This window comes from Ochotona princeps, chromosome 5 (genome assembly GCF_030435755.1).
Source record: "Ochotona princeps isolate mOchPri1 chromosome 5, mOchPri1.hap1, whole genome shotgun sequence".
NCBI lineage: Eukaryota > Metazoa > Chordata > Mammalia > Lagomorpha > Ochotonidae > Ochotona > Ochotona princeps.
The window spans coordinates 91911416-91980313 of NC_080836.1; the positions used below are offsets into that span (position 1 = coordinate 91911416).

General features: G+C 50.4%; 3 protein-coding genes across 6 annotated transcripts; 1 reads left to right on the top strand and 2 right to left on the bottom strand.

Annotated features, from left to right (window-relative positions):
- The first annotated feature begins 2705 nt into the window (after positions 1-2705).
- Positions 2706-12942, top strand: DNAJB2 (DnaJ heat shock protein family (Hsp40) member B2). 3 transcript variants are annotated; one of them, XM_058665042.1, is made up of 10 exons: positions 2714-3182; positions 3743-3852; positions 4738-4791; positions 4965-5096; positions 9135-9227; positions 9509-9611; positions 9782-9852; positions 11308-11514; positions 12432-12459; positions 12658-12942. In XM_058665042.1, exons 1-10 carry the CDS (start codon positions 3118-3120, stop codon positions 12770-12772), a joined length of 978 nt encoding a protein of 325 aa, XP_058521025.1. In that variant the 5' UTR covers positions 2714-3117; the 3' UTR covers positions 12773-12942. The 3 variants fall into 3 exon arrangements, with proteins under 3 accessions (XP_058521026.1, XP_058521025.1, XP_058521027.1); XM_058665043.1 differs by lacking the exon at positions 4738-4791 and having other exon boundaries at positions 2706-3182; XM_058665044.1 differs by lacking the exon at positions 12432-12459 and having other exon boundaries at positions 2722-3182.
- Positions 12943-14399: 1457 nt separating this feature from the next.
- On the bottom strand, positions 14400-31363 carry PTPRN (protein tyrosine phosphatase receptor type N). The gene is made up of 23 exons (XM_004576803.2): positions 31186-31363; positions 29805-29855; positions 29475-29588; positions 26534-26630; positions 25466-25724; positions 25025-25379; positions 24534-24665; positions 24044-24078; positions 22859-23133; positions 22624-22710; positions 21883-21962; positions 21641-21705; positions 20889-21107; positions 20292-20492; positions 20049-20196; positions 19768-19841; positions 19491-19568; positions 19258-19377; positions 18346-18512; positions 17287-17340; positions 15888-15952; positions 15676-15749; positions 14400-15526 (listed from the first exon to the last, which is right to left on the bottom strand). The coding sequence occupies exons 1-23, from the start codon at positions 31298-31300 to the stop codon at positions 15455-15457; spliced, it is 2937 nt and encodes a 978-aa protein (XP_004576860.2). The 5' UTR covers positions 31301-31363; the 3' UTR covers positions 14400-15454.
- A 17370-nt stretch (positions 31364-48733) lies between these two features.
- Positions 48734-54339, bottom strand: RESP18 (regulated endocrine specific protein 18). 2 transcript variants are annotated; one of them, XM_058664257.1, is made up of 6 exons: positions 54126-54338; positions 51715-51819; positions 50659-50791; positions 50402-50441; positions 50195-50284; positions 48734-48874 (listed from the first exon to the last, which is right to left on the bottom strand). In XM_058664257.1, the coding sequence occupies exons 1-6, from the start codon at positions 54229-54231 to the stop codon at positions 48824-48826; spliced, it is 525 nt and encodes a 174-aa protein (XP_058520240.1). In that variant the 5' UTR covers positions 54232-54338; the 3' UTR covers positions 48734-48823. The 2 variants fall into 2 exon arrangements, with proteins under 2 accessions (XP_058520240.1, XP_058520241.1); XM_058664258.1 differs by lacking the exon at positions 48734-48874 and adding an exon at positions 49967-50074 and having other exon boundaries at positions 54126-54339.
- Between the last annotated feature and the right edge of the window lie 14559 nt (positions 54340-68898).

The following is a 68898-nucleotide window of genomic DNA, read 5'->3' on the forward strand; positions in this document are numbered from 1 at the left end:
CTGCCCAGCCCTAGCTGTTGCAGCTACCTGGGGAGTGAACTGGAGGATGGAAGATGCCGCCTGTATGTCATCCTTCCTCTCAAATAAATGAGCAATCTTTCAAACATTGTGTCATTAGTCTTATTAATTTATTCGATTTCTTTGAGAGTAAGGAAACTTAACATTTTCTCTATAGGATATGCTCTGCATAACTTCCCTAGGTTGTCATTTGTCTATATTCCACAGATTTTCATCTCCTTGGACACAGGAAAAGGCATTTAAGTGTCTTTGTGTTCTTATTCTTAGTATCATATGGCACACATGTTAGGGGCTAGAAAATATATGGATATAGGAGACGTGAAGAAGAAAAGACAGAGATCTGAAGAGTTTGAAGTGACCTAATCTAACTTACTCCTTTCTCTTTTTTTAAGATTTATTTTTATTGGGGCCTGGCAGCCTGGCGGCCTGGCCTAGCAGCTAAAGTCCTTGCCTTGAATGCGCCAGGATCCCATATGGGCGCCGGTTCTAATCCCGGCAGCTCCACTTCCCATCCAGCTCCCTGCCTGTAGCCTGGAAAAGCAGTCGAGGATGGCCCAAAGCCTTGAAACCCTGCACCCGCGTGGGAGACCTGGAAGAGGTTTCTGGTTCCCAGCTTTGGCTCGGCGCAGCACCGGCTGTGGCGGTCACTTGGTGAATGAATCACCGGATGGAAGATCTTCCTCTCTATCTCTCCTCTTCTCTGTACATCTGAGTTTGTAATAAAAAATAAATAAATCTTATAAAAAAGATTTATTTTATTGGAAAGTCAGATTTACAAAGAGAGGCAGATACAGAGAGAAAGATCTTCCATCCACTGATTCACTCCCAAAGTGGCCACAATAGCTGGAGCTGAGCTGATCTGAAGCCAGGAGGCAGGAGCTTCTTCTAGGTCTCCCATGCAGGTGCAGGGTCCCAGGGCTTTGGGCCACCCTGTACTGCTTTCCCAGGCCACAAGCAGGCAGCTGGATGGGAAGTGAAGTGACTGGGACACAAATTATGATCCATATGGAATCATGGCAGATGCAAGGTGAGGATTTAGCCGTTGAGCCATCAAGACGAGTCCTACTCCTTTTTATATAAGGTCTCGGGTCAAAGAAGACTTGTTGTAATGAACACAAGTACTTCCAACAAGGTTATAAAAGCAAAAATAACCTATCCTTTTGCTCCCTACCTCACCCCTCAATTAATGAGAGGTTATATAGTGCACAGAATCAATGTAAAGGTCATCAAGCAGGAAACAGGCACCAAGGGAAGCCGAGCAACCAAACTGTGGTCAAGATCAGGGCACAGAGGCACCCTCTGCAAGAGACCTCTGTGCCCTCCAACCACCTATAGTGACCACCTCCCCTGCCTAGGCATAGAGGCTGACATTTCCCCCTCACGACACTAGAGGTCGCTGCAGGCTCCACGGCCACCACCAAGATAGGCATGGATTGACCGCAGCGCGGCTTGCCAGGGCTTTTCCGTGACCCGCTCCAGATTTGGGGTCCCAGTTGCAGCCTCAGATTGGCAGAGCTATGTGTTTCGGCAGCCGTCTTAGCGCTGAGAAGCCTGGGAGAGCAAGTGGTGGGTGACCTGTCTCCTACAAAGGGTCCACGTGATGGCAGAATATCCCAATGGGTGGATACTTCTCAACCTGCAGGTTCAGATGGTGACAGTCAGCAGGCCTGGACCAAGGCATGTCATTTTTTACTTAGTGATGTCCACTCTGCACCCTGCACCACTTGACTTTCAACCCTCAGCCTGAAACCCTCAGATGTGATTTCTATTTAGGAATACACACACACACACGCCATCTGACGTCCTGGCAGTGCCAGGTTGCACATCTAGATCTGTGTGCAAAGCCTTGGGCTGGTATCTTAGCAAGGCCAAGCTTTCTGCTGGCAGGGATGGGGCCACATTCCTCTTTCTACACCCTGGCAGTACCTACCATGTAGAAGGTGTTCAACTAATGCTGTCAATTTCCTTTGATGGTTGCAAACAGCAGCCCGTCCTGGAAGGTTCCCGTAGCTCTCCTGTAAGTCCTGAATTCAGGGATCATTTTGGAGTGGTATAGGCCTATTCAGGACCAGTATAGGAAGCAAAAGCTTAGATCTGGGGCATTTCCTTTTACAGGCCCCTTACACTTCACTAGTCCCCTTCCCCCACACGTCAAGAGGCTGGTATAGCTGTTTATCACTTAGTCATCTGGGTTCCTCCTTAAGAAGACACGATTTTCACCCTTCGCATCCTAGTGGGCAGGTGAGTGGCATGCCAAGAAGCCCCTGAGTGTTAATTTGTGGCTCTGACAAGCACGAGGAAGGAAATGCCACGAGAGACTATAAAAGGCAGGTCTGACCTACTCCGGGAAGCCAGGGCGTCCTCTTTTGAGGATCTGGGGCCTCCGGAGGGGGGCAGTTGGGAGGGTTGGGAGAGTCTTGGAAGTGGCGATGGCCTTGGGGGCCAGCAACCGGGGATCTTGGGGGCGCGTTGAGAAGGAATGAACAGAAGGCCCGAGTCCAGGCGGCTGGCCGGTGGGCCGCCCCTGCGTCGTTGTTTGTACGAGTGCGTCACAGCCGGCTGGCTGCCCTCTGGGCATGACGTCGCCCCGGTGCTGGCCCAAAATAGCCGGCTCCGCCCCATCTCCCGGCAGCCCCTGCACCGCCCTCCCCCCACCCAGGGGGGACGGGCCGGGCCGGCCCTCCCGGGCTCTAGTAGTTTCCGTGCCGCTGACGCATGCTGGCGCGCACAGCTGGGCCAGCGCGTCCTCCGCTGCGGGCGCGAGCCGGGCCGCCGCTGCCAAACGGTTCCTGGTGCGGGGCAGGGGTGGGGGGGCGCCGCCGGAGGCCGGGGAGTCCCGGCGGAGTAGGTGCGGCCTGCCGGAGTTAGGGGGTGCCGCCGGGCACCCCAAGCCTGCGCACCCAGATAGCCCCGGGCACCGGCCTGCGGGCTCAGATAAGATTGCCGGAGGGAACCCGGTCGCCGGCCGCACGCCCAACCCCGTCTCGGGGCGCTTCTTGCCCCCAGGGGGCTCCAGTCGCTCGGAGGGCCTTTGGGGTCTGTCTGACGGCTTCTCTCCCGCAGCCCTGAGGAGGCCCGCCTGACGCTTGCCGAGTTGCCATGGCATCCTACTACGAGATTCTAGACGTGCCGCGGAGTGCGACAGCTGACGACATCAAGAAGGCGTAAGTGCCTGGGTATTGCTGTCCTCCGCCTCCGCGCCTCCCCGGGTACCTTCCGAGTGGCACCTGTTGGCATCTCAGGAAACTGGCGCCCTCGGAAAGCCTTGGGGGCACAGTCCCAGAAGGACAACTGTTGGGAGGGAGGAGACCCCTGAAAAGTAGCAGGGAGTCCGGAGTATGAAGTTGTGCTCGGTCTTGCAGTGCGCTGCTCGCCTCCCCCCCACCTCCAGCTGCCAGGCCTGGGCTCTGAGCGTGCTGTGCCCAGATGCCGGGGCAGTGCACGGAGGGGGAGGGCGGGCCTACGCCTGCCCCTGGTTTGACTTCCCAGGTACAGCTAGCCCTAAGGGAGGGCTTAGGGCCAAGGGACTTTGTCACCCTTGTGTTGTCATCAGTACCTCCATGTAAGTTGTAGCCTTGGCCTGGAAGAACTCTGGGACCTGCTTGTTGGAGAGGCAGCATTTGCAGCCGCGATGCAAGTCAGAAGGGCAGTAGCAGGCTCCGGCTAATGGGCGATCACTGGGTTCAGGTCCCAGGTGGGAACTGTCTGCATCCTCTTCCTGCAGCTATCGGCGGAAGGCCCTGCAGTGGCACCCAGACAAAAACCCAGATAATAAAGAGTTTGCCGAGAAGAAGTTCAAGGAGGTGGCCGAAGCTTATGAAGTGCTGTCTGACAGTAAGGCCCTGGGGCAGGACGGGGGAGGAAGTCCCAGCATGGCCCCCACCTCCATGCCCAGTCTCACTGCTACCCAAAGCCATGCCTTGCAGGCTCCTTTCAGCGGCATAGCTTGGGAGTCCATCACCCAGTGTGGTGAGAGCAACAGGGGTCCTGATTTAGTGGGATGGAGTAAGCAGCAGGACAGGTGACCCCTGTGTTGGGCCAGGTGTTGAGGGTCTCATTTCCGTGAGCCCTCCCAGGTGTGCTGCAAGGTGGCTATGTGCCTCTCACCTTACAGGCAGAGAAATGGGCCGGTGAGAGATGACTTGTTCAGGATAACCTAGAGCTGGACTAGGAGTCCCTGCCTGTGTTTAACTCATTCACACACAAGTAGTCACCGGATGCTGATGGGGCCAGGCCCTTGTTGGGGACCTGGGGAACAGTGGAGGGCAGGAAGACAGGCTATGGCCCAGTCCGGTGGGGCTTATCATATCCTGGTCAGAGATGCAAACACGGAGAAAGGGCTGCAGACAGCGGGGAGCAGGGCAGTGTGGTGAGGGAGTGATGGTGGCCACAGAAACGTTTAGGCTGAGCACCGGTAAACAGCATGCTGATGACTAGCAGGTGCTTACTGTGTGCCACTCAGCGGGCTGAGCTATCGTCTCATGTAGTTCCCGCAGCAGCCCAGTCAGATGGGGGATGTTATTGTGTCCAGCACCCAGATGAGGAGGAGGCTGAGCTGCTGCTGAGGCCCCTTGTTCATGCTCCCTGGGGCACATGCTACCTGTCCCGCCCTGCTCCAGTGTCAGCTTCTAGATAGTCCTTGGAGAGTCCTGACCCATGAGGGGAGGCCGCCACAGGGAAGACTGGAGGGAGGAGGAATGACGTGGCCTCTCTTTGCAGAGCATAAAAGGGAAATCTACGACCGCTATGGCCGGGAAGGGCTGGCTGGGGCAGGTAGGTGGAGGGGCGGGGCCAGGGATGGAAGTGGGTCAGGGAGGAGGAGGTGGTGGCAGGGGGAGGGCAGCTTTTTGCAATAGGATGCTCCCTTTGAGGCACCAGGCAGCAGGTCCCCTGTTCAGGGCGGGTTGCATGCCTTAAGCTCCCTTTTTGTCCTGCCTCTCCTCCAGGAACTGGCCCCTCCCGGGCAGAAGCTGGTAGTGCTGGTGGTGGTGGACCTGGCTTCACCTTCACCTTCCGCAGCCCCGAGGAGGTCTTCCGGGAGTTCTTCGGGAGCGGGGACCCTTTTGCTGAGCTCTTTGGTGAGTAGGATGGGCAGCCTGGGAACAGCTCCAGCTCTCTCACTGCTGGGAGGACCTCAGGCAACAATTGGAGGGAAGCAGAATTGCATGGGGTGTGGAGGGGGAAGGGGGAGGCCTGGAGAGTCTGTGTGGTGGGGGTGGAGCACTGAGAGCAGCACTGTGACACTCTCGCAGGCCAGCAGTCACGTGACTTAACCTTGAGACTTCGCAGATGGCCTGACTGACAGTGACACATTGTTAGGCTGCTACAGGGGCAGCCCTGAAAGCCGAGGAACTTCCTGGGATGATAATGATACCTCCCAACCAAAGCATATCCCATTGGGGGAATCATTAATTCATGTCTAGACTTCTATCTTCCCCTGATCTTCCAGTGCACCCTGGATCATTTAGGCCCCATTCAGAGATGAGAAAACTGAGGCGCAGATGACTTGCTTGGAGTTGCAAAGCAGACGGACACCTAGTGGTACCTGCCTGTCATCACATCCGACTGATCTGTCTGAGGGAGCTGTCTGCCCTCCCTCTCTCTTTCCCTCCCTCCTCTTCCTTCCCGTATTCTTTATTGTGGATGGGATTAACCAATGAGCATTTTAATGTGTAGTATCCAAGAGGCATTCAGAGGGGTGAGTGCATTGTCATGTGCAGTAGATTAGCTGCCACATGGCATGCCCGTGTTTCATATTGGAGCACTTGCTTTGGGTCTTGGCTCCTCTGCCCTTCTGATCCAGCTTTTGCTGACGTGCTTGGGAGGCAGCAGGTGGTGGCCCAAGTACTGTGCTTCCTGCATGAAGTTCAGGCTCCTTGCTTCTCTTTGACCTAGCTCTTATTGTTGAGGGCGTTTGGGGATTGAACCAGAAGATGGCAAATCTCTCTTTCCCCTCTGTCACTCTGGCTTTTTAGAAAACATTTTGCAAAAGAAACTTGCCTGGTAAGTAAGCGCAGGCAAAAATGGGAAAAAAAAGGGCAGGCATTTGTTTCATTATTATTATTGTTATTATTATTATTATTATATTTTTGACAATCTTTACATAGTGAATTAGGGTAAAAAGGTTCAAGGGCTGTGGGAAAGTGGGTAAGACTATTATTTCCATATTGTTTCTTTCATGTATCTGAGGCAAACGGGGATATTGAGGGAGAAGCCCCACCCAGTTTCCCACCCACCCCAGATCCCGGATGTGGGGCATGCTCTGAGATACTTGCTCAAGTGGTTTAGATAGTTCACCAGTTATGAATCACTGCCAGTCTCGCCACCCCAAGCACGATGAGGTCGTTGAAGAACCCACTGATTGACATAGTCCATCATAGAGTCTCCATTTGCCCAGTATTTCGCTGCCAACATATAACTGAGGTGGTTGATTGACTTGTTCTGTCTTTAGTCTCTTCTTGGTTAGGGTTCTGAGTCCGGCATTTCGATTGGGGGGATCCCCAAAGAAATTTTGTCTGAGGTATTCCCAGACCAGATTCTTGTATTTTCTAGCAAGTACAGGGCCCAGCACAGTCCATCGCCCTGATCAGCTGGTTGCAATTGCTGGGTTGGTTCTGTTTTCAGCCCTGACTTCCACTGGCACCAATGGGTGTTGCAGTCCAGCCTGGTTCTGCCCAGCACATGCTCAGCCCTCACATAAACCAGTGGGAGCTGCAGCCCAGTCAGAGCAACCCACAATAACCCCCACCAGGCCCGCCCCCTACCCTGGTTTGCCAGTATGTGTAGCAGACTAGTCCAGTCTGTCCCACATTCCATTTGGCTCTCGTACATGTCGATGGGTATTGAAGCTTAGTTCCATCTAACCAGCTCAACTATCCAGCCCTCATGGATGCTGTTGAGTGCCTTTCTGTCTAGCCACCCCAGCCCCTGTCCTAGTTTTTGTGCCCTCCCATGGTAGTGGTAACCCAAGAGGGAGGAGCCCACTATTTCCCTCCCAGGTCTCTCTCACTCCTGGATTATGCACTCTCCAGGTGGTTCTGTGGTTTAACTTGACAGAATTAGACCCTAGTGCCAGCTTCTGCCAGCTGAGGCTGTGGCCAAGCCCAAACAACCCTCACCCACTCTAATTTTGTTTGCACCAGTAGGAACAATCAGCCCAGCCTGGCTTTTCCCTGATCTAGTCCACATGAGGCACACAGGTGTTATAGCCTTGTTTAGTCTGGTCTACCCCCATCCCAGCTCACGCTGTCCAGTGGGAGTAGCTGACCAGCAAGGGAACCCCCCTTTATTCCCCCTGCTGGCTCTGCCCCCTCCCTTCCTGGTTCTCATGTGTGCTGCTTGGGTGCAGCAGTCACATCTGGTACAGGTAACCTCACCTTGGCATTCCATATTGTGCACTGGTTTTTGTCGCGACCAAACCTGGCTCAACCCACACTCTGTTCTGGTGCTCGGATTTGCCAATGGATGACGTGAACTGATTCAGCCTGGTCTGCCCCCGACCCATGCCAACTGTATGCCAGTGGGAAACTTTCCATGGCCTATTCTGGGCTGTTTCCTATCATGCTTCTTGCGCTTACCTGCCGGGTCTGTGTCCTGCCAGAGGAGTTGCCCAGGCTCCTCCATCAGAACCCCTCCCAATGCCAGATTTTGCGCATACCAGTGGGTCAATGGGCCATCCCTACTCAGTTCACCTCCTGTCCTAGCAGGGACAGTGGCTTTTCCTGACTGGCCTTCAACCCAAACTGGTTCTTTTTTTTTTTTTTTTTTTTTAATTATTTAACTTCATTAATTACATTGTATTATGTGACACAGTTACATAGATACTTGGGTCCAAACTGGTTCTTGCTGTTGGATGTAGCAGCCCAGCCACGGCTCGTCCATACCCACATAGAGCTCACACATGGTTCAGTAGGGGCTGAGACCTAGCCTAGTCTGTCCCACATTTACCCTGGTCCTCCAGGACACCAGACAGTGTTGCAGTCTGGCCTGGCTTGGTGCATCCAGTCCCAGTCCACACTTGTGCCAAGGGAGACTACAACTGTTTCCTGATCAGAACGCAGCCCCCATTCCAGCCCACGCGCCCCTTGGTGAGAACTTCAGCCCAGTTAGGGTGTCTCCTTAGCTCCCCAACTGGGCCTGTTCCCAGCCATAGATCACACACATGCCAGTGGTTGCTCTGACTCAGCTTGGCATAGCCCCTCACCTGTCCCGGCCTCTGCCTTAGACACTGTGGCTTAGTGTCCCTGACTCACGCAGACCAGTAGGTGCAAGAGCCTAGCTCAGCATGACCTGTGCTCCATCCTGGTTTCTAGTTTCGCTGTAGGCTAAGGTTTGCTCAGTCCTAAGGGCAAGCATTTGGTGCAACAGCTTAGAAAGACACCACTTCAGATGCCACGTTCTATGTTGGAGTCCTGGCTCCCCTTCAAATTCCAGCTTCCTGTGAATGTGCGCTCCATGAGGTGCACTGACAGCTCAAGTAGCTGGGTCCCTGCCGCTCATGTAGGAGGCCTGGCCTGAGGTCACAGCTCCTGGCTTCAGCCTGGCCCAACCCTGGCTGTTGCAGGTGTTTGGGGAGTGAACCAGCAGATAGAAGACCTAGTTCTCTCTGTTTTTCTCATTAAAGAAAAATGCGTAAAAACTGAAAATGTTCATGGTTGCCTTGCTGCTGCTGCTGCTTTTTTTTTTTTTTTTTTGCATTTATTTTTATTGGATAGGCACATTTAGAGAGTGAAAAAGAGACAGAGTAGCATCTTCCATCTACGGGTTCACTCCTCAAATGGCCACAACATCTGGAGCTGTGCCAGTCCCAAGCCAGGAACCAGGAGCTAGGAACCTCTTCCAGGTCTGCCATATAAGTTCAGGATATCAAGGTTTTGGGCTATCCTCTTTCCCAGGTCCCAAGCAAGGAGCTGGACAGGAAGTAGAGCAGCTGGGACATGAACTGTTGTCCATAGGGGATGCTGGTGCTTGCAGGCAGAGGATTAGCCAGATGAACCATAGCACTGGTCCCTGGCTTCTATTCTTGGAGAGCCCAGTCCAGACCATACATCTTTTGGTTGGAGTCTTCCACGAGTGACTGTTGACCCGTTTTGTTGTTGTTGTTGTTGCTGTTTCAGATGACCTGGGTCCCTTTGCTGAGCTTCAGAACCGGAGTTCCCGACCCTCAGGCCCCTTCTTTACCTTCTCCTCCTCTTTCCCTGGGCACTCAGGTAAGCGTTCGCTCCTCATAGCCTCACAGGCTCTGAGTGTGTCTGTGTAAGCAGCAGCTGAGGTGTCCCTGGGCCCGTGTGTGTGTGATCTGTCTGTGGGTCTATAGGCAGCTGGCATCCCTGGGCCTGTCATGTGTGTATGGGGGTGTGTGTGTGTGTGAGTGATCTGCCTATAGATAGCTCTGTAGCTACTGAGGCCCCTGGCGACGGGTGATTGTGGCAGAGAGCATGGTTCCCTGACTGACAGCCTTTCCTCCCATGCCCCTCTGTCCCCATGCCAGACTTCTCCTCCTCGTCCTTCTCCTTCAGTCCTGGGGCTGGTGCCTTCCGCTCTGTGTCCACATCCACGACCTTTGTGCAAGGACGCCGCATTACCACCCGCAGGTTGGGGCTTCCCTCGGGGGCTGCACAGGGAGGAGGAGGGATGGGGGCAAGGGTGGGAGCCTTGTGCGTCCACCAGGTCTGCCCTGTGCATGCTGATGCCTGGTTTCTGGCCCCACGTACCTGAAGCCTTTGCTTGTGGTTTGTTGACTGTCCTGTGCTGCCTCCCACAGAATCATGGAGAACGGGCAGGAGCGGGTAGAAGTGGAGGAGGACGGACAGCTGAAGTCGGTCACAATCAATGGTGAGGAGCTGCTCTGCCACCCATCCCCCTGCAGCCCCGTCCCCAGATGCCCCTCCATGGGCTTGATCAGAGCTGCGAGGGAATGTCTGTTGTGGGTCAGAGTGGCAGGACCAGAGATGGCCAGTCCTGAGCAAGGACACAGGGTCCCCAGGGCAGGCTGATGGCTGGCCTCCTCGATGCAGTGCCTGCTGTTTGCAAATGTTTTATCCCTGTTGGTTGACTTAATATTGATTTGTTCTCATTTATTTGAAAGAGACAGATTTTCCAGTCACTGGTTCACTCTCCAAATGCCTACTATAGCTGGAGTTGGGTTCGGCTGAAGTCAGAAGGCTGGAACTTAATCCAGGTTTCCCACTGGGTTGCAGAGACCCAAGTATTTGGGTCATGACCTGTGCCTTCCAGGGCCTACTAGGAGCAGGAGGCTAGAACTGGAAGGGAACCTGGACTTGAACTTGGGATGTGGGCAGCACAAGTCCTCTTAACTGCTTCCCTGAATACCTGCCCCACACTTGATTGTTTTTAAAGCACTTGAATTTATATGGTATCTCCTATAGACTTTTTTTCTTAAAAAGAGTTTATTTAGTTAATCTACTTAAAAGGCAGAATTACAGAGAAATGGTGAAAGAGACAGTGGGAGTGGTCTTCTGTTGGTTTACTCTGTAAATGGCCACAATGGCCAGGGATGGGTCAGGCTGAAGCCAGGAACCAGGAGCTTCAGCCAGGTCTCCAACAAGGTGGCAGGGACCCAAGCATTTGGGTCATCTGCTGCTACTTTCCCAGGAACCTCAGCAGGAAGCTGGATCAGAAATGGAGCAGCTGGGACTTGAACTTGTGTCCATATAGGATGCCAGCATTACAGGCAGCAGCTTAACATGCTATGCCACAATGCCAGCCCCAGTGTATTCTTAAATAAGCAGGCAGATGGTATTTGCTTAGTTTCTTTCTGGCAAGACTGAGCTGTGGTGCAATTTACTGGCCCCAGCTTTCAAGGACTGCCCAGTCCAAAGCTATTTCCCAGAAAGGGGGGGGCAGGGCCAGGAATTAGACTTGGGACACCCAAGTCAAGTGGCCTTCTTCCCACAGCAGCATGTCACATGGGAGTTACTGGGAGGATCTTACGTGCCTGCTGATGTTGCACACACCGTGGGCCCAGCCCTGGGCCTGGGTTGTCTGATTTAATCACAGCGATAGTATCAGGATGTGGGCACTGCCATCATAGCCATTTCACAGGCGAGGAGGAGGTTGAACCAGGCTGTCCAAGGAGACAGCTCCTTTCTGATGGAGTCCCGAGACCTCCCTACACACATCAACCCTGCCACAGGAGCCACCACACCTGCCATCCAATTCCACTGGACAGGCTGTACATGGTCAGAGCTGCCATTGCTGGAGGCAGGCAGCCTGGCAGGAAGCTCTGACCTGGCTGGAGGGTCTCAAGGGGCCCATGAATTCTTGCAGGTGTCCCTGATGACCTGGCCCTGGGTCTGGAGCTGAGCCGGCGCGAGCAGCAGCCTTCCGTCACCTCCAGGGCCGGGGACCTGCACGTGCGGCAGGCCCCTGCTTCCCGGCCCTCCGATAGTGACCTCTCTGAGGACGATGAGGACCTGCAGCTTGCCATGGCCTATAGCCTGTCTGAGATGGAGGCAGCTGGGAAGAAGCCGGCAGGTGGGCGGGGGGAGCAGCCAGCACGGCAGGGGCGGCTCAAGACGCAGCACCAAGATCCAGGTGTGGGAGGCGCTCGGGGGGACGCAGCTGGCCGCAGCCCATCCCCAGAGGACAGAGCTTCTCGCTGCCACCTCCTGTGACCACCAGGCCCAGGGAAGCTGAGTGGGGTCTTAATCCCATTGTCAGGGGGTCCGGCGCACTGCCAGGAGATCTGAGAGGAGTGTCATTCTTTCTCCAGGCTCCTGTCAAAGTTTCTCTCCCAGGCCCTCCCCTCCTGCACTGCCATGTGGATTTGGGATTTGCTGTGCTCAGCCTGGAGCTGATAGGTCCCTGGGGTGGCGCTCAGGGTGGGAACTTGGGAAAGCGCCTAAGGAGCCTGGAGGCTCTCATCAGATTGGGGGTGGGGGGATGGCACTTCTGAGGAGCCTAGTGGCTTGGGATGGGCCTTTTGTGCCCTGGGTCCTCTGATGCCTGTGTCTGATAGTGCCAAAGGAGGGAGGCGTGGCCTCTGCACCCGATGGGAGGGAACTGCCCCTGGAGCAGGGCAGGCTTTCCTCTTGCTGTCCTCATCCACCTGCAGATACTCCTTGGTCTGCTGTGCAGTGTTGAGCTCTGACTGTCTCTGTTGCTTCCCTTCTGCTGCTGCTTCTCCTTCCCGCTCTGTTCTCTGCAACTCCCTGCGGGCCACATCGCTTGCTTTCATTGCCACCTGGCTAGGACTCCCTTCTCCTTCCCTCCTGGAGAAGGCCTCAGTGTGCCAAGAGGAAGATGCTGGGGCCGGTTGGGGCCGTGAGCTCATCTAGGGAGGCTGGCGGCAGTGGTGGTGGTGGTGATGGTGGGGTGCTGGGGTGGGAGTTTCTCAGCTGTCCAGGTTGGAACCGGAGTCCACTCCTCCTCCCTTCCTCTTGCTGCCTCAGCCTGCCCTGGCCGTGGGACCAGGCCGAGGTGAGGCTGGCTGACCTGGGAGAGGTGGGGACCAGGGGTGGGAGGGTGCTCGGTGGGAGCTGTGCCCAGGCCTGCTTCGCCTCCGTGCATCATCAGGCAGAGGCTGTGTGGCCAGCCCAGGGCTGCATGCTCGGCTCCCTCCTCCACAGCTTGCAGCTGACCCTCTCTCCTGTCACCCCGCCCCCGCTCTCTCCCCAGATGTGTTCTGAGCTGGATGTCCGGGATCCTGAGCCGCAGCACAGCTCCAGCAGGACAGCGCCCTCCCCCATGTGCTGGGAGGGGACACTCCATTCCTCTCCCTCACCCATGCTGAGCATAGAGTTGGGACCTGGGTGGCAGGTGGGCACTGGAAGAGGAGGCATCAGTAGTCTTAGCCTGTGAACTCTTTTTTCCTGCTGTTTCTTGGGGGACTACAAGTCCCAGAATGCCAGGCGCCCAGCCTCATTTCTGATAAGTTGCACTTGGGGGAAGCAGTGGTGTGTTGACACATGGTTCTGGAGCTGTGCATCTTGGGACATGTATTTCCAGCCCTGGCTAGCCTGTCACAGGCTGTAAGATGGGGGACATCTTGTCTTTTGATTAGTCCCTGGCAAGAACGTGGATGAACAGGGAATGACAGCAAGCGTCAGTTCCCCTGACATCTCTTGCTTAGCTCCAGGGTTGGTTGGAGTGGGTACACTCAGCGTCTGGGAGAGGTTTTCTTCCTGGGGATAGCCTCGGGGATCCAAGGGTCAAGCCAGGTCACACAGTGAGACTGGCTGTGCAGGGCGTGGCTGAGTTGGTGCTGAGCAAGGGCCTGGCAGAGCTGGGTAGGGTAGGCTGCCCCACAGGTGTGTGGCCAGAGCTGGCCTGAGACGCAGGCCGCAGGCATGCTGCTGCTTGTATGGCTTTCTTTGGCCTCTGACCCTGCTGCCCATTTTTCTTCTCTAACGTCACAGCAAAACCGTCTCTCTTCCCTGCCTAGAGTGCCCAGCGGCCAGGGTGGGGGAGTGGGGAACTGGGGACTCACTTATCACATTGAGCCTCAGAGACCTATTAAAGCCAGCTGGGCTGAGCTCAGACCCAGAGGGAAACACTGGATGTCAATAAAGTTGAGTTTTGACAGCTCACTGGTGCACCGTGTTCCCAGCTTCCTGCTTTCCAGGGTGGCCCAGTGGGGCTGGCAGGAAACATGTCTGACTTCACACTGCCTTATACCCAAATAGCTGGAGGTGCCCGTCGTGCCAGCTGGCAGTATCCGTCCCTACATACGATGGAATCCTGAGAAGGCCTGCTTCTTTGCCTTCACTTCTCTGGACACTGGGCATGGAGGGAGCCACACCCAGCTTCCCCAGCAGCTGCTGCCCTATCCATGACCCAGAACTCTGCAGTACGGTTGAGACCAGGCCGAGTTTAGACTTAACAGAAAGCACAGGCTTCACAAAAAGCTCATCAGCACACATCGTCATGTCTCCAAACCCTAGGCAGCTTAGTTCACAGCCAGAGGTGTGAACCTGGGGCACGTGGAGTGACCTGTGTGCACCCCAGCCAGGGCCCAGGGAGGAAACCTCTAGGTGCCGCCCGCCCCCCGTGTCTCTGGCCAGGACACTAGCAGCTGTCGTCAAGTGGGACATGGGGTTCCCACTGCCTCCACCGCCTGTGGGCCAGCCCTTTGCTCCACCTTCCAAAGCCAAAGGCACAGGATGTATTTTTCTCCAAGCAAAAAAGTCACCTGCTCGGAAAGAGGGATATCCAGTCTCCCGATCCTGAGATGGGAAAATCTACAGGAACTTTGCAAAAACAGCTGGTGCCCTCTCCGTTCCAGGGAGGGAGGGATGCTGTTGAGGACAGCGGAGCTGAGCCTGAGCAGGACCCAGGTGAAGCAGGAAGGGCTGCTTGTGCCCCCCTTCGCTGCCCGAGCTCTGCTTGCCTCAGTGCCAGAGCCATTTTGCTCTTATTGCCCCACCCACCATGTTTGTTCCAGGACGCCGGCTCCTAGACAGGCAGGGGATGGTTCCTTGTGGGGCCATGCAGCAGGGAAGGTTCTGGGAGCTGGGGCCCCCAGGGACTGTCAGGGCCTTGTGCTAGTTTTACCCAAGGTGTGGCAGGCACTCTGCCAAGGCCCCACAATGTGCCTTTATCCCAAGGCAGCTGGCAGCTGCCTGAGAACTGAGGGCAGAGGCAGTGTAGAGGATTGGATGCCCAGGGTGCAAATCCCAACTCAAGCCTTGTTACTGTGGTTCCCTGTGCCTCAGTCTCCTCTCGAAAATGGGTTCATCGGTAGCATTTTTAGGAGGATGAAACATGTGAGACAGCTCAGGACTACCCACTGTGGGGGCTTGCCCGCTGCCCCCTGTCTCCTGGCCCAGAGCATGGCCCACCGCAGGTGGGCATAGCGTGAGCACATACATATAAGTCTGGGTTGCTGTTGCACAGACAACACACTAACTTTATTCACACAGATATAAAAGTAGATTTTTCTAGAAATGTTCTCTCACACCAGAGGGAATAGGTTGAGAGGCACGCATGGGCCAACAGCAGGAGGGTGGGTTGGGGCAAGGAGGGTAGATGCCAACATGTGGACCAAGGCCGCAGGCCAGTGGCAGCTGGGCTGGAAAAGCCGTAGTGGGGGGTGGGAGGGAGTATAGAAGCTGGGACTAGCCACCCCACCCTGCTTTGTCTACAGTGGAGGCTGGGGGAGCACACAGACATGTTGGAAGCATCCAGAACCACAGGCAACTCAACAGGGGCTGGGGAACTCTGGCAAGGAAAGCTCTGGGCACATGCTCGCCTTTCCTATTGGCTGCTTGCCAGCTCCTTGTGAGCTGCCACTCTCCCCTCATCCCCAAATCCCCCTTCTTTGCCAGCGCCTTCTGGAAGGACTGTGTGAACCACAGAGGGGCCCAGTGGTGGGGTACGAGGAGGCCAAGTGTGGCTATGCAGACAGCTGCTCACTCAAGCGCAGAGCAATGGGTCGGGCTGCCCACAGAGGGGCCTTGGGGCAGGGATGGGGGCCTCACTGGGGCAGGGCCTTGAGGATGGCGTTGACCTCCTCCGCCACTGCAGTCAGGGCAAATTCAAACTGGTCCTGTAGAAGAGCAGTTCCAGCAGGATCAGGCTACCCAGGCCACCCGCCCCAGGAGGAATCCTCTTAGGAGGTGCCCAGGCAGATGTGGGGTAGCTGGTGGTGCTGCCTGCCTTGGAAAGGGGGGAGAAGTCATAGGCATGCATAGTCACCTTGGAGCGGACAAGGCCAGGTCTCTGGTCCCGGACGTGCTCCAGGGTAGCGGCAATGTCAATCTCCTTCACTCCTGCGGGGAGGGGATGTTGGGGGTGGCTCCTGGGGTGGGAGGCTTAGAGGACGGAGCAAGGCCTGGAGGTGTGGCAGCCTGTTCCTTTGCCAGCTCTCCAGGACCTACGGCTGCACGCCCCGAGGGGACAATCCTTACCCTTGGCCATGCGGTTCAGGACCATATCAATGAGGATGTAGGTGCCAGTCCTCCCTGCACCATCGCTGAAACAGGAATCGGGACAGGTTAAGCTAGGGGTCAGCAGGAAGGGCAGAGGGGACACAGAAGTCTAGACCAGGGAGGTTACTGGCTGATGGATTAGGAAGGCCAGGAGTGAGGCAAGGAAGGTGGGTGGGGAGCTGGTGGCTTGTGAGGCATCACTGGACATAAGTGAAAAGGAGGGTGGGGCCCAGCTGTGAGGAGGAGGCAGCAGGAGGGAGCAGGACCAGCCATCTCTTCCTGGGGCCAGCTTACTGCTACACAATAATAGTTTCTACTTTCTTGGCCACTCTGAGAATCCTTCAAAAAGTTTCTGGAAAGTGAATTACAAGATACTATTATTCTGGTGCAAAACATCTGGAATCTGTACACTTTTTTGTGGCATTGTGAGTGTGGCATAACTGGTTAACCCACTACCAGCATCCCATAAAGGTGCTGGTTTGAGTTCTGGCTGCTCCACTTCTGAGCCAGCCCCTTGCCTATGTGCCTGGGAAAGCAGTGGCATATGGCCCAAGTGTTTGGGCCCCTGCATCCATGTGAGAGACCCAGATGAAGCTCCTGGCTTTGGCCTTGCCAAGCCCCTGGCTGTTACAACCATGTATGGAATGAACAAGCAGATGGAAGATCTCTAACTCTGCCTTTCAAATACATAAAATAAATCTTTAAAAAATGCATCTCCAGGCCCGGCCGTGCGGCCTAGCGGCCAAAGTCCTCGCCTTGAATGCGCCGGGATCCCATATGGGCGCTGGTTCTAATCCCGGCAGCTCCACTTCCATCCAGCTCCCTGCTTGTGGCCTGGGAAAGCAGTCGAGGATGGCCCAATGCATTGGGACACTGCACCCGCGTGGGAGACCTGGAAGAGGTTCCTGGTTCCCGGCTTCAGGTCGGCACAGCACCGGCCCGCTGCGGCTCAGTTGGGGAGTGAATCATCGGACGGAAGATCTTCCTCTCTGTCTCTCCTCCTCTCTGTAAATCTGACTTTGTAATAAAAAAAAAAAAAAAAAATCTAAAAAAAAAAAAAGCATCTCCATCAACTTTTTAAGACATCATTGTGTGTATGATTACTTGCACCCAAATAAACTTTTGATTCCATTTTTCAAGAACTCTTCCATGTTTTGTTGAACAGTCTTAATCACATTCTCCCTTTGCTCCTTCAACCACGCCCACCTCATGTATGGTGTACTTTGTGGGCCTGTGGGCTGCAGTTTACCAGCCTCAAGGGGCTGGGTGAGCAGCATGCACAGGAAACAGGAAGCAAGGTGCAGACCAACCAGGCCCCACACCAGCATCCTGTGGCCTAAAGCCTCCTTGTCGCCTCACCCCCAGCCTCCCCACCCACCTGCAGTGCACGATGATGGGGCAGGAGCGGCCGCGGTAGCACTTGTTCACTTTCCTGCAAAAGAAATGGCGGTGAGGGCCAGTGGGCACCAGCAGCCCAGGAAGGAGGAGTGGAATCCATGACGGGTGGGGGCGGGGGACCCCTTTGCTTCCTTTGCTTTCCCCATACCCAGGGGAAAAGGGCTACAGGGCTACAGGCAAAGCCCAGAGCTGGCGTGGCCGGCACTGGGCCAGCCTAGTCCCTTTAGAGCCATGTGCCTGTAGCTTCAAGCCTCTGTTTTCTGATCTGAACAAATGGAGTGGTGGTAATAATGATATTCCTATACTGACCCTGACCACGACTTGGCCAGGAGTGGGGGTGTCTCCCTACATCAGAGGCCCCCTGGTAATCTGGTCCATCTCTTACAGACTGCTGTAAGAGGTGTCCTGTAAGGACATCCATCGGGTCATTGGCCTTCCCTCTGGAGGACTGTCGCCAAACTGCACTTACAAAGCGACAGTTTATACCAGATATCTGAAGTCTACAGGGTCTCAGTGTAGACCACATGAATAGTTGAGCTGACCCGTAAGACCTGGAAGCAGATCTGTGTGCACTAGCTCTATGGGAACTTGAAGATGTGGAAGATAGACAATAGCTCAAGACCTCCTCATTTTCAGGGGTCAGTGCCCACGGCCTTAAGGATCCCAGTTAGAGGCCTCATCCAGAGGTTGGGGGGCATCCCAGCATGCCCAGGCTTCACCCTCAGCCCTGCATCTGGAGCCCCTAGGCCAGCAGGGCAAGAGGTAGAGAAACAGACGTCTCAGTGCGGCACTCCCTGCTGGGAGCCCGCTCTTCAGCCACCCGTCTGAGTCTCTTGCGGGGAAAGGCAGAGGGGGCGGGAGGTCTGAGCTGCTCCAGATTTCACGTACGAACATAATGAGTCCCTCGGCTTCTGCCCTTGGCTCCGAGGCTTCCGGGAGAATCCAGCTAGCCGTTCACATCGTCCTGACCCTCTTAGTCTCCTCCACGTGGCCCCTCCCACAGAGCGGATCAGGCGTGGGTCCCACCCGCCTAGCGCACCTGCGAAAGTCCAGCAGCGGCCGCGTGGAGGCCGGGGTGCCCTCTGCCGGCCAGCTGAGGAAGTGGAACTGCGTGAGCGTGCGCGTCTCCTGGGTCTGCACGTTCTTCAGGTAGAAGCTCCGCACCAGGAAGTCCTCGCACCAGATGTGCTCCGACACCAGGTTCACCTGCGGAGCCGGGCTGGAGCTTGAGCTCCGGCGGCTCTCCAAATCCTCCAGGAAGGGAGCCGCCCACCTGAACCAGCTGGCCCCCAGAACCCCTGGCCACTGTGTCACTCACTAGTCCACTGCTAGAGATACCTGGAGGGAGTGTCTCCCTCCTCTTCCTCACTGGGTCTACCCCAGTGTCTGTCACACATACCACAAATTGTGATGAACTTCTGTCATATTTTGTTTTGATATTTTCCTTTAACCATGAGCATCACCAATTTAAAAAAAAACTTCAATAAGATTATCAAGTACTCATTTCGTGATGGGAAATGATGCACTTTTATCTGGGAACGAGCATCTTTTGCTGTAATCTCAAGGTCTCTCATTTGACTGCTGGGTCACTTTCTCTCATTTGTTTGGAATTTCTTTATTCTCCTGCTTTGCCTGTGCTAGTTAGTCTCTGTCTTCTCTCATCTCAAGAAAAACTGTTTCTGACATAAGCAGCCTATGCGAATTGTGACTGGTAGCATTTCTTTCTTTGGCCACCAGGGAGCTCTGAGCTAAGCTAGCTTAAAGTCCAATCTTAAATTCAGTACTTGCATGTACCTTTCTCCTCTTATAAAGTTTTGATTCTTGAATGCTTTGATCCTATATAGTACACATACCCATGCAAGTGTATGTGTGTGTATATATTTATCTGCATATGCGCACCACATCTACTTCCCCTCTGCCAATGTCCCCTCGCCCAAGGGCACCTGCTGACCTCATACACATGGTAAAGGGAGGAGCCCTCATCTGGCCAGTAACGGTCACACTGCTTGATGCCATCCTCCACCAATGGGGTCAGCATAACGATGACGGTGCAGCCGCTCTCCCAAACCATCTGGAGACAGACACTGGGGGGGTCAGCTCCACTGTGACCTCTTGGGCACTGGGATAACAGTTTGCCTATGAAGGCTTCTGTTTCTGAGAGCAGCCCTCCCTCCCAGAACCCACCTGCCAGAAGTCAGCGATGGTATGGGACAGTGGTCCCTGGGTGGCTATGTAGGCTGGCATCCGAGGGTCGTGTTCGATCTGGGGGTGGGCAGAGGAAACACATGGTGAGTCTGGATGGGAAATAATGTGATGGAGGAGCTTGGTCAAAGAGAGAAGTAGCACCCCAATTTCTGTGCTAGGGGGTCCAAGGCCTTGGTCAGGCTGTGGGGTGTGAGCACAGGGAAATGGTACATGTAGAGGCAGAGTGGAGGTGGGGACTGGAGTCAAGGCCACTCACTATGGGGCTGGCATTGATGTAGTCGCTGCGTGAAGGGCTGCTTTCCACCTTCAGCTTGATACGGGCGTGGTCATCTGCACAGACCCCCCCCCATTGGCCCCAGTGGTCACTGAGTCAGGAACCCAGCTCCTCTCTGCACCCTTCCTCCCTCCCTCCATCCAGCACCCCCAGCCAAGATGGGCAGGGCTGGGCTGCTGTGGTAGTGGACACCGGCCCCCCTCTCCAAGTGTGTCTGTGCAGCTGGTGTGCAAAGGGCCAGGCTCCGTGCGGAGCTTACTCACAGGGCAAGAAGTCGGGATGACGGTTCTTCTTGGCGTTGCCCTCCCCCTGGGCAGTGGCGCAGACATTCGGCTCTGCCTGGTAGGCACACAGTGCCTGCCACTCCTTGGCCAGGCGGTCCCGGTTCCGCAGGTGGTCCTCCATGTAGGCCTACAAGGGCACCACAGCCTGGCTCTGGCCCGCCCCCACTCCCCACCTGCCCTGCCTCTCCCTCCATCCTGTCCTCTCCCCATCTCTGTCCTGACCAGGATCATGTGGCCTGTAGAGATGTCCATGTTAGCCTGGGCAGGCTCCTCGCACCAGGACGGTGTGCTGCTGTGGGAGCTGGGGCTGGCCTGGGCCGCATCGCTGAACTGAGAGGATACGCTGCTCACCCGGGAGGGCTCTGGGGGACCCTCGGCCCGATTGAAGAGGGACTTTGTGGCCATGTGCTGGCGACACAGGTCCTGTGGAGGGAGGGAGCAGTGGTGATGCCTTTCAGCAGGGTCCTGGGTTTCCGGTTGGGCCCTCTAGACGTGACCTTGATTTTAAATGGAATCTGCTTGGGGCCTCCATCCTGCTGAGGGTTGTTCTGTTCAGCAAGTGCCTCTGGCAACGATTTAGGGCATCACAGATGAAATCCCAGAGCCCCAGCATCACATTACCTTAGAACCATCTACTTCCAATGCCATCTGTTTGAGATGTCCTATGGCATCTGCCCGAACACTCCCAGGGATAAAGTCTTCGCATTGCCCCTCCGCCACCATTCACTCAACTCCCACCCTTATTTACATGCAAAATCCAGTTTCTCCCCCACTTCCCTCCCCTACCCACCTCCCCCCAGCCCACTGGGGGCTGCACACCTGGTACTCAAAGGTAGTGTCACCGTGGGCCCCCTCGGGCCCCAGGGCTGCCAGGCGCTCCTTGTCCCGCTGCCGCGCATGCTGCCGCACGCACAGAGCCACCGCCAGAGCCACCAGCAGCCCGGCCACCCCGGCCAGGGCCACCAGAGTAAGGAGCACGGAGCGCATGGGAGAGGCGCTGTGGGCTGCTCGAGGAAGGGCTGCCGCTGCCTCCTCCCTCTGTGGGCACAAGGCTAGAATCAGTGCATGTAACAGCTGTGAGGACTTTTCTGGGGCAAGGAGCAAAGCTGGGGGGGAGAGGGAGTCCAGGGGTCCAAGGGCTCAGGTACTCATTGTTCAGTCCCCATGGGAGCAACTCAAGCACCCGAGGCCTTGTGGGTGACGTATGCCAGGGCATGGAGCAGTGCAGACAGAGCCCAAAGAAGTGAAAGGTAGAATTCAAGGCATTGTGTGGCTGCAGACTGGAAGCATGTTGGGGGATCTGGTCCTTCCTCTGCAAAGTTTTCTCTCAGAATGTAGACTGGGCTCCAGAAGGCTAAGGAATCTCAGCTGCTTCTTGCCAAGCATGGAACTAACTACAGATTGGTCTCATTGGGAGAAGCCTGCCCGCTGCGTGGTGAGGAGGGGCCGCTCTTGCCTGGGCAGGTTGGCTGGGAGGGGGGCAGACAAGCAGAGGAGGTTTTCAGCTCCACATCTCCCTGACTCTGGGTCAGTCTTCTGGGGTTTTGCCTGCTTCTGCAGCTGGTGCCTACCTGCCCCACTCCTGTTTGCAGGATCTGCAGCCCCGTCTGTGCTTCCAGTTCAGACTTCACCAGTCCTGCAGGGAGAACGCCCGGCAAACTCTCCGCAGCCCCAGCTGGGCTACGCTCCATGCCATGCCATGCCAGGCAGCCATGTGGGCTGGTTACATCCCAATGTATGTCACAGGCTTGGATAGATCCTATTAAGGTCAGAGCTGGGGATGAGCCTGGGATGAGGTTGGGGCACTATTTACCGGCTTGCTGAGTCACATCTGCGAGGGACAGGTTCTGCTCATTGTGCCGGATCCGAAAGGTGAGGGCTGGTCCCACAACACTGCGGAATAGAAAAGTTACTGCCTCAGACCCAGTGGCGTGGCCTAGTGGCTAAAGTCCTCGCCTTCAAAGCCCCAGGATCCCATATGGGCGCTGGTTCTAATCCCAACAGCCCCACTTCCCATCCAGCTCCCTGCTTTTGTCCTGGGAAAGCAGTCGAGGACGGCCCAATGCATTGGGACACTGCACCCGCGTGGGAGACCCGGAAGAGGTTCCAGGTTCCAGGTTCCTGGCTTCGGATCGGCGCGCACCGGCCCGTTGCGGCTCACTTGGGGAGTGAATCATCGAACGGAAGATCTTCCTCTCTGTCTCTCCTCCTCTCTGTATATCTGACTTTGTAATAAACTGAATAAATCTTTTTTAAAAAAGAAAAGTAAAAGTTACTGCCTCGGCCACCTGCACCCCTAGACTCCAGAGAGGCCTCTTGCCTCTTGCCTCGCTTCAGCAGACGCTGCAGTAGGCCGAGGGTGCCCTCTAGTGGCCGCCGAGGGTGGGGCCGGCTGCGGGGCTAGGTGTGGGTGAAACTTGCATAGGGCTGGGAGCGCTTTCCTTTCCTCCCCGGGGGGCCCCACCACCCCACGCCCCGAGACCCTGCAGCCACTGCCTCCTCTCCGGGCTGCCTTCCAGCTCCCCGCTGTCACCCCAGCCACATATCCACCCACCTGATGTTGATGAAGCTGGCGGAGGACAGGTGCACGTGCTCAGCTAGGATCTCCAGCAACTTCACTCCTGCAGCCAAGCTCAGGGGCCTGGGGAGGGCGGAGGCAAATGGGGGACCTATTTTAGCCATCTCTGCCAGGCAGACAAGCCCCTTTCCTGTCGTGCACCCCCAATTTCTCCCCTCCCTTCTCCCCACCTCCCAGGGACTGGAAACTTTTCCCAGGCTGTAGCCCTTACTTTCGGTCAGTTACAATGTAGCCATACTCTTCTGCTGCTGGCTGTGCGGAGGGCTGTTCCGCCACGGGGGCTTGGCTCTGGCCCAGGGGACTTTTCTTCTCCAGCAGGAGAGGTATAGCAGGGGGGCTGGAGGACTTGGGGGGCTCAGAGGATCCAGGGCTCACCACCTGCTGGACTTTGCTGGAGGTGGGGCTGACAGTGGGGTGTCCGGGCAGGGAAGGTGTGGGGGCTGGAGGCTCAGCCACCTCTCTGCCCTGAACCTGCTCCTCTGTGGCCTATTGAGAAGGAAGGATGGAGGCGTAGCTGTAGCATCTGGCAGCAGATGGGTTTGGGGGACTGGGGCTGTATCCCTTCTCCATAGCGGCTACTCCCAGGGGCCAGGGCACTGCTGGCTATGCAGAGGGCACTGACAAAATGTAAGCCAGTGGGTGAACAGATGCATGCAGGACTGAATGAAGGAAATTTAGTCTCTAATATGCCACAGGTTAGGGCTGGGAGGGAAGCTAGAGTGAGGTGGGATGGGGAATAGACAGGCTGTAGTCTAGACTGTCTAACCTCAGAATCTCAGAAGTCCCTGGGGTTAAAACTGAAGCTGAGGCCCTCCAGCTCCAGGGTCCAGAGGCCACATGCTAGCAGCTCCCTTTCCCCTAAGTACCCTCAGGGCATGGTCTGAATGATTCACAGCAGAAGCAGACGGTCACATTCTGGTTCCTGGGTTTGGCGTGGTAGTCTAGTGGCTAAAATCCTCCCTCGCCTTGCATGTGCCGGGATCCATATGGGCACTGATTCGTGCCCCGACAGCTCCGTTTCCCATCCAGCTCCCTGCTTGTGGCCCGGGAAAGCAGTTGAGGATGGCCCAAAGCCTTGGAACCCTGCACCCAGGCGTGGGAGACCTGGAAGAAGCTCCTGGCTTTGGATTGGCTCACTTGAGGAATAAACCAGTGGATGGAAGATTTTTCTCTCTGTTTCTCCTCTCTGTAAATCTGCCTTCCCAATAAAAATAAATAAATCTTTAAAAAGAAAAAAGAATTCTGGTTTCTGGCCCTAGCTCTGCTGTGAACTTGATGGGCAATGACCCATGCTTGCCCATCAGGCAGATCCCAGGAAGCTGACTCTGGGTTTTGGTCCTGAGAATCGGGCTTGGGCAAGGGAGTACATGGCCATGGGGAAGGGCTGGGAACTCACCTTCTTGACATCAGCTCCGAGGTTGACTGCCTCTCCTGAGGAGACAGGAAAAAACAAAATCTGGGAGAAAGCACAACATGGTGGGGGAGGAAGGACCAGAACCCAGAGCCTGTTCTCTGCAGTCAGCTGCCAAACCCAGGTAATGGGCTCACCCTAAGGGGGTCTCGTTTTCCCTTCCTTACCCTCTTTGCTCATCAGTTGGGGGTTTCCCCTTAGCCCTGGCCATGTCCTCCGCAGGTCCTCTATAGCGTCCCTCATGCCTGCTTTTCCTTGCTCACACCACCTTCTACTTGCACCTTCTAGTCTTCCTCTGGTCTAACTCCTCAGTTCACCACCTGGAACACCTTGAAAACCTGGTACACTTGGCCCCTTTGCCCTTTGCTGGCAATGTCCTTACTCTCTTCCCTTAACCTTGAGCCTAAGCTTCCCCCTCCAAGCTACTCCGTGGGGTGCTGAGAGCTGGGAGAGTGCCTTCTGCAAGGACACTCACCGAGATTCTTTCCTGTGCCCTTGGGCAGCAGTTGCAAGAGGGTCAGGAGAGTGGAGAGCTGCTCGGAGGTCAGCTGACGCAGCTCCACCCCATAGCCTGCCAGCACAGCGGCCAGTCTCAGCAGCGGCCCATCTGTGGGGAAGCAGGCAGAGAGCTTAGGGCAGATGGCAAGTTGTGTGTGTGTGTGTATGTGTGTGTGTGTGTGTGTGTGAGAGAGAGAGAGAGAGAGAGAGAGAGGTGGGAGTCTGGGTGGGTGTGGCCTGCACACGTCAGAGATGCTGCTTAAACTCCAAGCCCTCCCCTCCCCTTCACTCTCATGGACCCAAGACTAAGCTCCAGGCCCACCAAGGATGGTTTTGAAGAAAATAACTTTTCCAAGCCCATTCTATCCCCATTCACGTTAATGCTCTGCAGGGTCAGCTCAGCCCCAGACAAATGCATTCTATGATTTCCCCTGCAGGCAGAGGGGCGGATGCTGGGGATTTAGTTACCTGGCTGCACTGCCAGGGAAGGAGGCTTCTCCCCATGACCCCCTAGTTCCTTCTCTTCATAGCCCTCTGAGGAGTCCTGTGCCCGGCTGCTGTCCCCTTGCTCTGGCAACCGTGGCGCTCTGGCCCTGCTGGGCACTGGCATTTCCTGGGCCAGGTAGAGCAGCCCTGCATCCTGGAAAAGCTGGGCAGGCGGTGGTCCAGGAAGGTCCCCAAAGGAGTGGCCAGAGTGGGCCCCAAACATGCCCTTGGAGGTGGTTCTGCTGAAGAGGGCGGGGGCTTCAGCCTTGGGTGGGGGGCCCTCACTGCCCATGCCTGGGGAGATCTCGGAGCTCCGTGAGCCATCGCGAGAGCCGAACTGTGGGAAACCAGGGATACAGGTAAGAAGATGCAGCAGTCAGGGCTAGGGGACCAGTAGGGGTAGAGGCAGAGTTCAGGGCTTACCTGGTGGAACAGGTAGGGCTGCAGCAGGGCAGGCTCATAGCTCAGAGCAGGGTGGGGAGGCTGCGGGGGCAGTAGCAGATGCTCCAAGAGCGGTGGCAGCAGCTCAGCCTGCAGAGGAGTCAGGGAGGAGCCCCCCGCAGCTCCACCCCCTCCCACTGAAGGTCGAGGAAGCCGGAGCTGGGTAGCAGGGATGGAACCAGTCGGGATGTCCTGTGAGAGCTGTTCCCCAGCTGGAGCAGGTCGCCTGGGTACACCAGATCTGGGGAAGACAGCAGTGTGTGTGTGTGTGTGTGTGTGTTGACAGATATTGTCAAGCTCAGCAGTGTAGAGCAGGTCTGACCTTTAAGTGGCCTTATGGGCAAGAGAGACAGCCCAGATAGGTGAGGCCAAGGGCCAAGCCTTGTGCAGAAGCACCTGCCTCCCCACTTAGGAGGTCCCTGACATACAGCTGCAGAGGCTGGGGAAACCATAAGGCTAGGGATGGAGGGGAGAATAGGAGCCAATAACCTGTCTGAGGAAGCTGTGACTGCACCTGGCCCAGCTGGCCCTCCATGCTTCGTCCCCATCCCTGGCTCTCCGAGTGTATGTTCAAATGGTCAGGACTGCCCCTCCCTCTGCTCCCTGCCACTCTGCCTTCTTCATCCCAGCACCATCATCTGAGCCTTGTGGACCTCATTTCCTTTCCTCCACTTTGTGGGGCCTCAATTTGCCCTAACCTCCAAAAGGTGATGGCACCTCCCACCACATGTAATCCCACGTGGTAATGAAATGGGGCATCGTGCAACTTGAGGGCAAAATAAAAGCCCAACCTGTCCTTGATGATTGCTTTGATGCTTCCTTTAAGATAGTAAATGTCAGTGTTTTCCAAAACTCTTTTTTTAAAGTTTCCATATTTTGTTGGATTTTCAGGAATGGGCTCAGTTCCTCTGAGCATGTAAGTAAGCTGGAATTACCATTCTCTGTGCTCCAGTCCAGAGACCTTGGGGTCCCCTCATTCCCCTTATCCCATGTGGAGGACTGCAGACCACCAACCTCACCACACTGTGGTTGTTGAGAAGGGCTGCCTACCTGTCCCTTGGAAAGGGCTCTGGGGGGCGAAGCCGGGGGATGCGTTCCATCTCCTGGGAGATCACATACTGGGTGAGGTCATCGTGCCAGGACAGTCCTGTTGGGCAAAGGACAGAGGGAGGTGGGCTTACGAGTCAGAGAGCCCAGGATCAGGGGCCAGAGGGCATCCCAGCCGCATGTTCCTGCATTGCATCGGCTTTGGCAGCCCAGAGGGGGCAGTGGAGGGGCCGTGGGGCTAAGTGGGTGATCCTATCTGTTCTCTTCCTGCTTTCAGGGATGGCTCTTAGAGCAGTCAGACTGTATTCTGGTCCTGTCCCAGCTACTGATGAATTATCTTGACTGCACTCAAACTGCTGAGCCTCAATTCCCTATGATTTGCGATTCTGCCATCTGTCAAATGGAGACTGACACTTCCCAAAACCGGTGTAGTAACTGATAAACATCTATCAACATGGCTAGCACAGTGCCTGTCACACAGTGCCTGTCACACAGTGAACTTTCCTCAAATGCTATAATTTCCAGTATTATTATTACTATCATTCTTTTTGTTGATCCTGAGGTTCAGTTTTCCTGATTCACAAAGTGGGAATAATAATACTACCTATTTTGTGAGGCTATTATGAAGATCAAGTGTGGAAATGAAAATGCTCAAAAAGATACCCAGATTGTCCTCACTGCTGTTGGGTCAGTATCATGATCATCTCTTGAGGAAGTGCTCCTGGTTGACTCTTTGCCCGTGAACTTTGCCCTTAGGGAAGGTCAGTCACGCATTCTAAAGACATAATCTCTCACTCTCCACCCCTTATTCTTCTCCTTCCCTTTTTGGATTTATAACCTGTGTTGTTCTTAATTCACAATCTATTGATATTGATATAGATCTGATCAATACGCACACACCTACCTTTTCACCTATCAATGTTAAATGAACTATTTTGTTGCTATTTAAAGTCAGACCCTCCACTTGGGCACTAAATTTTACTCTTTCAATGACTAAGAACATTCCCCCTACACTCCTCCTATGTTCCTTACATCATCCTGTTGTCTGATGACACTGAATTATGTTTATTAGTGTGCACACATGCCACAGTTTCTTCCATCTTGAAAAAATACTGCTCGACCCTCCTTTCCCCTCTATTTCTTGGATTTTTCTTTTTCAATGAGATCCTTGCAAGAGCTCCCTGTATTAGCTGTTCCTACTTATTTCCCTCCCATTCTCTTTTAATCCTCTGCTTGGATTTTATTCATAATTAGTCTACCAAGGCTATTTGAATCAAAGTCACCAGTGACTTCTGTGCATTCAAATCCAGTGGTCAATCCCCAGGTCTCCTAACCTTTTGTCATCACTGGACCCTCACTGTCCACGCCTCCCTCCCTCTTGAGACACTTCCATGTGGCGCCCATAATTCCAAACACTTTTACTTTTTCTCCCACCTTGCTAACTTCTGCCTGCAAATCTCCACTGATAGTTCTTCACCTTTCCCTGAGCTTTCTATTACTACAATTCTGTAGGAATCTTGGCTTAATATTAGAATTTTCTAGAGTTTGCTTCTTTATCTACATTGAAGTCTATTAACCCCCTCAAGGATTTAATTATCTGTAAGCCAAAGAATTCCATCTTTGTATATCCACTCTCGACCTTTCTCTCAATCAAATCTCATACCCAGTACTCAAATTCTCGCTGCACTTGAATAGATATCTTGAAGTCACTATGTTCAAAAGTGGACAAATACCACCCCAAAGCTGATTCTTGTGCATTTTCTACATGATAATTAATGATATTTTCACTGCCCCAGTCATTTAGATAATAAGACCTGGGTGTCATTCTTAATGGCCCTCTTTGTAACCATTTCCAATATTTCAGGAAATCATGCTGACTCTCTCAAAAATATATGAAGAATTCTATCATTCATCAGGACTTTTCTGCATCCCTGGTCCAATCTACAGTCATCTTGAATTATTGTGGTAGCTTTGAATGGTCTCCCATTCTCAATCCAGCAATGAGAGTGATTCTTTTCAAGCAGGTGTAGTGGTTTCCTCTTTTGCTCAGAATAGAGACAGTGTTCACACACAGTCTCCTCTACGGGCTCACAATGAATTGAGCCCCTTCTCCCATTACCTATCTGACTGCACCTTCCCTGTTCCTCTCCATCACTTCTGACAATCACACTGGCCTTTACAATGTTCCTCAAGTTTCTGCCTGTGGCTTTTGACCTAGCTGCTTGACCTCCCTGAAAACACTCTTTCCTAAGACAACTTCCCCCCCAAAAAAATACTGTTCCGGAATGCTCCAACAAACTCCTCCTCCACCTCCTTACAGTATGCTCAGATTTCAAAGTCTCAATAATGTCTACCTTAACCACCCAACTTAACACTGCAGCTTCAGACCTTACCATTTCTGGTGCCTTTATCTTCTGATTTTATATGGCACTTACCGCCTAACATATTGTATATTTCATAATTTACACAGTATGTCCCTCCCCTTGTGTGACAATCAGAAACCCCATCAAGCAGAGATCTTTGTTCCATTTTCAGATACATCCTAAACATATACAACTATCCCTCTCTCATATTAAATATTCAATAAATACACTTTCTGTTGGAGTGAACTGAGTGAGATGGGGGGGGGGGTTCTCCTTGCTGAAGACTCCAGGATTCATGCTGCTGGGACATTCAGACCAGTGAGTGGAACTTATCCTCAGGATGTGGCTACTGGCCTCTTCCAGTGACTTATTCTACAAACTCCCTCTGGACTCCTCTCAAGAGCTCCACAGTGAGTATTCCATGTTTAGGGTCTCACTTTCTCTCTGGTCTTGCCCTCTTCTCCAGTGACATCTGGGAAATGAGTGTATTTCATGACAATCCTTGAGTCAACCCCCCCTCGCTTCCCCACCAGTATCTAACCAAGCTCCGGTCTTTCTTCTCCCAGTGCACCTGACCTCACCTTGGGACATGAGTTGTCGGAGTACACCTTGCAAACGTTGGAGCACTGGGGAAGTAACTTGCAAAAGGGGCCGGGCCTGCCCCACTCCCACCTGGCATTGTCCAAACAAGCCATCTACGAGCACAAAAGTGGTGTTAGCAGGGGACAAGGACTTCCAAAGTTCAGGTAACAACGTGTGGCATTTTTCTACTTCCTCATGGCTCCAGAGAGCTCTGATCCTCCAGGTCTGTCCCCCTGCTCCCCCAAGCCCAGTAACCCTCCTCCCTTCTCAGCTCCATCCACCCACCTACTTATTTTCATATTTCCCCCTTTCTTCTGAGTCTCACTCACCCTGAATACAGACTTCCAGGTGGGAACAGAGTCTGCGGTCAAACAGACAACCTATAGGGGGACAGCAGAAGCTCAGACAGTCACACACAGAGAATGATCATTAAGGTCAAGGGGAGAGAAGCAGGGTAAAGAAGACAGGGAGCCGTTCCTTCATTCTAGGGAGTCTTCAAGCTAAAGAAAGAGTAGAGAAGTGGTCTAGCATTCTTCAAAGGAGGAGGAATGAGACACAGCCTTGGACTTAGATCTGTGAGTCTGATCTATACAAGACTGTGCTTAACTGAGTGACGAGAAGACACCTTCCACGTTTGTGGCCGAGGGGGAGGATCACATGCTCCCATCTCACACACTTGCTACTATGAGAGTTTGAGGTCAAATTCTGTAAGGAGAGCATTCTTCGTTCTAAGCCTCCCAAAGCATCCTAACTATGATAGCCTGGAAGTCATAAAAAGTGGGAACCCTAGCACACCTCTCTGTGGGGGTATGAAGAGTATGAGGGCATGAGGGAAGGGTGGGCTATCTTCTAAGGCAGTGTGCAGCACTACCCCAAGCCCTGGGTTGCGGGCACTGTCCGCGGTGCTGAAACCCCGAGCCCGGTGCGGCCGAGGGCTGGCGTGGAGTCAGGAGGTGGCGGGAGAAGGGGTGACAGGGCGAAGAGTCTTCACGGACCGACCCTCCGTTCCATCCTGCCAGCCCACAACGTCACAGGAAGTACCCCGCGTCGGTCTTCCCGGGTGGGGAAAGGGGGCGCCAGATGGCAAGGCTGCGCCCCTTCCCCCGCGCGTCACCTTCCCACCCCCACTCCCGGCCAGTGAGTCAGCGCTGACTGTGTCCACACAGATGTGAATCAGCACCAGGCAGGGCCGTGGGGAGGGGGACAGGAGCGGATATTCCGTTCTTCATTCTTCTCTGCCCTCCCACCCAACTCTCCCTCCCTCTTATAGGAGATCAGATCGCAGCAATCCACCTCTCTAGGCTTAAACCCCAGCTCCCATTGCGAGCAGATGCTCTTCCTCGCCCTCCGGGGCGCGGGTCATCACCTCGCCGGCGCCTCGGTGGAGAACTGCTTCTCCCCTGGCCTCTCAGCGGGTCCCCCTGAACACATGCAACCCCAGGGCTCCTCCGGAACCCACAATCTTTCCCCAGGCCACTTCTTAGGTCCCGCCCCCGTCTCTCCGGCCCCACCCCCAGGCCTACGCCCCTTTCCTCCCAGGCACCTCTCTTCTGTCTCCTCGCAAGGTGCTCCCTCCCCAACCCCCGCCCCAATTCTATCTGCGCTTCCTACCTTCGCAGAACTTCCTCCATCTCTTCCCCGCCCCCGACCCCCGAGTTTTCTTCGGGCCCAAATGGCATCCTCCACCCACCCCCCAAGTTTCCTCCTGACCGTGGGCACTAATGGCTCTGCAGCCCCCCGGGCGAGTGCTCAGCAGCAGGAGGCAGAGGAGCAGCCGGAGACCCCCAGAGCCGCCAGGACTCCCGGGCCGCCGCAGGCGACGCATCCTCCCGGGCTCGGCGCACTCGCTTCCCCGGCGGACCACAGCGACTCTGGCGGGCTCGGGCGAGCGGGGGGTCGAGGCGGGGCCTGGCACTCCCCACCCACCTAGAGGCGGGATCTACAGCCCCTCTCGCGGCTACTCCGCCAACTGCGAGCGGTGCTGACGACACCTCCACCCCCAGCTCTTACGCTCGTTTGCGTCACAGATGGCGTAAGAGCCGCGTCTTACCCGGGGGCCGCTACCCAACCGGTTCCTCCTCTGCCAAGTAGTGGGCGCCTCGCCAGAACACCCAGCTGGGCCCACCTTCTTTTGACCTGTATTCCCTGTCCAAGGACTACAGCCTCTGTCCCCCGGTCCTAGAGTTGGCAGGAGGGTAGCAGGAGTTGGGGAGGAGGGGCAAGAAAGACGCGTGGGCGGCAGGTGCACACCCCAGGATGAGTCCAGAGCAAGTAGAATACGCCCCCTCCTGTACCTTCAAAAGTGACAAGTTCGCTGCTATCCTCCTGAGCTCGCCTGAATTCCCGTTCATAAGGGCTGCCGACGAAGGGAAGCACCGTGGGCAAGTCGCACAACCTGTTTGCACCCAAGTTCCCTTCCTGCAAAGTGCATGTGCTGGCTGGACTCACGTCTTCAGGTGGCTTCGAGGCTTTGGTGCGGCACTGCAGACCGTGGCTGGATTGGCACCTACTGCACCGCATCCTGGCCCATCCCTGGCCTTCCGGCAGCCTTGTAGGTTCTCTCCACAACCCCAGCTCCCACCGGCGATCTCACTGCATCCTCCCCGCTCCACTTAAACCATTGTGCTGTAGGCACCGCCGCAGGCATTCTATCCTAACTTGACTTTTGCCTTCATTCTTTTTCTCCCCCTCACTGCCCCCGCCCCGAGAAGCCAGGAACTGTGTTTTTTAAAGGTCAAATTTAATGCTTTTACTCTCTACTTTCTACTAAAATACAAAAGTAGAAGTGGGAATGCTTTATGAATACTCATATATTCATCATCTAGAGTTAACAATACCGGAGATTATGCCATATTTGCTTTGTAGTATTAAAGCAGAAGAAATGATAAGCATATTTCCCTTACAAATATATCAATAGCATTGCTAAGAAGCAAGGATAGTTTCCTACCTAACCAAAACATCTTTAGGATGCCTAGTAAGATGTTCAGTAATTCCCTTAGCCATTTAATGCTCAGTTCATATTCACACTTCTCAGATTTTCTCCAAATGTCCTTTCCTCAATTGTTGTGTTCAAAGCAGGAGCCAGTCGAGGTCCTTGGACGCTGGGTCCCCTCCCCTCTCATTTTTGCCGTTGAAGAGATCAGATCAATTTGTCTTTCAAAAATCCTGCTTTCTGCATATGTCTGTCTCCTGGCAGTGTGTTTCCCAGTATCTATGTAGTCCCCCTGTTTATTGTAAACTAGAAACTGTACCTTGAGGGCTGCGGGAGAGGACGTCTAGCTCGGATCCCGAACCCAGTCCGCCATGTGCCCATGGCTCATGGCGGGCTGGGCCCGGACATGCCTGGGTGCGGCCTGCTTCCTTCCGGGGTGAGTACGCCGAGGGGGGAGGCCTCCGTGACTGGGCATGTCCGGGGCCCACCCGCCACCCTCATTGGGTGGTGAACGGGATTGGGGAGGGGTGCAACCTCGGGCCTGCAGGATTTAACCTCCGGCTGCCAGAGGCGAGCCGAGGGCTGCGGGAGAGGACGTCTAGCTCGGATCCCGAACCCAGTCCGCCATGTGCCCATGGCTCATGGCGGGCACTGGCGCCAGGCTGTGCCTGCTGGCCGCCCGGCCGGGGAGCTCTGGGGTATTGGACATCTGAATCGCTGCTGAGATAGCTCTAGAGTGACCCCACTGTTTCTGGGATCTGAGTCAATCCTAAAGATTCCCAATGCCAGTAACTCTTCCTTTGAAGAACTTCCAATCCCTTAATAATGCTGAGCTTTGAACACCTATCAAGTAAAAGATAAGCTCCGGCTTGAGTAGCAGGCTGGCACCTAATGGTCCTCGGAGCAACCACGTGCAGGTGCGTGATTTACGGCTAGGAACGGTCCCAATCTGGGATGCCACAGCTGGGATGAGGTTCCCACCAAGGGGTGTATGTGCTGGAATGGGGGCTGCGTTCTATCTAGGAAACAGTTGCAGTCACCCGAGGCACTAGTGTGGGCTGGGATTGGATGCACCAGGCCGGTTCAGATCCCAGCACCATCTGGTGTTATGGAGAAACAGGGTAGATGTGGGACTGACTAGGCTGGGTCTCAATCCCCTTCTGAGCCATGTGTGAGCTGTATGTGGGTATGGACGAGCCATGGCTGGGCTGAAACATCCAACAACAAGAGTCAGAATGGGGTGAAAGCCAGCCAGGAAAAGCCACTGTTCCTGCTAGGACAGGAGGTGAACTGAGTAGGGCTGGCTCAAGAACCCCCTGGCAAGCGCAAAATCTGGCATTGGGAGGGGTTCTGATGGAGGAGCCTGGGCAACTCCTCTGGCAGGACACAGTCCCTGCAGGTAAGCGCGAGAAGCATGATTGGAAACAGCCCAGAATAGGCCATGGAAAGTTTCCCACTGGCATGCATTCGGCATGGGTCAGGAGCAGACCAGGCTGAATCAGTTCATGTCATCCTCTGGCAAATCCGATCACCAGAACAGAGTGTGGAATGGGCCGGGTTTGGTTGCGACAAAACCAGTACACATTATGGAACGCCAGGGCGTGGTTGCCTGTACTGGATATGAATGCAACACCCATCCAGCACACGTGAGATCCAGGAAGGGAGGGGCAGAGCTGGCGGGGGGGTTAAGGGGCTGGTCCCCTCGCTGGACAACCACTCCCACTGGAGAGTGTTGGCTGGGATAGAGACAGACACGACTAAGCAAGGCTACAACACCTGTGCGCTGCATGTGGACAAGATCAGGGCCACAGCATCAGCTGGCAGAAGCTGGCACTGGGGACTAATTCTGTCGAGTCAAATCACAGGACCACCTAAAGAGTGCATAAACCGGGACAGAGAGACCTGGGAGGGAAAAAGTGGGTTCCCCCTTCTTGGGTCACTATTCCCGTGGGAGGGCATGAAAACTAGGACGGGGGCTGGGATGGCTAGATAGAGAGGTACTCAACAATATCTGTGAGGGCTGGATGGTTGAGTTGGTTAGATAAAACCAAGCTTTAATACCCATTGACAAGTACCAGAGCCAAATGGGATGGGGGACAGATTGGTCTTCTGCTACACATACTGGCAAACCAGGGTAGGGGGCGGTCTGGTGGGGGTTATTGTGGGTCGCCCCAACTAGGCTACAGCTCCCACTGGTTGATGTAAGGGCCGAACCAGACTGGACTGCAACACCCATTGGTTCCAGTGCAACTCGGGACTGAAAACAGAACCAACACAGCAATTGCAACCACCAGCTGATCAGGGTGATGGACTGTGCCGGGCCCTGTGCTTGCTAGAACATACAAGAATCTGGTCTGGAATACCTCAAAGTATCTTTGGAGATCTCCCCACTTGAACTGCTGGACTCAGAATTCTAACCAAGAAAAGACAGAAGACAGAATAGGACAATCATTTATCTCAGCTCATGTTGGCAGCGAAATATGGGACAAATGGAGACTTCATGATGGACCATATCAATCAGTGGACCACCTCATCGAGCGAAACTGGCAGTGACTCATAACTGGAGAACTATTAACTCCACTTGAGCACATATCTCAGAGCATGCCCCACATCCGGGACTTGGGGTGGGCGGGAAACCGGGTGGGGCTTCTCCCTCAATATCCCATTTTACCTCAGATACATGATGGAAACAATATGGACATAATAGCATTGCGCACCTCCCTATCCCCCTGAACCTTTTTTTTTTTTTTCTTCTCTTTCTTGATTTTCCTTCAACTATAGTTAACTATGTAAAGATTGTCAACAACAATACAATAAAAAAAAAAAAAAAAAAAAAAAGAAACTGTACCTGAAGTCCTGATTGGAGCAAGTGGGGCTTTTCTTTTTTTTATTTAAGCAAAGCACTTCAGAAAATGCATGATGTCCGGCCATCTTACTATTAGTAAAGCTAAAATTGACCAAGCTTTAAGGTAAAGCCAAACCTTTGGGTACAAACTTATCTTTTCCTAAGGGGACCAGCATGGAATCAATGGGCTGAATATTGGGCACAGTGAGAAAATCCAGTTCCACATCAGTTTTTCACCCAATAGTTTTGCCAACTTGACTAAATTACTTCGTTAATGGTTGCAAAATAATAAATTTTCTTCTTCTATAATTCAGTTTTTTTGTTTATTAGTTTATATTATAAAAGAAGAATTTTTCTCATTAACTGGTTTTAGTTTCCCTACCAGGCAGTTTTAACTGTAAAGATAAAATGTATTCTTTGTTTTCTCCCTTTAGTCATTTGCAGAGTACTAAGTTGTAATAGTTATTTGTTTCAGTGGCCAATTTTAATTGTTAGTGTAAAAACACAGACTCTTCTTTGTTCATTTACTCAATAGGCATTAGTCTATCACAGTAATTATTTTTGGACACTGAAATTGTCACAGATATGTCAGTGAAAGCTCCTGTAACCTGGCTCAGATGTCCTTTCGAAATACACCATTAATCAGTGTAACTTCCATCGCTCTCCATCACTTCAGGACCTACTGGTCTCTGTGTATTCTTCACCGCAGACTGGAAGCTGGACATCTCTCTGGAGAGACTTGGTGGCCTTTGGTAAGGACTGATTTCAGAGACCACAATCTGAGTTTAGGACTCCATCTAGATCTCCCATGTGGGGGCAGGATAGGGACCCAAATACTTGAGCCGTTATCTGCTACCTCCCAGGGTGTGCATTAGCAGGAACCTGAGGTCAAAAGCTGCCTGCTGTGTTCCCTAGTCATTATTGCTTCCCAAAGGTCAGCGTTTTCTGATTTTTTTGGTTAATCATGTTTCTTTGATTTTTCTTACAATTTTATAACCTAAGCATGCATTCTTACCTGTTGATGGATTTTGTATTATTTCTAGTCTTGGGTTATCATGCATGGGGTTTAATTTTCTGTTGCACATGGGCATCTCAGGGAAGCAGCTAGCCTGAAACAGTCGCACACAAAGGTAGTTAGGGAAATAAATATACTATTCTCATTCTCCTCCCTTTTCAATATTCCCATAGTCCTGAGCTAATCAGAATCCAGGGGAAGAAGGAATTCATTCAAAGTCAGCCTGCTGGAACAGGAGACATGGTGCAGATAGCAGCAGAGTGGATAGGAGCTAATTAGGATCCATTTACTGAGTCTCCCTTTCCCCAACTCTATTTCAGAGGTCACCTGTAAGTGTAATTTCTGAGCTTGTGTCAGCAACCTGTCTTTGATCACCAACAGTTTTACTAGAATGTAACAACTTAGAGATTTCTTTTTGTGTATTCTCTTTAGGAGTCAACAGGCTTGTTGAATATGTGGTGTGGTATCTTTCATCAATTTTGAAATGTTCTTAGTCACCGTCTCCTTAAATAGTAATTCTTTCCCATTTTCTTGTTCCTTTTTTTCTGAGACTCTGAACAATTGTATGTTAGACTTTTATGTGGTATCATCTCTGGTTTTATCTTAACTTTTGTATTTTCTATTCTTTTTTTAAAGATTTATTTATTTATTTATTTATTTTAGATTTATTTATTTTTATTACAAAGTCAGACACACAGAGAGAGGAGGAGAGACAGAGAAGAAGATCCTCCGTCCGATGATTCACTCCCCAAGTGAGCCGAACGGCCGGTGCTGTGCCGATCCGAAGCCGGGAAGCAGGAGCCTCTTCCGGGTCTCCCACACTGGTGCAGTGTCCCAATGCATTGGGCCGTCCTCAATTGCTTTCCCAGGCCACAAGCAGGGAGCTGGATGGGAAGTGGAGCTGCCGGGATCAGAACCGGCACCCATATGGGATCTTGGCGCGTTCAAGGCGAGGACTTTAGCCACTAGGCCACGCCGCCGGGCCCAAGATTTATTTATTTTTATTGCAGCATCAGATATCAGAGAGGAGGAGAGACAGAGAGGAAGATCTTCTATCCGATGATTCACTCCCCAAGTGACTGCAATGGCCAGAGCTGTACCGATCTGAAGCCAAGAGCCAGGAGCTTCTTCCAGGTTTCCCACGCAAGTGCAGAGTCCCAAAGCTTTGGGCCGTTCTCAACTGCTTTCCCAGGCCACAAACAGGGAGCTGGATGGGAAGTGGGGCTGCCTGGATTAGAACCGGCACCCATATAGGATCCCGGCGTGTTCAAGGTGAGAATTTGAGCCTCTAGGCCACCACACCAAGCCCTATTTTCCATTTTTTTCCCTTATTTTTCATTCTCATGTCTCTCTACATTTCATTCTAGAGACTTCCCTTTGAACTGCGTTCCAGTTAGCTAATTTTTTCTTCAGTTATATACATTCTTGGATATTAAAACCAAGTATCAGATTTTAACTTGACTGGAAACAAATGTCACACTCAATCAGAGTAGATGAGAAGAGTATAGTGAAGGAACTATTGTGGGCAAGCAAAGGAATACAGACCTTGCCAACTCCCAGGTAGCCATGAAGGGAGTCAGAGACATGTCTACTCTGATCTATATCTCTTTCTGGCTTCTGATCTCTCATGAGTACCTACTATTGGACAAATCAGTGACAATGACCTCTGGTGGATTTGGTCCATATGTATCAGCTCAAGAACACAGACCAGGTACAGAAAAGTGGAACATGAATAAGGATAGGAAAACGGGCTATGCAGCTTAATTCTAGCTTTCTCTTTTCTCTGCTTTTGGATGGTATCTTCTCAATGTCAGATCAAGTTGACTGACAGTTCTGTTTAGGACATGTGTATTGCTGCTAATCTTCCTGCTTTTTCTGTTAACAATCTGACATCACTTGGAATGTATATCTCTGGTTTTTGGTTTGGGTCTTCCCTGCTGCAACAGCCAGAGACATCTCTGGGAATCTGTTAAGTCATTCACATCCATGAAAACTGGTGAGTATGAGGAAATTATCATTTTGTAGTGAAACTTTTGATCCAATGCAGTATGTGAACCAGAGGATACACACTTTTCTATAGCAGGACAATTCTAAAGTACATCTTTGTGAAAATAACAGGTGCCTGGTTGCCCACAATTCATTGATGTGCTCTCCAGTTGGCTTTACAAGTTGCTCTTGTTTGATTCTTTCCATTCTCCCACTTTCAGTCTTTCCACTCACTTTTTAAAAAATATATTTTGATTGAAGAGGCAGATTTACTGGGAGAAGGAGACGCAGAGAGAAAGATCTTCCATTTACTGGTTCACTCCCTCAAAAGCCACAACAGCCAGAACTGAAATGATTTGAAGCCAGGGGCCAGGAACTTCTTTTGAATCTCCCATGTGGGTGTGGGTCCCAAGGCTTTGGGCCCTTCTCTACTGCTTTCCCAGGCCACAAACAGGGAGCCTGATGGGAAGTGGAGCAGGTATGATGTGAACTAGCTCCTGAAAAGGATTTGGCACTTGTAAAGGGAGGATGGACTAACTGAGCCATCATGCTGGCCCCTCTCCACTTTCAATCTGTGAGTTCCTAAATTAAGTGATCACTAAGTATGCCTTTATCTCAGGCTTTGATTTGGGGAGGAATCAGAATAAGCCATGTTGTCTTCCACAGGGGAGAATTGTCCTAAGCAGGCTGTTGAGCAAAATGAATTATTTAATGCACCATTACCAGAAACAGAAAGTGAGAAGCAGCTTTCAGTCTAGGTAACGTTATAGCACAACTCCATGTTGATGGAAGTAGTCAGGCATTCATGGAAAAACTAATAAGCCAAGAGATAAAAAAAAAAAAAAAGGTAAGAAAGAGAGAAAGGGAGGAGAGGAAATTGCAATGTGATGCCCTTGTGCCGGAGTCCAGCTCCAGCCGAGAGTTCGGAGCTCGAGAAGGGTGCGTGAGATAGGCGTAAAAAGAAGAAGAGAGAAAGAAAGGAGAGACGGACCACTAGGATTCCTTGATGATTGTGGACATTGCGAGAAAGCTGTCCGCTTTATTTATACAGAAGCAGTACAAAGTTTTCTTTTAGGGGCATTTTGACATAGCTTCAGGGGGGCACAACTTACAACTTCTTGAGAAATGATTGAGGAAGGGTCCCACATTCCTTGCTTATCTTGGTTTGCCAGTCTTCATCCACTCTCCTCAGGTCTGGGCTCTAACCTTGGCACCACCTGTGACAACCAGGCCCCTACCTTGAATTATGTATGGGTTAGTAAGTCCGGGGTCTTGGTGTATGGGGATTACGGGCCATTGGCACTAAAGGCCATTAGGTCAGCAAGCTCACACAGTTTGTTATCTGAACAAGTAAAGCAAGAGTTATAACGGCGGAAAGAATTGTAATTAGCAATGAGCCAAGTTTACTCCATTTATGTTTCAATTCTACAATTGACAAGTGAGTGTTTCCAAAGATAATTCTACAAATTGTTTCACTTCAAGACAGGGCATTATCCATTCCAATGTTGCAGCCAAGAATTTCTCAGTAGACAACACATCTTATTCAGTAATACACTCTTACTACAATTCTTATTCTACAACTTATCCATCACTTAATGGGAGAAATACATCAAAAGAGAAAAAACAAAGATCTAAGACAAAAGGTTCCAAACATTAAGTTCCTCTACAACTGCAGGTTCTACAACCTCATAAGTGATTAAACAATAATCAAAAGTATATCTTTGTGATGTTAGTGAAATCAGCTTATATTTCCTCTAGTTAGAAATTATGAAAGCAGCTAAAGCAACTACAGTTTCTATGTTCTAAAGAGTTGCAAGGACAGGCTAACCCTTAAGGTCACAGTAACTATATTTTTTGCTTTAGCAGGATTGCCTTTAGGGTCCCAGTAACACGATAGCCTTTAGGGTCACAGTAACAAAATAACTTTTATGGTCCCAGTAACAAGATAGCTTTTAGGGTCCCAGTAGCTGTATTTTTTGTCATGGCAGTTTTAACCCATACTCCCATCATTTCCATTAGTTTGTAAAATTCTTATCAAGCCATTTCCCAGAAAGCATGCTAAATGTCCAGGCCAGATTTTATGGCAATGGGTAGGTACACAATAAGGTGTCTGGAAACAGCATGGGCTTGATTGTACTCCTGTGTGCAGTTAAAGGCCCACTCACCAGGACATTATCAGTAACATTAACTCTCAAGCTGATATTATTTGCCAAAGCCATCTCACAGGGGCAAACAATGCCTCAATAGATTACAGGATTCTTAGTGGGGTGCTTGAGTGTCCATGCAAAAGGGTGGTGAGACTGCATCAAGGTGGTCAGAGAGAAATCCGCCGGGCCCTGCCAAACAGCTGGAAGCTCCCTGGGCCCTGCCAAGCAGGGGAGCTGTTCTCTTCACACCTTCGTGTCATTCACACCTACTGCACGGACCCTGGCATTTCCCCCTTTTTTAGTATTAAGCTGAAGGATGCGCAGTTCTCTGCGAGTGGCTTGAATCATGGAGTTCAAACGTCGGAAGATGACTGGGCCAAGAAACAACACAAAAAGGAGAACAATTAGCGTGATTCCCAAATTAGTAAAGAATGAAGAAAATGTCTTATTAGAAATAAAAGATGAAAGAGATTGTAAAAATTGATTAGCAATGCCTCTCGTGGAAATGGCCTGAAGTTGAGAGTGAGAGATGGCAGAAATCTGGGCATGTAACTCCTGGATGCTAAGAGTAGTAGAAGTACTATTCCATAAACCTTGGAGATGAGTTTTAACATCATCCCAAGAGACGTGTGAGTCATTATAAGGGAGAGGAGTGACACAGATCCACTTGTAAATACTGTGACAAGTGGCACCAAATCTGGTTTTTAAGTGTTGAATTTCATTGCCAATATAAATCACTGCCTCTTCTAATGCATTAATCTTAGCTTCTAAATTTTTATCAATACTTTCTTGGGTAAATAAGGCAAGGCTAACATTACGAGAAAGAGTATTAACATGATGAGCTGTATGCACTTGTTGTGTCAAGGCAGTCGTTGAAGCTGCAAGAGACCCAATAAGAGTAATAAAGGCAGTAAGACCTAGAAATAAGGAAACCACAAAGCATTTAGGACGGGATAAAGCTGTAGAAATTGATTCCAATGCATAAAGAGCGGCATCATCATACCATGGTTCAGTCAAGTTTACAGGTAACATTACATATGAGGGCCTTCTTAAGATAACAAAAGTACCAGGCGTCAGGGAAGAATTAAGACAATTAGTAACAATACACTTAGTACAAATTACAGTGTACACAGAACCATTTCTGGTAATGGAGAGGGAACCTAAGGGTCCCTTTGTGAGGATAAGGAAAGGGGAGGGAAGGCAAGCACGTACATTTTTGGAAACTGGTGATTTAAAGGGGCGTCGAAAAATGACTGAATCTGTTGCTGCAAATAATTTGTATAGATGGGGCTGAGGAATAGAATGATTAGAAGGAAGAAGTAAAAAAATAGGAGTTATCCATCCAGGGTTATACCAGTGATTAATGACTGTGGAAGGTGGAAGAAAGTTATTAGACCAATTAAAATGATTTGTCAACGAATTAAAATATGGAAGGAAATTATCATGAGGAGTGGAGGTGGACCATTCATATATGAGGTTGGTGTCATTTGGTACCTGAAAAGAAGTACTTTTGTCAGGAAACACACACTGATACCAGGTTGGGTAGCCTGTGTAGGAATTAATGTGGTCCCAGGCATGAGGAAGGCTAGCAGGTGGTTGACAAGCTGCAATAGATGAAGGGGCAGAAACAGAAGGGTGAGATTTAGCATCTGTAGGTCTCGAAAAATCTGTAACAGAACCCTTGAATAAACTCCTTGCTTTAACCATTAATAGTGATATCCATTTTCCTTCCTCAACCAATTCTACAAACATTGCTATTCTGTGAGTGCTACTGTTATTGTCTTAGAGTAGCTCTAAATTCAGGAATGGCTCCTCTTGCTGACAACACTGAGTTGTCCAAATTTACTTGTTTTGCTACCAAAACAAAGTATCCCAGGCCTCATTGGTTGAGCAATAGAAAATTAGGGTTCCGTGTCCCCCATCTGCAGCCCAGGTGTTAGCAGGGTGATGTGTTCTGAGGGCCGTGAGCGAGAATCCGCTGAGGCCGCTGTCCTTGCTGTGTGCACAGCCCTCATCTCCTCACGCTGTCTTCCCTCACTGGGTCTGTCTCCAACTTTCTCTTCTTAACAAAGACACTAGTCATATTGGATGAGTGTCTATCCTAATGAGTCCACCCTAACTTAAGTAATGCCTGCAACAGCTGTTTACAAATAAGGCTACATTCTGAGCCCCTGGCACTTAGGACTTCAACAGTCAAAACTGAAGGGGAGGACCATGGGGGGAGGGTGTGGGGAAGTGTGGGGAGAATCCCAGTTCCTATGAAATTACAACACAATGTAATTAATGAATAAATTTAATAAAAAAACTGAAGGGGAGGGCCCGGTGCAATAGCGCAATTGTTAAGGTCCTTGCCTTGCACGCGCCAGCATCCCATATGGGCGCCGGTTCTAATCCCGGCTGCTCCACTTTCCATCCAGCTCCCTGCTTGTGGCCTGGGGAAGCAGTTGAGGATGGCCCAAAGCCTTGGGACCCCACACCCGCGTGGGACACCCAGAAAGAAGGTCTTGGCTCCTGGCTTCGGATCGGCGCAGCACCGGCCGTTGCTCTCACTTGGGGAGTGAACCATTGGATGGAAGATCTTCCTCTCTGCTTCTCCTCCTCTCTGTACATCTGCCATTCCAATAAAATAAATAAATCTTTAAAAAAAAACTGGAGGGGATAGAATTTAATCTGCAATGCATTCCTAGACCTGAAATCTTGTTACTTAAACTATCTCTCATAATGTCCTCACAGCCAGGTCCCCTTGTGGCTTACCCACACTCCTCTAACTGCTTTTCTAATGTTTCTTCTCTTCTGCTCTCTAATTTTTTCTTTTTCTTTTTTTTTAAGATTTATTTATTATTTTTATTGGAAAGTCAGATTTATAGAGTTAATGAGAGACAGAGAGAAAGATCCTTCCTCCGCTGGTTCACTCCGCAAATAGCCACAACCATTGAAGCTAGGAGCTTCTTCCTCCTGCGTGGGTGCAGGGTACCAAGTCTTTGGGCCATCCTCTACTGTTTTCCCAGGCTGAAAATAGGGTGCTGGAAGGGTAGTAGCTGGGACATGAACCAGCGCCATTATGGGATCCTGGCACATGCAACGTGAGGATTTACCCACTAGGTTCTTGTGCCAGGCCCATAGATTTTTTTCTAAGATTTATTCTATCTTTATTAGAAAGACAGATATACAGAGAAGAGGAAAGACAGAGAGGAAGATCTTCTGTTCTACAATTCGTTCTCCAAGCAGCTGCAATGGCTGGAGCTGAGCCAATCTGAAGCCAGGAGCCAGGAACCTCTTCTGGGTCTGCCACACAGGTGCAGGGTCCCAAGACTTTGGGCCATTCTCAACTGCTTTCCCAGGCCACAAACAGGGAGCTGGATGGGAAGCGGGGTCCTCCGGGATTAGAACCAGCATCCATCTGGGATCCTGGCACACACGCAAGATGATGACTTTAGCTGCTAGGCTACCACTCTGGGCCCTACAGATTATTCTTAAATACATCTTTTATTGTGGCGAGCCATGCAGTTGGGTCAGATGGCATGGGTGTGTGATGAGCACTGCTCCTCGGTTAGCAAGGCTACGAGGAGTTTCTGGCTGCGTGGCAAGGCCTGGCAGAATGTCTCTGGTCACCTCATTGCTGCCTCACTCCATTGTATCAACACTCAGTCGCCTCTCTGATGTTTCATAGACTTTTCCTGCTAATGTTTTTCTGCTAATGTGAAATGATTCCCGTAACTGGTATAACACCTCAAATTGATCAATCATGTTATGATAAAAACATCTTTAGCGACGTCAGGCTATGGCACACAGCTAAAAGTATACATTAGTACAATTGAGCCCACAATGTCTCCAAACATCCTGTTATGTGCCCATTTTTGTCCTGAAGTTTGCCCTAATATAAGTAATGTTTTCCTTAAGAAAAGGCTTGATAATATCTTGGAACAGATGGTGATCATGGAGGTACAAAGGGTTTGTTTACCATATGCCTCCAACTGTTACAACACATGATATGACGCATTTTAGTTTCTCACCACAGAAAGCAAAAAGTATATGGGGCATCTTCTAAAGGGAAACAAATGTGAACCCTCCCCAATGGCTTAAAATCTCAACCTTATACTGGCACTTATATTTAGGGAAAGAAAACAATTTACAAAAACTTCTATCTTATATTGGCACTCATATTTAGGAAAAGAAAACAGTTTATAAAGATAAAAGGAAGTTTCTTGAAAAGGCCCTCTGTTTATAGATTGGCTCAGTTGCCTTGATCTCTTTCACTGCCCTTTAACAAAAGAATAAAAAAAAAATTAAATCAACACTAAGAACAAAAACAATTGAATCAGTACTAGGTGAAGGTGACGGTAACTAATGCATGATTTGATTATAAAATTTAGCAAAGAATCTGTTATATACTTTTATAAAATCCTTTCATTTATGATCTTTTAATTCTGTACTCTTAAGATCTTAAGCAATGTTAGTTAGTTTGTGCTTAGTAAAAATTGAATTTGAATATATTTAAACCAGTTGTCACTATGTAACCGCATGTGCTGCCAACCGTGGAGTTAGTTCCTGGCTTCACCTGGGTGACTGCATGTTTGAATGAGTAATGATTTTCTGAATATATTTTCTTTGAAGTAAAATAATAATGTTTTTTACAATTGTTTTTGTAATCATTCTTTTTAACCATGAAGTAAAAATGAAACAATTGGATGTTGTGCAAAAGCTTGTGATGATTTGTGTATAAAGAAGGCAATGTTTCTGAGTTGTCCATTGTGAGCATCATGCCGTAATGGTCCATGCCTCCTCTGCCTCTCCCTTCCTTCTCTTCTTATTGTCTTGCCGATCCACACATCCTTTGCAAGCTCTCGAGCCAGCCGGAGCAGGCCTCGGCATTTTATGGTGTGATTCTTTTGCTTGAAATGAAAAAATAAAAGCAAAAACAAAAACAACCAAAAACCCTTTGGGGCTCCTCATTGTCTATCAAATCAGATCTAAATCCTAAAATCCTAAAATCCTAGTCCTTTTCAGTCAGAACTAGACCTGCCTGCCTTTAAAGTTCATTTTACGCTCTTCTCCTTCCGGCCTCCCTTCCCCTTCCCCTTTTCCCGCTGATCTCCACACCTTCCCCCCCCCACCGCATTCCTGCCCCACTGGAATAAACCTCCTAAGATAAATAAATAAATAAAATTCATTTTACTTTCCCGTCTTTTCTACTCACTTTCTCAGTCAGAATTATCACATTACTTCACTTCCCCTATCAACTTTATTTTTCCAGAATCTGCAGATCTTAGACCGGTCAGGGAGTAGAGTACAGAGGAAATTTAGTGTTTTAAAGGCATTTATTTATTTGTTTATTTTAAAGATTTGTTTTATTTTTATTGCAAAGTCAGATATATATAGAGAGGAGGGTGATTCACTCCCCAAGTGACTGCAATGGCCAGAGCTGTACCGATCCGTAGCCAGGAGCCAGGAACTTTCTCCAGGTCTTCCACTTGGGTGCAGGGTCCCAAAGCTTTGGGCCGTTCTCAACTGCTTCCCCAGGTCACAAGTAGGGAACTGGATGGGAAGTGGGGCTGCTGGGATTAAAACCGGCATCCATATGGGATCCTGGCACGTTCAAGATGAGGACTTTAGCCACTAGGCCACTGTGCTGGACCCAAAGGCATTTATTTTTTTATTTATTTGAAAGAGATAGAAGAGAGAAAGGGAGAGAAATCTTCCATCCACTGGTTCACTGTGCAAATGGCCACAGCAGCCAGTGCTAAGCCAGGACAAAGCCAGGAGCCAGGAGCTTTTTCCAGGTTTCCCACATGAATGTAGGGACCCAAGTACTTGGGTATCCTCTGATGCTTTCCTAGGCACATTAGCAGAAAGCTGCACTAAAAGTTGAGTGGCCAGGACTCCAGGTGGGGATGCCAGCAATGTTGGCAGTATCTTAAGGTGTTATACCACCTGCTGGTCCTAAGAATAGATTTTTAAGATGAGAATGATAGAGTGTGTTGGAGACTGCATACACAGGGGCCTAGAAGCATGGACCATCTGAGGACATTTTGAAAATATAAGCAGGTCTGGCCAACTGGAGCAAACAGGTGGCAGAGTAAGGGAAGACTCCAGCACTGAAGATGTGGATGAGGCAAAAACTTGAGTTTTCTGTAGGCCAGGTCAATGTATTGGGCTTTCTCCACTGAGCATTATGGTTAATAAATGATTTAATTCAAGACAGTGAGTACTTTGCCTTATTTACAGCTGCATCCCATACAAGGGTGTCCAGCACATAGGAGGTTTAGTGTGGGTTGATTCAAAAGCAAACTGAGACAAGAACTTGAGTGCACCTAGCTTGTGTGGGAGATGAGCCCAGGTAGCACAAATGAGGGCCAGCAGAGGCGGACCAATAATGAGAGATGAGGGCCCGGCGGTGTGGCCTAACGGCTAAAGTCCTCGCCTTGAAATCCCCGGGATCCCATATGGGCGCCGGTTCTAATCCCGGCAACTCCACTTCCCATCCAGCTCCCTGCTTGTGGCCTGGGAAGGCAGTCCAGGATGGCCCAAAGCTTTGGGACACTGCACCCGTGTGGCAGACCTGGAAGAGGTTCCTGGTTCCTGGCTTCGGGTCAGCGCACACCGGCCTGCTGCGGCTCACTTGGGGAATGAATCATCGGATGGAAGATCTTCCTCTCTGTCTCTCCTCCTCTCTGTATATCTGGCTTTCCAATAAAATAAATAAATCTTTAAAAAAAAATAATGAGAGATGAGTCAATCAAGGCAGGTATCTTGTTAAATGGTTGTCATTGCGGAGCTTTGGACAGAAGCTGACTCTTTGGGCACCCTTTGGAGAATAGTACTAAACATTTCTCAACATTGTAAACTAAGGAATGGAATTCCTGCACTCTATTCAGTCATACACTAGTTGAGGGTTTTCTCTGGTGATGTCAAATCCCAGGTACTTAAGGGCTTTGTGAAAGCTTCTGCTTTCCAGAAAACTCCTAGGATGAGTGCCAGGGCTTGAAGTGGGGAAGCCCACTTGCAGGGACTGTCTACTTGCAGCTGCAGGTGAGAGGAGACGTGAGCCAAGAAAGAAGGCGGGGGACACTCCCTGTGGAATATAACATGCTCACAGGAGATAGGCATAATGAAGTCTAGAGTTTGAGAATGAATGAGAAAAATAGAGGAAATAATGGGTGACTGGCAGTGATAAACTGATTTGATGAGACCTGAGTACCAGTGAGTACTACTGACCTGGTATTGAGTTAGCTATGTCCTAGAACACAACCAGTAGCGGGGAGAGAGCAAACACAGCTGCATGATTGGGCATCTCTATTACCATGAACCAGTTGCTTTATTTTTCTAGATTGCTTAAGTGGATGAGATATGGTGTGGCCAAATCCTGATGTCTTGAAGAAGCACAATTCTGACACCAGCCCACTGGTTTACACTTGTCAGTATCCAGTGAATTTTATTTTTTATGTTTTAGAAGATTTATATTATTGTTTATTGGAAAGTCAGATATACAGAGAAGAGAGAGAGATGAAAACTCTTCCAGCCATTGATTCACTCTCCAAGTAACCGCAACGGTCAGAGCTGTGCCGTTCCAAAGCCAGGAGCCAGGAACTTCTTCAAGGTCTCCCATGCTGGTCAGGATCCCAAGGCTTTGGGCCGTTCTCTACTGCTTTCCCAGGCCACAAGCAGGGAGCTGGATGGGAAGCAGGGCTGCTGGGATTAGAACCGGCATCCATATGGGATCCCAGCACATGCAAGGCAAGGACTTTAGCCACTAGGCCTCCGCACTGAGCACTATCCAATGAATTTTAAAAGTGTTTCCAGAAAGAGAGAAAGTGCTTTGCAAATACAACATTCTGCTGTTTGGCTGGGCAGATTACCCACTGTCTTTCAAGATTTCATGCTACCAGAAATAATACTAGAAGAGCCACAAAAGTGTTAAGCGTGTGCACACTTTGACCCTGACACTGCTATGTTTGATCATTGAGGGCAGCCCCAGCAAGGCTCATACAGCTGGAGGTAGAGACCCTCAGAACACAATATGACTCAGGCCTGTTTGGTTTCAAAGTGGAAGAATGATTGACTACAAATAGTATTCTGTCCTCCATGACTCGCAAGGATATGGGCAGACAGACAACAAGGTATGGCTGGGGAATGGGCAGGGAAGACCCTCCCTCGCTTTCCACTTCACTTCAGGAAGGGTCAATGAGGGGGGTGTGTGGAAATGGCAGAGAGCTGCTCTCCATCAGCACCAAGAGCTGTTCTCGCATTCCAGCGCTCCACCTTAGGAGGCTCTGGCCAAGTTCAGTTCCCTCCCATCCTGCCTCAAGACAAGCACAAGCAAGCAGAAATGTTTTGCATGAAAGTTCACTTTAATGATCCAGATGTTGGTTGGCTGAGAACTGTTCCCTGGGAAGGCCTGGAGTGGGGAGATGTCTCACGAGGTCTCAGTCAGCTACCAGGTTGTGGCCCAGAGTGGGGAGTGGCTCGAAGAAGCCCTGTGTTACAAGAAGAAACAAGGAATTTGAACAAGGATGTGTCCCCTGCCCTTTCTCCCCCAGTGCTTTAACAGCAGCCCAATTAGGATGAGACTGCAGTGCAGTGACTCGGTCCCTTGGCTTCCACATCAGGCTCTACCCTCTCCTTAATCTTCCCTAAGGTTGGAGCTAAAGAAAAATGGGAGTATTGTTCTGGAATATCACGTTTGCATTCCCAGAAGTGCCAAGGCAGCCAGTCCACACAGGTAGGCTCTGCTACTTAGAACTGATCAGGTTGCCTCAGCAACCATCCCAGCCTTAGAAAGCCTAGCTGCTACATTATGGGTATGGCAGACGGACGATTCTTTGAAGAGCAGGAGGGCCTGGAACCCCAAGGTTCGTGCTGCCTCTGGATGGAGTGGGATGCTCAGCTCCACTCAGCTCCACCACCACCACCCAAGACCAAGCCACCCTCATCTCCCAGGAGAGGATGTGAGCTCCTTACAGGCCCCTCAGCCTCCATTTTGGCTCTTCTCATCTGTCATCTGCCAACACCCATAGGACAGCCTTTAAAAATTATGTCTCACACTGTGATCTCTCTTCCAGAAAGCTTCCTGATTAATCTCTTTCTATCCTTGGCATAAAAGCCAAGTTCTTGACCTTGAGCCTGTTTCTTCTACACTGGTTTTTCTGCCTGTGACATCCCGGGCTCAGGGAATTGGTGGCTGCAATGCTTTCTACACAGGATGTCCTTTCAAGCTGCCTCTGATTGTCCTCTTCTTGCAACGTAAGTTTCATGTCAAAACAAAAAAGACTTTTTTGAACACGGAGGAGGCTGTTTGGGACAGCAAACTCCTCACCTCCATCTACTGGCTCATTCTCCAAATGCCAACAATGGGACAGGAAGGGGAATGAAGCCAGGACCAGGAACCCAGTCCAGGTCTCCCACCCAGATAGCAGGAATCCAATCACTTGTATTATCACTGCTGCCTCCCAGGGTATTCATTAGCAGGAATCTAGACTCAGAAGCTGGAACCAGGCTTTAGACTCAGGCTCTCTGATATGGAAAATGGGTGTCTTCACCAGCACTTTAACTGTTGGGTCAAACACCTGCCTTTCAAGGCCTATTTTAAGCTTGATATCCATGCATGATCTTAGGAAGCATTTCTTCCTTAGCTGCTCCCAGCACCTGCATCATGCTTTATCCTCCACAGGAAGACTCTAGGAGATACAGGGAAGTGGGGATCCCTTTAGATTGGTGCTTTGCTTCAGATTACCCCCCACATGCTTGCCCCCCTCACTCAGATATGTTGGCGTCCATATTGAAAGTGAGTCCCTCACCTTGGCAGGGTGCGCTGCCTCTCTTTTCAGGGTCTTTGAAACTACATTGGAGGTAAAGCATTGATCTTTGTTCATCTTGGCTACTGGGCTCTGTGAGGAGAGAAGCTAGTAGTCAAGGAGATAGGAAGGATGAGGGTGCCCAGGACGACAAGTAATGGGTCACAAAATCAGGGATTCACAACTGTTGGGACGATGCATGCATCTCACCTTGGGGAATAGGAGTTGAAGTTTATCCTCTTTCTTGCCTCTGGAGGAGACAAGAAGACAAACAAGACCCAGGCTTGCTACCACCCACCTCCCATCCTTTTGCTGATACCACCAATGGGTCACAGACTCCACATGGGACCTCTGCCTCATTCTCCTCCTGCCACTCCAACTGGCTCCTAACTCCAGTTTCAGGATCCACACAGAGACTCCAGTTTCTGTCCACCACCCAGCATGGGTTAGCCATCAGCCTTACCCACCTCACCCCGCTGGTTTTAGCGGGGAAGACTGCCTTCCCATCTCTCATGCATGAATCTTGGGGGTAGAGTCTGCTGATGTGTCCCATCTTTTGGGTCATCACATCCTGGGTGATGTCATTCTTCCAGAACAGACCTGCAGAACAAAGGATGGGTTGAATTGACACTAGGGGCACTATTTTACCCACATTAGGGACCAGAGTGACCTCTACCTCAAGTAAATGTCAGATTTACATTTTGTGGTGAGAATGAAGTGACATAAAGTTTGTTTACCACAGTTCTGGACATGCCATATTGAACTGGGATTATAATGATAGTCTCTTATTGATTCACTGGAGTTACTATGTGAAGATCAAATGAACTTACAAATGTAAACAGTGCTTAGAACACACTAAGGTTGTGTCTCTCATCTGAATTCTTGCAAGATTTCTCAAAACACAGGTTACTGTTTGTCACATCCAGGGTTTCTGGTGTAGGAGATCTGGGGTGAAATCAAGCTTTACCACTTCCAATAATATCCCCAAGGATGCTGATGCTGCTGGCCCAGAATTCACTTAGGAAACTACTGCTTTAAGGCACTACACACATACTAGACATCCCTATAGCAATATGAAATCAAAGCAGATTTTCTATATGACTATCCCACTCCCTCTCTCATTCATAAATTTCTCCAGGGAAGGATAAGCCATCTGTCTCAATGGAGTCTCCACTCTCTCACAGCCTCTCCTCTATGTCCTCATATAATTTTCCCTGCTTCCTACTTAGAGAGTGAGGTGTGGCCTCCCACTGAGAATTGAGTCAGGGCAGGGACTAAGATTAGTCTCATGTAGTTGCAAGCTGGCCTTTTCTAGGGGCTCCTTCTAGAAGTCTCTCACTGGGCTCTCTTGCAAACAGCCCACCCATCTAGTTCCTGCCTTACCCTTCCCTCCATGAGGTGTAGCTGACAAAGTTTCTAGTAGAGACATTCAGAAAAAAGAAATCCTATTGTTAGTTCACAAAGCCCATCACACCCTTCTCATCTTTCCAGGCTCCAACCTCTGGTATCTAGCTTTCACTTACCATGGGGTATGATCTGCTGGAGTACAACTTGCAGGTGCCGGAAGACTGGAGCAGTGAGCCCTTGGAGAGACCAGAGCTGCCCCACTGCCACTTGGCCCTGGCCATCTAAAGATAAGATGGTAGCGTCAGCATGGATCCCAAAAGCCTTCCATATCCCATTTAAAGAGAAGCAGTTGACCTCCAGGGTCACTGCGGGAACCCCTGGTTGTTTCTCTACCCACCCCACCCCATTGCACCAGGCTTCTTTCCCATTTTCCAGTCCTCATGTATCCATTTCATCTTCTCTTCTCCCATTTATCACCTTGCCTGTCCTTCAGCCCTGGGCCTCACTCATCCTTTGGACCAAAGGCCAAGGAAGATCCAAACTTACGAAAGGCAGCCTGTGTAGGGTCAGGGGAACAGAGATTCAGAAAGCTACCACATGGAATGGGTACCTAGGTGGCTAGGTGGGGTCTGGGAAGCAGGTGAGTTGAATCTTAAGGAAGGCTTTGGAGCCTGGAGGGGTTAAAGGGGAGGCTTGAAATGTTTAGAAAGGAATACTTAATAGAAAATGTACATTATGATAAACCCATGAGCAGATTTTTACAAAGCTTTCCACTAAAATGAGGTTATCTTTTAATCCTATGTTCCAAGACCTCTTCTGGGTTTCTCAGTATCTTCAGTGAATTGCTTCCAGAGCCTCCTCCCAGCTGACACCAAAATCCATGTATGCTCAAGTCTATAATGGAAAATGGCATTGCATATCACCTATGCAATGTTCCTAACTCATACACTTTAAATCATCTCTTGCTTGCTTCTAACATCTAAGTAACATGTAAATGGTATGTAAATAGCTGTTTTACTCTCTTGTTTAGGGAGTAACTATAAGACATACATCTGGTTTAACACACTTTTTTTTTCTTAAACATTTTTCATCCGCAGTTTTTTGAATTCCTTAATGTGGAACTTGAGGATAGCTACCAAAGAGTCAACTCTTTTGTCACAGAATTGTAGAGGCATTCTGGACTGGTTTTAAGAAGAGACCTAAAGGTTAGATACCACATGTTTGCCTTAATTTAAGATGATATGATGTTAAGCATAACATGTTATGGTATGGATATTATGTCATATGTAGTATATAAACTAAAATTGAACTGTGAATGGGGGGTCACAGAAAGTGGTTAAGAACTCGCATTTATTTTTAACATGTTGACTGCTCAATACCATGTCAATTAATTCCATAACGATGTTAAGTGCTGCAGATGGTATATTGGTGCTTTTATTTGACCGGGATGATACTCTGCTGTCTCTGCCCTCGGACCAGAGAGGGTCTACCCAATAAGTAGTTGGACTTGACTGGACTATAAGATGTTGGACTCTATGCTTGGCATATACTTGCAAAGCGGGAATTTCAACTGAACTTGAACTGTGGTTATGCAACAAGGTGGAGGAACCCACCATGGGGGGAGGGTGGGGGGAGAATCCCAGGTTCTATGTAATTACAACACAATGTAATCAATGAATAAATTTAATTTAAAAAAAAAAAGAAGAAGAAGAGACCTAGTAGTGAAGCCTCCAGCACCCTACCCATAAGGAAAAGAGCTGAAAGAGAAATATGCACCCAGGGCAAGGAAACCGCCCTGCAGGCAACATGCGGCTTGGCTAGCGCTGTTCGTGGTGCTGAGACGTGGCCATGCCGTGGTGCAGTAACCTCTCCGGAAGGTACGCTCGTCCTCTGCTCCCCATCTTTCATCTCCCCTCTGCACCCACGAAATCTCTGCTGGTGCCCCTGAACCCGGGGATCAAGAGGGGGAGACTCGACGTGTGACAAGGAGGATGAGCTCCTCCCTTCGTGCAATTGGTAATTGCAGCGTCTGCGCACTCGAACGGCCGAGACGTGAGTCAGCGTCGCCTCTTACCTCAATGAGGAGGCGGGAGTCGAGATGGGGATGTTTACCCCAAGCCGGGGCGGGGGAGGGGTGTTTTTCTTTTCTTATTGGAAATCGTAACACCCGGCCCAGCCTTCTCCCTGGGGCCAGGATGCTGGCACCTTGCAGACCACATCCCTTGCCTACCTCCGGCCCTGGTACCAGCTTCTTTATTCCCGCGGGATCTCTCACTTCTCCCCTGGTCGCGTAGGCTGGTTGTATCTGTGTGCATTTGTCTCCCCGTCCCCTTCCTAAATCCCCAGTCTCTTTGGGAACCCGTTGCGTGGGTCCAGGTTCCCTGGGTCAAGCCCCTTCGCAAGCCTCCGCCTCTTTGGGCGGGACGCTCTCCATACCCACCTCTTCTCACCGCCCCAAACTTTCTTCTCCTCTCGAGTTGCCCAGCCTCCAGGCCACCGACCCACTTATCTCAGAATCACGCCCCGACCCTGCCAGAACCCGCCATCTCCCCTCTCCACCCCTTCACACCCCCAAGTTCCTCCTGACCGTGGGTACCAACGTCGCCGCAGTCCCCAGGGCTGCTGTTTAGCAGGAGGAGGCCAACAAGCAGCCGCAGACCACCGGAGCCCCCAAGCCTCGGCGGGCGCCGCATCCTCCCGGTTCTGGCCGCCCTCACCTCCACCAGAGTCGCAATGCAGGTGGCGACAGCGGCCGGAGGGACTGAACCGGGCGGTCACTTCCCACCTGCCAGCGGGCCAATCGCGACCGGCCTCGCTCCTGCGGACTCCTACCCAACCAACCCCTCCTTCTCCTTATCGTCTCCCCTCCCGCATCCAGCACCTCTAGCAGTTTCTAGCCCAAGCCTTTTTGACGTCAGCAAGGCCACAGAGGCCCACTACCTGCAGGCCCCAGATTATATAAGCAAATTCACGTGGACCATAGGCACGAATGGTACCTACCTCCTGGGCTTGTTGTAAGGAAAAGACACTCCAATTTTATTATTCCTGTTGCTTACCTGATCCTCACCCTCTCAAAGATCTTTAGCAATCGTGTGGATTCTGTCTTTACTCCACAAGCATTATTGCTGTCGCCCTAGGTCCAGACCATCGAGCCATTTTAATTAATTAATTAATTAGGTTTCATGTTATTTGAAAGGCAGAGAGATCGCTTCCATCCACTGGTTAACTCCCCCAATGCCAGTAAGGGCCAAGGGCTGGGGCTATCTGCAGCCAGGAACCTGGAACTCCACCTTGTACATTACCAGGAAATTAGATCAGAAATTGAATAGCAAGGGACTGAAACTAGCACTTATATGATGCCAAAGTCACAACAGGTGTCTCTTTTTTTTAAGATTTAGTCATTTTTTTTTTTTATTACAGCCAGATATACACAGAGGAGGAGAGACAGAGAGGAAGATCTTCCGTCCGATGATTCACTCTCCAAGTGAGCCACAAAGGCCGGTACACGCCGATCTGAAGCCGGGAACCTGGAACCTCTTCCAGGTCTCCCACACGGGTGCAGGGTCCCAATGCATTGGGCCGTCCTCAACTGCTTTCCCAGGCCACAAACAGGGAGCTGGATGGGAAGTGGAGCTGCCGGGATTAGAACCGGCGCCCATATGGGATCCCGGGGCTTTCAAGGCGAGGACTTTAGCAGCTAGACCACACCGCCGGGCCCCACAACAGGTGTCTTAACCCACTCTACTACAAGGCCAGTTTCTTCTTCTTCTTTTAAATGATAGGTACTTTTGTACTATTATGCATATATATTGTAAAGAATCCTTTCTTTGAAGGAGTTACAGACAGAAGGAGTGACAGAGAGAAGGGTCATCTTCCTCCAGCCAGATGACCATTATCAGAGGACTGCAACAGCCAGCACTGGTTCAGGCTGCAGCCAAAAGCTTCTTCCAGGTCTTATACATGGGTGGCAGAGGCCCAAAGGGCTGGGTCATCTTTTGTTGCTTTTCCCAGGCCATTACTGAAGAGTTGACTCAGAAGTGAAACAGTAGGGACATAACCTGGGGCATATAGGATACCAACATCACAGGCAGCAGCTTAATCCACTACGCCCACCCTGACCTCAAGGCCAGCCTCTTAAGCACAGTTATTGTAATACCTGACTCTCTAAGGGACTGCTTACCTCCCCTGTCTACTTATAGACTTGTGTGTGAGCTTTCCAAGCCCTGCCACTTACATGTTACTCTGTTGTTTGCTAGACATTTTGGGCTGACATATTATGGAAATTCTAAATTATATTATCTTCCCTTAAAGGCTGTTCAGTTTGTTTTGGCAGGAAATTACACTTTGGCCAGAAAATCTGAATCCTGAAGAAGCCTGGTTAGGGTAGGAATATTTCGGTTATGCTCCTTTTTAAAAACTTATTTATTTTATTTATTTGAAAGGCAGAGTTACGAAGAGTGGGAGAGAGGGAGTAGATGGAGAGAGAGGGAGAAAGAAAGAGAGAGAGAGATCGTCCATCTGCTGGTTTAATTCCCAAATGGCCACAATGGCCAGGCCAGGCTGAAGCCAGGAGCCAGGAGCTTCATCCAGGTCTACCATGTGGATGGCAGGGGCCCAAGGAACATCATCTGCTGCCCTTCTGAGCACCTGAGCCTGGAGATGAATCAGAGGAGGAGCAGTCACAACTTGACCTGGTGTTCCCACATGCGATGCCACTGTCACGGGTGGCAGCTTAGCAAGCTGTCCCACCACACCAGCCCCTCATCTGTGCCACTAACCCTTTGCTGTATCCCCTAGTCCTGGAATGTGGCACTCACACCTGATCTGTGTTCCTTTGGAGGTTGCATTGCAAACCTCAAGGTTGACCCAGGCCTTCTGTGTTTATGAGTCCTGAACACCAGTCTCAGCCTCCACAACACTGTGGCAGCTTCCAAAATCCAGATCTTTAATGACTCTCCCATTTAGTTCCTTGAACTCTCATCCTGTATACGTGTAATTGAGAGTTGAAGGTTTGGGGGCTGTGTGTATGGGCACTGTGGGTTCTCCTCTTTGTCACTCCTGCATTTCTCAGATTTCCTGCTCCATTCCAGCTGCCCTGGCAACCCCATCCTCACAGCGCTGCTCTCCCAGCCAGAAGGACCTCTGTGTCTCCATGAGGCCTCGGTCTCTGTGCTGGGGTGAGCTGCTAATGGGAGCCCCTCTCTTCCCCCGGGGGCTCCCCCTTTTCCAAGGATTCTAATCCCTTTAGTTTATCTTGCCATTGGTTGGCAGTTATTTTTGTATTTGGTTTAGTTAGGAGATAATACATACCTCCAGTTTCATTAGGTGACTCTGCTTCAAGGTGCTTGGTCATGTTAGGAAGTAGAGGGCTATTGGGTTATCACCTTGTGCAGGACATGTCATTTTTAAGTGAGTTATAGAAATCATTTGAAGTCAAGGAGTAATTGAGAGAAGAACGTACTGTGAGAAAGAGGGCCATATGGCCTTGGAGTGGGCTAAGCCAAGGCGATCCTCTCTCCCCTTTCAGATTTCAGGCCATTTGGGGCTTCGCTGACAAAAGGATGAAGAACCCCAGCCTTGATGCTGCGCTTCTTTCTACTGCTCATTGCTGGGGGTGGGGACGGGGAGAGGGATTCTGATACATACAGCAATGCCCTCTGAGGGCCAAGCAGGTTCTCAGGGCTCCTGGAGAGGAACTTCCTTTCCCAAGGGGATGAAGACCCTTGCAGAGCGTGGCTGGAGGGCGGAGGATGAAGAAAGCCTGGGATGCCGCCTTGTCCTAGCCTGCCTTGCATTTGTGCTTTGGCTGAGACCCACAGCCCTGCTTCCAGACAAGCCCAAGTAAAAAATTTCACAAATCTAGGGCCTTGAATGATAGCCTAATGGCTAAAACCTTGCCTTGAATGTGCCAGAATCCTATATGGGCACCAGTTTGTGTCCTGGTTGCTCCACTTCCAATCCAGTTCCGTGCTTGTGGCTTGGGAAAGCAATCGAGGATGGCCCAAAGCCTTGGGACCCTGCACCGTTATGGGAGACCTTGAAGGAACTCCTGGCTCCTGGCTTTGGATCAGCTCAGTTCTGGTTGTTGTGGTCACTTGGGAAGTGAACCAGCAGAACAGAAAGATCTTTTATCTGTTTCTCCTTCTCTCTGTAAATCTGTAAAAATAGGGCCCGGCGGCCCTATGCTTGCTAGAGCATACAAGAATCTGGTCTGGGAATACCTCAAAGTTTCTTTGGAGATCTCCCCAATCAAACTGCTGGACTCAGAACCCTAGCCAAGACAAGACAGAGGACAGAGCAAGTCAATCAACCACCTCAGCTATATGTTGACAGCGAAATACTGGGCAAATGAAGGCTCTATGATGGACTGTGTCAATCAGTGGACGACCTCATCGAGTGAAACTGGCAGCGATTCATAACTGGAGAACTATTAAAACCATTTGAGCAAAGATCTCAGAGCATGCCCCACATCCGGGACTTGGGGTGGGTGGGAAACTGGATGGGGCTTCTCCCTCAATACCCCCTTTACCTCAGATACATGATGGAAACAATATTTACATAATACTATTACCCGCTTCCTTATACCCCTTGAACCTTTTTTTTTTTTTACCGTAATTAACTATGTAAAGATTGTCAACAAAAATACAATAAAAAAAAATACATTGAAAAAAAAAAAATAGGGCCCGGCGGCGTGGCCTAGCGGCTAAAGTCCTCGCCTTGAAAGCCCGGGGATCCCATATGGGCGCCGATTTTAGTCCCGGCAGCTCCACTTCCCATCCAGCTCCCTGTTTGTGGCCTGGGAAGGCAGTCGAGGACGGCCCAAAGCTTTGGGACCCTGCACCCGTGTGGGAGACCTGGAAGAGGTTCCTGGTTCCCGGCATCGGATTGGCGTGCATCGGCCCGTTGCGGCTCACTTGGGGAGTGAGGCATCGGATGGAAGCTCTTCCTCTCTGTCTCTCCTCCTCTCTGTATATCCGGCTTTCCAATAACAATAAAATCTTTAAAAAAAAATCTGTAAAAATAAATATAAAATAAATAAAATAATATGAAAATAATAATATAAATATAATAGAATATAAATATAAATGACACAAATACTATAATCTAAAATAATATAAATAAATAAATATATATTTTAAAATTTCACAAAACCCACTCTTGAAGTCTACCCACAGGTTCTCCTAGGGCAATGGGGAGAGGGTAGGAGGCCTCAACCTGCTACAGTGCTTTGCTCAGAGGAGGAAACAGCATGAAGATGCCCTCTGAAGAGAGAGGAAGATGGGGTTTGGAGTTCATGAACCTCCTTGCTGTGTGCTCTCCCCACTCCATGTCAGCTCCCCTGCCTCCTCCAATGCATCACAGGCTGTACCAGCAACCTTGAGCTAGGTAAGTCTTAAGTTATGGTGATTCACAACCACCTGCCTGGCAGCCTCCTTCTGGCTCCTGTATCGTGATCCACTCTCCCTCCCTAGTTTCCCCTTGGGTACAGAGCCCCTGCCTGTGGGTGCAAGGACACAGAGCCTGGATAAGAATGGAAGATTCTTGTTTGCCTACTTAGTGGCACCATGGCAACCAGCTCTCTCATTGCAGGGATGGGGGGGTTGCTTCTGTAATGATGTCACTCCAGTGATCCATCCAGGCCAAGAGGCACCGCTGCCATGGTGACAGCAGTCTGCAGCAGCTTCCTGGGAAGGCTGGGGGCTCTGCAGCACCCTGAGGCTCAGGTGAAATTTGGGTAGCATGAACAGCCAGGCGCTCAGCTCCACTGCCACTGTCTAGTTCAATCCCTAGACCAAGACAAATATATCTTTACAGATCTACGGGTTCTAGCCTTGCCCCATTCAATACATTCTCCAACAGTTCCCTGCGGCCTTTTAAAATTGGACATTGACATTCTCTCCCTTAGATGACTCAGTGGGTTTGCTGTGCATTTGCATACATATGTGCCCTTTGTTATTATCGGTGAGTTCCCCTGGGATCAGTTCTGAGCTCTGGCTGTTCTGTTTCTCTAATGTGACACTCAAGGACAGACAAATAGGCTAAACACAAGAAAAATCTCCTGCAGGGGCCAACAGCATGGTAAGGAATGACGGAAGAATCACTTAACTTGAAAATGGATCCATACACATTACCCAATTAGGGTGCGTGCAATTGATCTAGCCCCTAAGACATGTATGTTCTACATCAGAGGGCCTGGGTTCAAATCCTGGTTCCAGATCTTGAGACCAGCTTCCTGATCATGCAGATCCTGAGAGGCAGGGGTGATGGCTCAAGTAGCTGGGTTCCTGCTACCACCCATATGGGAGGTCTGGATTGAAGCTATGGACTTCAGGCTCAGTCCAACCTGGCTGTTGTAAATCATTAAGTGACAGGGTTTTTGTACCCATATAGGAGTTCTGAATGGAGTTACTGGCTCTTGGCTTGAGCCTGGCCCAGCCCTGGCAGTTCAGGGCATTTGGGAGGTGAACTGTCAGTCTTCCTGTTGAATAAATAAATATATCTTATAAAAAAGGAAATAGACAATATCTGAGCAAGTATTTTAAGCTCTTCTTCCCCTTGTGAGTTATTAAAAATTGTTTGTTGAAAGCAGAACTGTAACATCTTCTTTTCTCTCCATTTTTTTAAAGATGAATTTTTCTTTTTATCTGAGAGGCAGATTTACAGAGAGAAGAGACACAAAGAAAGAGAGAGAGAGAGAGAGAGAGATCTTTCATCTGTTGGTTCACTCTTCAAATGGCCACAGGAGCCAAAGCTGAGCCAATCCGAAGCCAGGAGCTTCTTCTGGGTCTCCAACATGAGTCCACTGTTTGTTATGCCCATCTAGGCAGGGAATCAGAGGATGGAAGATATCTCTCTCAACCACACTCTATTTCTCTCTCTCTTTCTCTCTCTCTCTCTCACTCTAATCCATGTCTAGAATCTATCATCTTAACAGTTTAAGAGGAGAAACCACACGAGCGAAAGAACGGATGTAGACAAAGTGTTCGATGAAATCAAATTTCCACTCATGCTTAAAACATACCTCTGGGGCCCGGCACAGTAGTCTAGTGGCTAAAGTTCTCACCTTGCATGTGCCGGGATCCCATATAAGTGCTAGTTCTAATCCCAGCTGCCCTGCTTCCCATCAAGCTTCCTGCTTGTGGTCTGGGATAGCAGTCCAGGACGGGCCAAAGCTTTGGGACTCTGTACCTGCCTGGGAGATCTAAAAGAAATTCCTGGCTCCTGGCTTCAAATTGGCACAGCTCCGGCCATGCGGTCACTTAGGGAGTGAATCATTGGATGGAAGCTCTTCCTCTCTGTCTCTCCTTTTCTCTGTATATCTGACTTTCCAACGAAAATAAATAAATCAATCTTTTAAAAAGAAACATATCTATGAGCAAAGCAGCAAAAGAAGGGACCTCACGCTGACGAAGGCCATCTGCAAACCAGCCACAGTGAGCCACCATGAGGTCACAGGGAGCAGAGCAGCACCGTGAGGCCCACGGGAAAGACGCCTGCTTGCTGATGGCAGGCAGCACACATAGCGAAGAAAATCTGTCCCTATGAGCAGGAACAAAGCACCTACTCTCACTGGCTCCTGCTCTACCTCGCAATGCTAAATTTTTCCAGGAAGGTTGTCATGCTTTATCTGCTTTAAATAACTCCCTTTAGGGGCTGGTGCCATGGCATAGTGAGCTAAGCCTCATCCTGCATTGTCGCCATCCCATATGTGTGCCTATTCATGTCCTAGCTGCTCTACGTCTGATCCAGCTCCATGTTTGTGGCCTGGGAAAGCAACAGAGGATGGCTCAAGTCCTTGTTCCCCAGCTCCCATGTGGAAGATCCAGAAGAAGCTCCTGGCTGCTGACTTTGACCTGACTTTGTGGTCATTGGGGGAGTGAACCAGCGGATGAAGATTCTGTTTCCTTCTCTCTGTCTCTCCTCCTCTCTGTGTGACTCTGCCCTTCAAACAAATAAATCTTTGAAAAACAAAGAAAATTCTAAGCCACAAATTCTAAGTATTGCATCTTCTCATCCTCTCTTTTTAGGTCTTCAGTGAAACATGTGTTGAACACGATTACAGTATCATATGTGGTTTTTTTTTTCCAATATTTTTAGGGCCCAGCATGGTGGCCTAGTGGCTAAAGTCCTCGCCTTGCATGTGCTGGAATCCCATATGGACACTAGTTCTAATCCCGGCAGCCCCGCTCCCCATCCAGCTCCCTGCTTGTGGCCTGGGAAAGCAGTGGAAGACAGCCCAAAGACTTGGGACCCTGCACCCACATGGGAGACCCAGAAGAGTTCCTGACTTCTGACTTCAGATCGGCACAGCTCTGACCATTGTGGTCACTTGGGGAGTGAATTAGTGGACGGAAGATCTTCCTCTGTCTCTTCTTCTCTGTATGTATATCTGACTTTACTAGAAGCTTCTTCTAGGTCTGCCACTTGGTTGCAGAGGCCCAAGGACTTGGGCCATTGTCTAGTGTTTCCTCAGACCATCAGCAGGTAGCTGAATTGGAAGTGGAACATCTGGGACTTGAACCTATGCCTATGTGGGATGCCAGCACCGCAAACAGAAGCTTAACGTACTATACCATTGTCCTGGTCCTATGTATGAGAGTGAGTGTGTGTGTGTGTGTATTTTTTCCTTGAAATTCAGAACAAAGGGCTAGTGCTGTGGTACATCAAGCTAATCCTCTACCTTATGGCATTGGCATTTCATATGGGCACTGGTTTGTATCCTGGCTGCTCCACTTCTGATCCAATCATCTGCTTATGACCTGGGAAAACAGCAGAGGACTGCCTAGGTTCTAGGGCCCCTGCACCCATGTGGAAGATCCTGAAGAGGCTCCTGGATTCCAGCTTTGGGTCAGATCAGCTCTGGCCATTGCAGTCATCTGGGAAGTGAACCAGCAGATGGAAGACCTTCTCTTTATCTCTCCTCTGTAAAATCTGCCTTTCAAATAAAAATAAATAAATCTTAAAAAGGAAAAAGAAATGCACAACTAGAGATAGATAGATTTTTAAAAATATTTATTTTATTTTTATTGCAAAGTCAGATATCAGAAAGGAGGAGAGACAGAGAGGAAGATCTTCCATCCGATGATTCACTCCCCAAGTGATCGCAATGACTAGAGCTGCGCCGATTCAAAGCCAGGAGCCAGGAACTCTTCTGGGTCTCCCACGCAGATACAGGGTCCCAAGGCTTTGGGTCATCCTCCACTGCTTTCCCAGGCCACAAGCAGGGAGCTGGATGGGAAGTGGGGCTGTTGGGATTAGAACCGGTGCCCATATGGGATCCCTGGATGTTCAAGGCAAGGACTTTAGCCACTAGGTTACTGTGCCAGGCCATAGATAGATCTTTCGTTTGCTGGTTCACTCCTCAGATGGCTGCCACAGCCTGGGATCTGCCAGGCCGAAATCAGGAGCCAGAAGTTCAACCATGCGGATCTCCCATGGTGGGGATTCAGGAGCCTAAGCACTTGGATCATGTTCTGCTGGTTTCCCAGGCACAGTAGTAGGGAGCTGGATCAAAGTGGAGCAGCCAGGAGCATTCTCACGTGGGATGCAGGCATCACAGGTAGCTGCTTTACCCACGTGCCACAACACCGTCCTCATGTTGTTTTTGTTCTCACTTCTGCGTTATCATCCTTTGCTTCTCCGAGCTTCATCCAGGTACTGTCTTTGTCCTAGGCTGTAATTTTGAGAATTCTCTGTTCAGCTGTTTGATTGTATTAGCCTCCAATCCCATAAAGTTTTAACTTGAAAAGTGTGTTTTAAAATTCTAGAAGCTCTCTTATCTGGGAAGTGTTAATGCCCTTTTGTTTCTCTGCTAAACATTTCCCAATTTGCCTTCTGTTGCCTTGATCAGAGTAAGCAGCAAGATGCTCCATTTGCACCCCTGGTTCTGTTTCTGACTTTGTCATTTCCACTGCTTTTCACTCCAACTGTCTTATTGCCTCTTGTGACTATTTAATTAGGTACTGCACATGGTGTTCTTAAAAACTCAGCTATAATTTGAGACATACCTTAATGCATTCCGCTAGGGAGGATTTTTCCTTATTTCTTCTGGGTATTAGCAGTGTGGCCCACCCACCTCTCCTAGTGGAGTTCCAGGGCTTGGATCCCAGCTTCCAGGGAGTAGCGGATGAGGGCTAAGATGCTTGGATGCGTACCCCCAGCTGGGAGTCCCAGATGGAGTTCCTGGATCTTGGCTCAGGCCTGGCCCGGCCCCAGATTGCTGTGATTATCTGGGAAGTGGAGCAGTGGATGGATTTGTATCTTTGTATGTCTCTCTCTTTCATGCGGTCTTTGCCTTTTTTCTTTCCTTTTCTTTTCTTGTCTTTAAGAGTTATTTATTTTTATTGGTAAGACAAATTTACATTTTCAAATGGCCACGATGGCCAGAGTCAAACTGATCTGAAGCCAGGAGCCTCTTCCGGATTTCCCTTGGAGGTGCAGGGTCCATAGGTTTTAAGCCATTCCCTCCAGCTTTTGCAGGCTGTAGCAGGGAGCCGTATGGGAAGTACAGTAGAGGAACATGAAACTAGCACCCATATGAGATGTTGACCCTTGGAGGTGGAGGATTAGTCAGTTGAGCCATTGTACTGTGCCCTACCTTTCTTTCTTTCTTTCTTTTTTCTTTAGAAATCTAAGATCATTTTAATCCATTTTAATTTAGGATTCCTCAGATGGCATGAGGCTTGACTGTTCCATGAACAAGAACTGATATGCTGCCATTCCCCCCTTCAAAGTCATGGCACTCCAGGCAAAAATGAGAAGTCTCTGTGGTTGTTTGCTTTAAACCAGAGACTTTACTCTTCCCAGACTCTGTTGCCTACCCTCCCCAGTCCCAACCGTAGTCACAACTCCAGCAACTCCAGCGCACACTCAGCGGCTTCCACTGTCAGTAAATGTCTCCATGCATGTGTAATTCTCAACAGGGATCTTTCAGACAGCCCGGATTCTGTGCCCTCCTGGGAGTTGCCTGGTATCCCCAACTTTCTTGCTGGCTGGCTGCAGCGTTCCCAGTGCCTTGGGAAGGTGTGGACTCCAGCTAATCTGGCTTTGACGTGTTGTTGTCGCCACAGCTGGCAGCCTGTCTCACTTCCTCCTCCAAGGCCATCTCTCCACTTCAGCCTCTACTGCATGGGACCCAAACAGGAGCCACAGAGCCAGGGAGCAGCACCTTGCCTCCGCTGCCCAGCTCAGCTCTAAGCATCTTTGTTTACTTTTGACATACTTATCCTCATGTTATTTACAAGGCAGGGAGGGGAGAGAAAGAAAGAGGTTTTCCATCTACCGCTTCACTCTCCAAATGCCCATCTGTGGATGGCAGGAACTCAATTATTTAAAGTATGCTCACCTGCTCCTTCCAGGGGGTACATTAGCAGGAAGCTGAGCGAAAGGCAAGGAGCCAGGCAGCAAACAGGCACTCCACTGACAGACGTGGGGTATTGCAAGAGCTCCTAATTGTCATCCCAAACGTCTGCCATCTCTCCAGCTTTCTACCCCTGGGACTTAGCTGTCCCTTCAGTGAGGGCCTGCCCTCTCCCCATCCGCCCAAGCCATGCAGCCATCCTGACGCATGCGTAAACCTCTCCACGCAGGTCTCATTGGCCTGAGCTATCGCAAACCAAAAAGGCCGAGAAGCTGGTCAGGAAGCCGAGTTCCCCTGCAGATTTCCGGCAAGCAGCTGCAGGCATATTCTGCACAGCTCCTCAAGTCTCTGGTGAGCTTGAGCCTTTGTTGTCCATAGAGGTGAGGACTGGTTCCAGCCGTCCTCCCCTTTTCTGGTTCTAATTTGCCACACTCCCCTCACCTGCTCTCCAGTATCATCGCACAGAATGCCCTACATTAACAGGAGCAGAAATCAAGTTTTTCTTTCTTTCTTTTTTTTTACACTTATGCTTTTCACATAGGAGCTATACTAGTATATTTGTTCTGAAGAGTTGTTTTGCAGTTAAAGAGGGAACATTAAACCAGAGGAGAGAGGAGATACTTGCTGGAATATTGTTCCTGAGAGGCATCTGGCTTTCCAACAAGGCTCCCCCCAGGTCAGTCTTTCTCTAGTCATCCTTTTTTTCTTGGAGAAGCATAATTATTTTCCCAATCAACAGCTCTCAAAATGTTGGTATGGCTTCTGTTTCTCCACCAAAAACCCAGACAGTTGTCAAGGTCTACCAACATACTTTACAATCCATGTCTCAAAGGTGTTTCCTGTCTATCTGCCCCATCTCTGCTCAATTTCAAGCTAGCACATGTAACCCATTGCCTCACTATCCTAACTGGGTTTTTGTTTGTTTGTTTGTTTTTTCACCTGTTTCCTCTCTATCCCTGTTCTCCAAGCTATCCTGTAATTGTGTTATTTCCTTGACTACAACATTTCAGTGGTTTCTCAGTGCTTCCTAAAAATCAGGTCTAAATCATGCAGCCTCTCCTTCTGCAATCAAACCTGACCTAACGTTTGCAGCTTTACCTCCACCTGTCCCAGAACTACCCAGTCACCAAGTCTTCCTGATTTCCAATGTCTTAATCTTTTTCCACATTACTCATACATCTTCACTTTCTAATGAAATCCAGCCCAGGCCTCAAGGGCCAGTGCCTAAGTTGCTCCATTACTGAGACCTTCTCACGTCCCTACCTCTGAAGTCAATCAAGATCACAGGCTGTCAAACTGGTAGGCAGGTTCTTCTTTTCCTTTCCCTCTTCCTTTTCTTCCTCCTCCTCCTCCTATTCTTTCTCCTCCTCCTTCTTCTTCAATATTTGTCTAATTTATCGGCAAGTCAGATTTACAGAGAGAAGGAGAGACAGAGAGAAAGATCTCCAATCAGCTAGTTCACTTAAGAAATGGCTGCAATGACCAAAGCTGAGCCAATCTGAAGCCAGGAGCCAGGAGTTTCTTCCAGGTCTCTCATGCAGATGCAAGGCCCCAAGGCTTTGGACTATCCTCTGCTGCTTTCCCAGGCCACTAGCAGGGAGCTGGATGGAATGAAGTCGCCAGGACAGATACTAGGCCATATGGGATCCTGGTGCATGCAGGGGGAGGATTAGCCAGTTGACCCAACGCACTGCACCCTAGAAGATACTTTAGTGAAAACAAAACTTTATACCAGTTTGACAAGGAGACCACTAACATCCTCTCAGATGTAGCCTTTTTCTCCCCCTCTACCATATGTATTCAACTGCAGTTAGATCAATATTTGCTGAGAAGCTGTCCTGTGTCTAGGTACTATCCTATGAACTTGAGATACAGAAATGAGTTACATCACAATGCCCTGACCCAAAAGAGAAACAAAAGCAGCTATGTAGTTATCTACAAGGTATAGAGCTAAACCTTGTGTTTGCACAGGGAAAGGGGGGCATAAAATCAGGTATAAGAGGTGCTGAGAGGGTCGGAGAAGACACAGTAAGAAGAGGGATACTGAGATGATTTGTCAGCCTAAGATGGACAAGGTATATTGGGGGTTCTTATGGGTAGAGAGAACTGCATAAATAGGGCTGGGCAATGTGAACCAGCTTAGCTGAACTTGACAACAACAGAGGAGACTGATTTGTGAGCACACACATTAGGCTGGAAATATGAAATACCTTCAGAAGAGACAGCGTGGCAGGGGACAAGGTGCTGATGGTCATATGGACCAGGTGAGAAGCTGGGACTTTTCCTGTCACTTGTAATGTCATGAAGTAATTCCAAGTTCATGGAAGCAGGGACTTTGTCTTGTTCCCCACTGTATCCTAAGCCTAGGGTTGAGTCCAAAACACGTTTTAGTTTGGATTCATCCAAAGGAAACTTGAGGTCAAGATTGGATGCAGGTGGCTTAGTGGCTGGTTATAACTAAAAGCAAAAATGATGGAAGGGGAAGGCGAGAAAAGGGAAGCAGAAAGCAAATGAGAAGAATGTTGGTGAGCAGGTCACTGCCAGGGCTACTGGGAGTCAGCCCTAGGGTGTTCATACGGGACCTGCCTCAGCCTGCTTGCACCAACTGAAGGCGATGCTGAAGTACTTCAGCACCAGCTCAGTCCTGAAGACACGGAAGATGAGCTCTGAGGTGATTCCATCCTAGGTGCTCCACAGCTGCCTGGAGCACAGTTGTATGGTTTCTTCTGGCTTCCAGAAAACTCACAGGACAAGCAGCAGAGACTTCCAGGGCCTGCAGGATGAAGCTGTCCACCTGCGGACTCTGCCCACTTGCTGCTATCTTCTGGGCATCTCAGAAGAGCCATAGGACACAAAGCCAGATACCTGTTGGTCCCGTTGCAACTGAGTTCCCAATTCCTTGTATGTTGCAGGTCATACTTCCCTGTTGAGTGCACTGGCCAAGTGAAGCTCAGACCTTTACAAATGTGAGTTGAACAACAAAGGAAAAAAGGTGTGTTGAGAAAAAGGAGGGTTCATGTAAAAGATCAACTTAGCTAATAACTATGTATAAATAAGTACAGGACTGTGTCATGTTTAGCTATGTCATACAAGCAGAGGACAAATGTTGATAGCATCAACACCTCAATGCAAGAGTGTCTTCATTCCTCTGAATCCCATAGTGGATAGTCTTGACACCTGCCCAGGTGCACCCATTTGTGAAAATCAAATGATCTGGGTTTAGAGGTGCTGAGAGAGCATGCAAGCAGGGGACAACTGGGGATTGGTTGGGCTGGGTGCCTGGATGGGCTCCCACTTCCTAGGGCAATGGCCCACACCACGTCCCACATGCCCAGCCCTCCGCTGCAAGATCCTCCTGTGGCGCTGGCAGGACTGCAGTCTGAGAGACCCAACGCTGAGAGACGACAGAAGGCAGAGCATGTCACAGTCCTACTTGACCCAGGATCGGGGGTGGGAGAAGGAGGAAGGGAGACCAGCTGGATGCACTGGAAGGCCACGACAGGTTGACTCTGATCCACCTGCTATCACCTGCTTTAGACATGACCCACGATGACAGGAGGGCTCAGGGACCAGGACCTCAGGCAGCTGGTCCTGTGTCCTCTGCCCCCCATACCACCCCCTGCAACCCCTACATTCAGCTCCTGCTCTTGTTTCTGCGGTTCTCATCTGGTCCAGTCCTACTCTGCCTCCAGTTAAGTCTGTGGAAAGAGGTTGCTCGGAAACAGACTTGAGTAAATCCAAAGTTGGGTCAAAGCCTTTCTTGAAACAATCAGAGAAGTTGTGGGAAATTATTGCAGCTCAGAGGAGGAGGGGTAAAGTTCTAAAATGGGACTTTGCACTCCAGTGCTGAGGTGGGGGTTGCCACTGGCCCCCCGCCTCATTCCCCTCCTGGAAAACAGTCTCAATACCCGGCTCCATCCCAATAAGTCCCGAGCCAGCCGACTCTGGCCCTTCCATGGTCCTCTAGCTCTAATGCCATCCCCACTCTAGAATTTTCCAT

Coding starts and splice junctions, on each gene's coding strand:
- PTPRN (XM_004576803.2), bottom strand. CDS start 31,300: ATGCGTCGCCTGCGGCGGCCCGGGAGTCCTGGCGGCTCTGGGGGTCTC. Junction 26,631..29,474: donor CCGACAACTCATGTCCCAAG/GTGAGGTCAGGT, acceptor TTTGCCCAACAG/GACTGTCCTGGCACGATGAC. Junction 24,079..24,533: donor GGGCACAGGAAAGAATCTCG/GTGAGTGTCCTT, acceptor CTGTCTCCTCAG/GAGAGGCAGTCAACCTCGGA.
- RESP18 (XM_058664257.1), bottom strand. CDS start 54,231: ATGCGGCGCCCGCCGAGGCTTGGGGGCTCCGGTGGTCTGCGGCTGCTT. Junction 50,285..50,401: donor TTCAACTCCTATTCCCCAAG/GTGAGATGCATG, acceptor CTCTCCTCACAG/AGCCCAGTAGCCAAGATGAA. Junction 48,875..50,194: donor AGGCAGCGCACCCTGCCAAG/GTGAGGGACTCA, acceptor CTTGTAACACAG/GGCTTCTTCGAGCCACTCCC.
- DNAJB2 (XM_058665042.1), top strand. CDS start 3,118: ATGGCATCCTACTACGAGATTCTAGACGTGCCGCGGAGTGCGACAGCT. Junction 3,183..3,742: donor GCTGACGACATCAAGAAGGC/GTAAGTGCCTGG, acceptor CTCTTCCTGCAG/CTATCGGCGGAAGGCCCTGC. Junction 3,853..4,737: donor TTATGAAGTGCTGTCTGACA/GTAAGGCCCTGG, acceptor CTCTCTTTGCAG/AGCATAAAAGGGAAATCTAC.